We start from the raw sequence: 72,089 nt of genomic DNA on the forward strand, positions 1-72,089 counted from the left end.
ACCATATTTAAAGAACAATGCAGTGGATGCTCTCTTTACATTTGTGTTTTGGTTATATTGTTCAAGGAAAAATAGGGATTGTAATTTTTGGAAAGATGTGTTTTGGTGAAAAATGAATATGGGAAAAAAATAATAATTTGGTCAACACTTACTTATTATCCTTCTGTTGAGTGTCCCAATGAAAATACACACATTTCAAGAGACATAATAACACATATATTATACCAATATCAACAATATTCTAGTGTTGAAGGTAAGCATAGTAAATATTTGTATTCCTAAGATTTTCACACTGGCATTAGTTAATGCCTGTCCACTCAACTAGTTAGATGCATACCATGCCTCTCTCTTCCCCAATCCCTCAATTTCTATGATTCCCAACAATCAGTAAGAGCCACTAATCTAATGACCACATGCCTATGGAAAAACACATCTCTTTATCATTTTCATGCCAAACACCCTCAGACATTCACAGAGACGCATATTTTTCAAATGTACTCACATCTGTTCCACACTCTAGAAATAGAAGATTTGTTTTGGTTAAATATGCTGACCTGAATATTCCAGCTGTTAATTTTTATGAAATGTGGTAACAAATGTAGCCATGTACTCTCCCCCAGCCTGCTGCCCCGCAGAAACACTACCCAGATGTTTGTCAGACACAGCTGATAGCTGATTTTCGATATGGCATTTACTGATTTCACAGTGTGTTCCCTTCCCTATAGTTGTTCTTGAGCAAGGATGGGGAACTCAAATCCAACCGTCGCTGGGCCTTGTTATTCTGCACTCCTTCCAGAATAATAGAGACCCCTCTATGATAATCAGGGCTTGGGGAAAAAAAAAAGGATCAACCTTCTAATTTGTCTTGCTGAAAATAGATGTAAGAGTCCCATAAAAATAGTATCTTTGAAGCAGGAATCCTGTTTTCTTGTTTTGTTTTCCCTCTGAAATCCACTGTGGCAGATAATGAGAATAGCAGAATGGAAAACATTATCATAACATAACACATAGTGATTGAAATAATGGAATTTAGAGTTGGACAGTTCTGGGTTCTACTCCTGGCATGGCTACTTATCAGTTATATCATGTTAGACAACTCAGTTCAGCTCTCTGTTCATTAATTTCCTCATCATTAAAAGGCGGGGGGGGGGGTGATTGCAGGACCTATTTATTTATTATTCATTCAGTTGCAAGAAATAAAAAATTCTGCTTAGCTAGCTTCAACAATAAAAACATTGGATTAGCTTGCGTATCTTGAAGAACAGAGATAAAATAATTGTCCAGGTTTGTTTGATTCAATGGGTCAGTGATGCTATCTAGAATCAAATTCGATTTCTTCTCTCTGCTGTCTCCCACCATGGCACTTAACTCCAAGTTTGGCTTTCTTTATGGTGACAAAATGACTATAGCAGTTTCAGGGTTCTTGTACCCGTACTTTTATCATCCGGAAGAAAAACGATCTCTATTCAGCATTCTAAACAAGATCACGCAACAACTTTGATCAAAAGTTTAAGGCCATGGGAATAGAATATGATTATTGGCTTAGGTCAACAGGGACCCACCCCTCGACTTGGAATTACATTCAGAATTTGTAATAGTCAAGATACGTAGAGCTCTGCTACAGTAATAAGATGTGGTGACATTTTAGGGGCTTCACATAGTGGAAGTTAATTTCTGATTCAAATCATAGTCTCAAGTTGGTCAAACAACTCTCCTCTAAGCTGTAACACAGAAACCTAGACTACTTCAGTATTGTATCTCCTCTATCTTGCAGCTTTCAAGGCATCACCTGAATCATCTGTCCAGCATATGAAAGGAAGAGAACAAAAGTAGGATTGTGTAGGAATCAGACAGTAAACTACCAGCATTTCTATTCACTTTCCATTTGCCAGAACAAGTCAAAGGACAAATCCAAATACAAGGAAGGGAGTCTGGAAAATGTAGAAGAGTACATCGATATTGGTGAGCACTGAGTGTTTTTGATCTGGTTTTTAAAAATTCCTTTCCTTCCTTCCACCCACATACAGAACACAACCCCTCCTCAAAACACATGCCCAAAATGTCTCCATTTCCTGCATCCATCACAAAATCCAAGTAATGCATGGGCTTCTCCAACAGCTTGGAAGTGTCTCCTCCTAGACTACCAACCAATAAACCAAAAGGCAGAATTATCTATTTTCCACATACACATTCAATGAACAATGGATCTGGACAGAATAGTCATACTGGATATTCTCATTTAGAAAAGAGAAGAATGAGAAATATAGCAGACATAGATTCTTAGGTGTATTCTGAAATCCCGAGATTCTAGAAACATGGGATTCCCATGCCCAGGTGGTGGGAGAAGGTATTTGACTGGATTCTTCATTCCCCTCTGGGAGAAATTCCCCTGTCTAGTATTGTTCACTACAGTCCTTGGCTCGGCTCTGTTCTAGATTCTGCCATTTTATCTGGCCTTCCTACTCTTTCTATACTGGACTTTGTAAAATATGCCCTCTTTAAGATTCTACAATCTTCCAAGCTTCACTTTTACTCATGAAGTGTTTAGGGACCCCAGGATTCTTTTAAGACTTAAACATCAAATCCTCTTTTGTATACACCCTTAGTTTTGTTTGTTTGATTATTTGTTTCACAATACCATTTCACCAAAAAATTATTAGGCTTCTGATTTATTTGCTTCTGTTCAGTAATCAAAAACCAAGTTATATTTCAGGTATAATTCTAGAATCTGATTGATTTTATTCCCTTAACTCTACATCCCTACCACTTTTCAATTTAAGAGACATTTCCTTGAGACTATCTGGAACAGTAGATAGGAAGACCACACTCTTAATCTGATTTTTTTTCCACTGTGAAGTTGTAGCTTGAGTAACTCTAATCAACTGAAAAGTTTTACAGGGGCTTGGTTTCTCAATGCCTTTTTAAAATCCAAATTGTATGGGGACAAGGAGCAATAAGATTTTCAAACATCCAAGGGTCTGAATTTCCAAGGGTCTGGATGTTTATTCCTTTTATTTCTGCTTGCAAATCATCCAGTTATTCTTTAATCACATCTTGTTCTGTAATACCTTTAGAAACATAGCTAGTAGGAGTTAGCATGTATTGTTAACAGTCTGTTTTTCCATTTCTTCCCCTAGAGCTATAAACTTAGTAGGTTTGATTTATCTTTTAATTACAACAGAAGTCTCTTTTACAAAACTTTTTTGACTCTGTGTAACATGGACCTTCACTTTCCAGGCAAGACTTCAGTTTTTTTACCTAGTGCTTCTTGACTCATAACCCAGTGCCACATGGTTTATGATTTTTATTTTGTTGTGATGACAGTACACCACTCCTGGTGTTAATTTTCCTATTAGTAAAGATAGAAAAGACTATGCCACAGTAACCAATAAACCATCAAATCTCAGGGGTTTAACATAATAGAAGTTCATTACTTACTCAATCCAATATAACTTCTGCAACTGTCATCTAAGCCATGATTTAGATCCCAGGATACATACTTCAGATTTATGTCTCCACCATCTTGTAAACTTTAGGTCACTCTGGCTTTATTCAGCCAGCAGATAAAGGAAAGATAATAAATTTGTAGAGACACAGTAGATACTAAACTACAAAGCACACCCCTTCCTGAGCCAAGAAGTAGTATATTTTACACTTACGTTCCAAGATTATTCTGATTGCTAACCCAACTGTAACGAAGAACATGAATTAGAGGAAGACAGAGATATTATTGGATACTAACAGTATCTACTACAGTCATCCAAAATACATGAAAAATTCTTTTAGAAATGGAGTAGTGAAAAATACATACTGGATAAGGAAACAATATTCATCACAAAGTATTTCAACAGATTTTTGTGAGGATAATGTATGCAAAACGCCTATCTCAGGACCTGGCGCTTAAGTGCTCGATAAAGTGTACTTACTATTCATATGTTTGCCATAACTGCTTCCTTATATGTAAAATTGAAATTGGAATACATGCTCTTGAATATTTCTTCCAGGCTAAACATTGTATATTTCTAGTTATCTCATTTTACCCTATGAATGGGACCTAGAAGAGAGCATTTACATTAAAAAGATTTCCATCATCGTTGGTAGGAATGTCCTATTTTACAAGTTTTATTAATAGCTTCTCTGACCACTATTATTCTTTTTTCTTTACTCTTAAGTTTGTTTTTCACATCAAGTTATCATTGAGATTGATAAAATACATTTGACTATAGATGTCCTCCCCTCTTCTCAAAGCCCAAAGGGGCTCATGGATGGCATGATCTTGTGTTTCAGCCAAAAACAAGAGAGTAAAACTAACACTTAACGCCTAAGAGCCAAAGTGGCACACCTAGGCCATAGATAGCCTAGAAAGCAGATTTGTACATGGGGAAAGTGCTGTGCTCTTGATATTTATGATATTGTCCATACATCTCTTCTGTGCTTTTCTGACTGTGCAGTAGAGAACAAGAAAAGCATCCTTCCTTTGCAAAGAGAGCTCCCATAGTGCCTAAGGCCATATTATGGGAAAATTCAAAAGGAGAATTAGATCAATTCCCCCAAATCTCAGGAACATATCATTTAATAAAGAGCCCAAGTAGTTCTTGCATGTGAATATAAATTAAAGAATTCTTTAAATATATAAATAGTAATACTTGTATAGGCATATGTACATGAGTGTTACTAATTTTTGAAAAATGGGAGAAAAAGAATATGATTTATTAAGGATCAGTGGTTACTATAAGTGAGGGTTAAAAGTGAGGTGGAGAGAATTTCTGAATAGCCGAAGACAATAGCAGCTGCCTAATATATTCCTCCTGATATGTTCTCCAAAAATATTCAAAGCAACAAAACAAAAAAACACTCAAAGTATAAGACACAACGTCCACACGTAAAACAACTGTAAATAAAATAGAAAAAAGCACACCATTTCCAGTGAGCAATTATTTGTATTACAACCACAAAATTTTGCTGCAAACAAGGGTAGTCTGAAACACACACACACACACACACACACACACACACACCTTTACATGAAAAAGAGAAAATGGGAGCTAGTGGTAGGCCTGAAAGGTCTCTGCCAGAAGGAAAAAGTTCACGCTGAGTGAGAAAATACTAAAATAAACTTGTAGTAGCTTGGAACACTGAATCCAGAGCTGGGGTTTTAGGTATATGTGATTATAAATAGCAGATTTCAAATGGCATAGCTTCTGAAGGAAACAAAAACAAAAAGGAAGAAGAAACGATCTAATTTTAGAAATTTCGTCAAAAAGGAATTGAAACCTAGAAATATTTCGTGCCACCACAAAAATAGAAACTTGATAATGAGACTAGACTTTGCCACACTGTGAGCAGAGAGCACCCCATGAACTAGTAATTTTGAGCCACACCCAAATCTATAACATAATTGGTAGAAAATGATGTGGTCTAAAGATAATTCCTACCAAAGAAAAATTTTAAAATAAGAATCAACATACCTCAGCTCTGGAAACATCTGCCCACCCTTATAAAAATGAAACAGAAAAGAAAAGAAGCAAGTAACAAACAAGAAATGAAAAAAGTTAACACACTACTGTGAATAATGAAAGTAAATATACTCAAACAAGACTTTGGAAATATGGAAAAACAGTTGAATTAAAATTTAAAAATTAAAGATTGAAATGCACAAAAAGAAAGCCTAGGGAGAAACAAAAATAGAATGCATTGAATTCAAGGAAATTCAAAGAAAAAAAATATGTCATCTCAGATATAAAGAATAAATAATAAGGTAAAAATTAATAAGAGACTTTAAAGAGAGGTAGGAAAGCAGCTGAAAAAATAACAATGAGATAAATAAACAAGTAAAATATATCAGGCGAAGTGGCAGAAATAGAAGACAGGCAAAGAATAAATGACAGTATAACTGGAACCCCTGAAGAAGCTAAGCAAAACAATGAAACAAAACCTAACATATAAAACTATGTAACTTTGCTAACAATTGTCACCCCAATAAACTTTAATTAAAAAAACCCCATAATCTGAGAAAATATTGCAGAAATAAAAGATCTGAATCTACATATTGAAAGATCAATGGAAAAGCTAAAAAATTGTTTTCTGGAAAAACCTACTCTGAGATATTTCCTGGTAAAACAAGTAACCTTCAAAGATTAAGGGGAAAAAAATCCTCAGGGCTTCTAGGGCAAAAGTATCTAACATCTTATGAGGTAAAAATGCAAAGCAACACCACAGAAATAATGTTTCAGTGAAGAAACATCAGTAGATACTAAATTGTGGATAATAAAGTATGAGGAGAGAAACAGGATTTGTATGCAGTCTCAAAGCAATTGTCTGAAGGATGTTTATTAATTACAAAAGTAAGACTAAGAATTTAATGTCAAATGCTTGCAGGCTCATCTTTAACCGAGGGATTACAGTTACTGCATCAGAAATGGGACAAATCAACATTATGTGCCTTCAGGTTTTAGGCCATGAGAGGTACGACATCACGTCTGTTGTGTTCCTCCCAACATCCATAAATCAATTTAATCACAAGGAGAAACATAAGACAACCAAAACTAGGCACGTTCTACAAAATACTGACCAGTCCTCTTCAAAATCTCAAGGAAGAAACTTATCTATAAATTAGATAATAGTTTTTTATCAGTATTGATTTCCTGATTTTTGATAATTATGTCATATTAGATTGGTGCACAAAAGTAGTTGCAGTTTATGCAATTATTTTAACCTGTTAAACTGCAATAACTTTTGCACCAACCTAATAGTTTTGTAACAAAATGTTCTTGTTTTTGGAAATACAAGTATTTGAAATAAAAGGCCACCATACCTGCAACGTACTCTGAAGTATTTCAAAAATATATATATTTGTATAGGCATGTGTAACTATGCATGTAAATACATATGTATTTATGTATACATAAGATAAATATGTATGTAAATACCTAAATGTATATTATGTATATGGTATATAAATATGTGTGTACATGTATTTATATGTCTCTACACACGTGTGTGTGTGTGTGTGTGTGTGTGTGTTAGAGAGAATAAATCATAAAACAAGAGGAGTAGAATGTTAGTATCTGGAGAATCCGAGTGCAAGATAAAGGAATACAGGAATTCTGAATTATTTTTGCCACATATGTATAAGTGAGAAATTATTTCAAAATAAAACAAAAAGGAAAAACAAAAATGAACTGGAGGCAACCCTTTTATATATGGAATGGTAGTGTGACATCCATACTGAACCACTAAAATATATCTAGTCCAAGTTCCTAAGAAATGTTATAGTTTGTTACAAGATCACGAATAAAGTATCTAATTGTCAGATATGTACTTTAACTGGACCATCTGATCCAAATTCTGTAAACACACATGCATACATTCTCACATGCTGACAAACATACACACACACACACACACACACACACACACACACACACACATTCACATCAACATGCATATGTGAGCCCACTTGCAAGTATTTTTGCCAAAAAGTAACTGAAAATTCAGTATATTTTGCAGAATGACATTTGACAATATAGATATAGAATCAGTCCAACTGCATTTGTGAAAAGCATAGTTAATAAAATAATAGTACCCATCACAGACAACTGCCCTAGTTTTAGAATTTAATCTTCTTTGGTTTGCCAAGAAAAGAGCCAACAGAACTATAGTAGTCACAATTTCGTTAATTGTGGACTCCTATCAAATAATTTCAATGGTTTCAAAAGTACCTACATATATCTCCCCATTTTGACAGGGCTAAGAGACTCATTTGTGTTTCTTCTTTTTTTTTTTTTTTAATTTACTGGGATGACAATTATTAGTAAAATTACATAGATTTTAGGTGTACAATTCTGTATTACATCATCTATAAATCCCCTTGTGTGTTCACCACCCAGAGTCAGTTCTGCTTCCATAACCATATATTTGATCCCCCTTACCCTCATCTCCCACCCCCCACCCCTTTACCCTCGGGTAACCACTAAACTATTGTCTGTGTCTATGAGGTTTTGTTTCTCATTTGTTTCTCTTGTTCTTTAGTTGTTTTTGGTTTATATACCACATATCAGTGAAATCATATGGTTCTCTGCTTTTTCTGTCTGACTTATTTCGCTTAGCATTATACGCTCAAGATCCATCCATGTTGTTACAAATGTCCTTATATCATCATGTCTTACCACCGAATAGTATTCCATTGTGTATATATACCACAACTTCTTTATCCATTCATCTATCAAAGGACATTTTGGTTGTTTCTATGTCTTGGCCACTGTAAACAAAGCTGCAATGAACATTGGAGAACACGTGTCTTTATGTATAAATGTTTTCAGATTTTTTGGGTAGATACCCAGGAAAGGGATTGCTGGATCATATGGTAATTCTATTCCTAATTTTTTTCAGGAACCTCCACACTGCCTTCCATAATGGTTGCACCAGTCTGCATTACCACCAACAGTGTATGAGGGTTCCTTTTTCTTCACAGCTTCTCCAATACTTGTTACTATTTGTCTAGTTGATGACAGCCATTCTGACTGGCATGAGGTGATATCTCCTTGTGGTTTTTATTTGCATTTCTCTGATGATTAGTGATGTTGAGCATTTTTTCATATGTCTATTTGCCATTAGTATGTCCTCTTTGGAGAAATGTCTCTTCAGGTCACCTGCCCATTTTTCAATTGGGTTGTTTGCTTTTTTGTTGTTGAGTTGCATGTGTTCCTTGTATATTTTGGATATTAGCCCCTTATCGGAGGCACTGTTTGCATAAATCTTCTCCCATTCAGTTGGTTGCCTCTTTATTTTGTGGATGGTTTCTTTTGCTGTGCAGAAGCTTTTAAGTTTCATATAATCCCATTCGTTAATTTTAGCTTTTACTTCCCTTGCTTTTGGAGTCAAATTCATAAAATGCTCTTTGAACCCAACGTCCATAAGTTTAGCACTTATATTATCTTCTATGCAGTTTATTGTGTCAGATCTTATGCTTAAGTCTTTGATTCATTTTGAATTAATTTTGGAAAATGGTGACAGATAGCAGTCCAGTTTCATTCTTTTGCATGTGGCTATCCAATACTGTGAGCACCATTTATTGAAGAGGCTGTCTTATCTCCATTGTATGTTTTTTGCTTCTTTGTCAAAAATTATCTGTCCATATTTAGGTGGTTTTATTTCTGGGTTCTCAGTTCTATTCCATTGGTTTATGTGTTTGTTTTTCTGCCAATACCATGCTGTTTTGATTATTGTAGCCCTGGAGTACAAGCTAAAGTCAGGGAGTGTGAAACCTCCAGTATTGTTCTTTTTTCTTAACATTGGTTGGCTATTCGGGGTCTTTCATGGTTCCACACAAATCTGATGATTTTTTGTCCTATTTCTTTAAAAATGCCATTGGGATTTTGATGGGGATTGCATTAACCTGTATATTGCTTTGGGTAATATGGCCATTTAAGTATGTTGATTCTTCCAATCCATGAGCATGGAATGTCTTTCCATTTCTTTGTGTCTTCTTCAATTAATTTTAAAAATGTCTATAGTTTTCAGAATATAGGTCTTTCACATTCTTGGTTAAGTTTATTCCTTGGTATTTTATTCTTTTTGCTGCAATTGCAAAAGGAATTGTTTTTTGTATTTCTTTTTCTGAGATTTTAATTGTTAGTGTATAGGAATGCAATGGACTTTTGTACGTTGATTTTTGAAGCCAGCAACTTTACTGTATTCGTTGATTGTTTCTAATAGCTTTTTGGTGGAAGTCTTTAGGGTTTTCAATATATAGCATTCATGTCATCTGCAAAAAAGTGACAATTTAACTTCTTAATTCTCAATTTGGATGCATTTTCTTTCTTTTTCTTGTCTGATTACTCTGGCAAGGCTTCCAACACTATGTTGAAAAGCAGGGGGTGATAGGGGACAGCCCTGTCGTGTTCCTGAACATGGAGAAAAGGGCTTCAGTTTTTCACCATTAATTATGAGATTAGCTGAGGGTTTGTCATATATGGCTTTTAGTATGTTAAGGTATTTTCCTTCTATACCTATTTTATTAAGTGTTTTAATCATAAATGGATGTTGTATCTTGTCAAATGCTTTTTTCTGCATCAATGATATAATCATACGATTTTTGTCCTTTATTTTGTTATGTGATTTGTTGAAATTGCGGATGTTGAACCACCTTTGTATCCTGGGGATGAACCCCACTTGGTCGTGATGAATAATCTTTTAATGCATTGTTGTATTCGATTTGCTAGAATTTTGTTTAGGATTTTTGTATCATCTGTATTCATCAGAAATATTGGTCTGTAGTTTCTTTTTTGTGTTGATCCTTACCAGGTTTTTGGTATCAGGGTAATGTTGGCTTCATGAAATGAGTTAAGGAGTACTGTCTTGTCTTCAATTTTTTGGAAGAGTTTGAACAGGATTGGTATTAGATCCTCTTTGAAGGTTTGGTAGAACTCACTAGTGAAGCCATCTGGTCCAGGACTTTTGCTTTTGGGAAGGTTTTGGATGACTGATTCAATTTTGTTACTGGTGATCGGTCTGTTTAGATTTTCCAGTTCTTCATGGTTCAGCCTAGAAAGGCTATATGTTTCTAAGCACTTGTCCATTTCTTCTAGGTTATTGAATTTGGTGGCATATAGTCCTTTGTAGTATTCTTGGATGATCCTTTGTATTTCTGTGATGTCCATGATAACTTCCCTTTTTCATTCTGATTTTGTTAATTAGTGTCGTCTCTCTTTTTATCTTAGTGAGTCTAGCCAAGGGTTTGTCAATTTTGTTAATGTTTTCAAAGAACCAGCTCTTTGTCACATTAATTTTTTCTATTGTTTTTTTGTTCCCTATTTTATTTAGTTCTGCTCTGGTTTTTGTTATTTCCTTCTTCTGCTGACGTTGGGTTTCATTTGTTCTTTTTCTAGTGCTTTAAGGTGTAAAATGAGGTTATTTATTTGGGATTTTTCTTGTTTCTTGAGATAGGCCTGTAATGATATAAATTTCCCTCTGAAACTGCTTTTGCTGCTTCCCCAAAATTTTGGTAGGATGTATTTCATGTCATTTGTTTCTATGTATCTTTTGATCTCTCCTCTAATTTCTTCTTGACCTGTCATTCTTTAAAAGTATGTTGTTTAATCTCCATATATTTGTGTTTTTTCCAGCTTTCTTTTTGCAGTTGATATGCAATTCAAAGCTTTGTGATCAGAGATTATGCTTGGTATTATTTCAATCTTCTTAAATTTGCTGAGGCTGATTTTATGTCCCAATATATGGTCTATCCTGAAAATGTTCCATGTACACTAGAAAAAAAAATGTATAGTCTGATGTTTAGGATGAAGTGCTCTATATATGTCAATTATGTCCATTTCATCTAATGTGTCATTTAGGGCTGCTATTTCGTTATTTATTTTCTGTTTGGATGATCTATCCATAGCTCTCAATGATGTATTTAAGTCCCCTAGTATAATTGTCTTTGGTCAATTTCTCCTTTAGTTCTGTTAGTAGTTGCTTGGGATATTTCGGTGCTCCCTAATTGGGGCATAAATATTGATGACTGTTATGTCTTCCTGTTGTATAGTCCCCTTTACCATTATGAAACGTCCATCTTTGTCTCTTGTTACCTTTTTCACCCTGAAGTCTGTTTCATCTGATATCAGTATAGCTACACCTGATTTTCTCTGGATACCATTTGCTTAGAGTGTCAATGTGCACCCTTTCACTTTGAGTCTATACTTGTCCTTGTAGCTGAGGTGCATCTCCTGGAGACAGCGTATGGTTGGGTTTAGTTTTTTGATCCAATCTGCTACTCTGTGCCTTTTTATTGGTGAGTTCAGTCCATTTACATTTAGGGTGATTATTGATATGTGAGGATTTCCTGTCATTCTATCTTTAGTTTTTTTGGTAGGCTGTGTCTCCATTGTTTCTTTGCCTTTTTGTTGTTGTCTATTATTTCTCATTGGTGGTATTCTATGATGTTTCCCTCTATTTCTTCTTTTATTACAGTATATATTTCAGTTCTGATTTTTTTTTTGAGTGGTTTACCCTTAAGTTCATGTAAAGAAAGTTTGATATTTAGAGTATTCCATTTTCTTCAGCACGCTTACTTTCTCCATTCCCATATTCTGGTTCAGGCCTTTACTCTCCCCCTTTTTATGTTTTGGTTGCCATAAATTGTCCCTGTTGACGGTGGTCAAATAGCCTCCTTTAGTATTTCTTGTAATGCAGGTCGTGTATTAGAAAATTCCCTCAGCTTCTGTATGTCTGGAATGGTCTTTATTCCTCCTTCATATCTAAAGTATATCTTTGCTGGATATATTATTCTTGGCTCATAATTTCTCTCTTTCAATAGTTTGAATATTTGGTTCCACTCCCTCCTGGTTTGTAGAGTTTCTGCTGAGAATTCTGACGATAATCTAATGGGGTTTCCTTTGTACGTTACCGTCTTCTTTTCCCTGGCTGCCTTGAGGATTCTTTCTTTGCCGTTGATTTTAGACAGCTTCAATACAATGTGCCTTGGAGAAGGCCTGTTGCGATTGAGGTAATTACATGATCTATTTGCTTCTTGAATTCGAGGATCCTGTTCTGTCCACAAGTTTGGGAAGTTCTCATCGACAATTTGTTTGAATATATTCTCTGTTCCCTTCTCTCTTTCTTCTCCTTCTGGTATGCCATTATTCTTATATTGCTCTTTCTTATGGAGTCAGAAAGTTCTTGTAGAGTTCTTCTTTCTTTTAAGTCTCAAGTCTCTTTCTTCTTCCATCTGTGTCATTTGCAGGTTTCTATCTTCGATGTCACTGATTCTTCCTCCATCTGGTCAACCTCTACTACCTAAGCTGGTTATTTCATCTTCATTTCTTCTATTGAGTTCTTAATCTCCAGAAATTTTATTGGTTCTTTTTTAAAATTTCAATCTCTTTCGTAAAATGTTCATGTTATTCTTTAATCGTGTTTCTGAGTTCATTAAACTGCCTTTCTGTGTTTCCTTGCATCTCGTTGAGTTTTTTCAGAACTGAAATCTTGAATTCTCTGTCATTTAAGTCACGTATTTCCATACCTTTAAGTTCCTTTTCTGGAGAGTTTTCACTTTCTTTCTGAGCTGTCTTGTTGCCTTGGTTATTCATGGCAATTACTTACTTATTATTTCTCTTGCTAGACATCTGCAGGAGTGGTTTCTGCAACAGGTTGGTAAGAAGAGGTCTTTCTTTTGTTTTCCAGTACTTGTTGGTACAATATTTTATTTTCTCTCCAACTGCAGCCTTTTCTCTCTCACATGGTAGTGCTATGTTTTCTCTGCACTATTCCAGCTTTTCACACAATGGGGTGATTCACTGGGAGACGGGCTTCTCCTCTGTTATTAGTTAACCTGGGTCACAGGGCGCAGTGTCCGTGTGGGTATGCAGAGTGCTTTTGAAGTTCCAAAGCTTTTCCTTCACCAGATTCAGATCCTGTATGTTTCAGTAGTTCTGTTTACTTCTGCTGGGATCTGCCCAGATAGGTGGGGTCAGGGACCCGGTGAGTTGTGAGAGGTGGCCCAGAACACTGGCGGCGACCACCACCACAGCCGGTCCTGCTTCCACAGCTCCCTCCCCTTCGCTTGAACTAGTTGGGCTGTGAATCTGTGTCTGTGGTCCACAGTTCTCAGAACAGCAAATATTCTGTTCTTTTGATCTGACACTGCTACTGTTCTGCTTCTAGCACTGGGCAGGTGGGGGCGGGCGATCTCTGGGAGGGTAGGGAGGGGGTGGCTAGTCTCAGTGCCTAAGGCTTCTGTTCTCCGCGGCAGTGAGTGCTTAAACCACCGTTTTCAGCCTTCTTCCCTCAGTCTTTTCTCCGCAGTCTCTGACATGAGAGTTCGGTTCAGCTGTGTCATATGATGTCCCCTCAGCCCTATGGGCCATAAAAGGAGCCCCAGCAATTCGAGTTCTTCCCTCTCCTGCAGCTGTGGTAGTTCTGGGATGCAGCAAGCTGGGAGCACTGAGCTAGGTCTGCGTCCTGCGCCTCTGCTGCTCTGTCTCTGCACTTCTCCCTTCCCTCCTCCCCCGCTCGTGCGATTCGCTCACCTTTAGGTGAATTCAGTAGTGGGCCTCTTTGTCTTGCCTGTCTGCTGTGCAGGGTGTCCTTTGTGGAGTTATAGTTGTTCGATTAGTTGTAAATTCCAGGGGAAATTTACAGAGCCTTCCATATTGATTTTCTGTCTGGAAGAGCACACCACCATTTTGATGATGTCTATTGGTTGTTTTTACATGTGAATGTATTTGGTTTTTTCTTTGTTGTTGTTATTGTTGTTGTGCTTGATTATTTGCTTTGTTCTGATATTGCCCTACACGAGGGCCCAGCTCAAGAGGCACACGATTCAACACAACCAGAGGCCAACTCCAGACCAAACCAGAGTACAACGGAGTTTGACCTAAAGTGAATTCCCAGAGGGAATTCTCTACAGCCACAAGAGCCTATAGAGACCAAGCCACATTTACACATTCAACCCTCACGCAGCAGAACATCCTGCTGTGGGCAGAGCCAAGTCTCACAACTAGTCAGCCTAGGAGTCAATCCCACCTCACATGCTAAAAGCCATTCAAGATCAACTTTAGCAAGACAATATACACAACACAAGATTCACCTTTGGAGCACACGCAGAGGAGAAGAAAGAAATGGTGCAAGTAAAATACAAAGGACACATACTACATAAGATAACCCAGCAAAAACTAAGAACCCTAGGGAATCTACCTCAGGCATCGAAGCAAACACAGAGTCAGCAAGAATGGGGAAACAAAGAAACATGTCCCAAATAAAAGAACAGAAGAAACCTCCAGAATTGGAACCAAATGAAATAAAGATAACCAAACTATCAGAGACAGAGTTCAGAACACTGATGACAAGAATGTTTAAGGAGCTTAGTAACAACATAAAGAAAGACAGAGAAATCATAATGAACAATCAGTTAGAACTAAAGAATACAATAACATAAATAAAGAACACTTGAAAGAATTACCAGCAGGTTAGATGAAGCAGAGGATCGAATCAGTGATTTACAAGACAAGTTAGCAGAGATCACCCAAACGGCACAACAAAAAGAAAAAAGAATAAAAAACAATGAAGGTTTAAGAGACCGCTGGAATAATATCAAGCACAACAACATGTGCATCACAGGAATACCAGAAAGTGAAGAGAGGAAGCAAGGGATTGAAGTAATAATGTCTGAAAACTTCCCTAACCTGGTGAAGGATGCCAAAATACAAGCCTGGGAAGTGCAGAGAGTTCTAATCAGGATAAATCCAAACATGCCCAAACCAAGACACATTTTAGTTAAAATGGCAAAGGTTAAAGACAAAGAGAGAATCCTAAAAGCAGCAAGAGAAAGACAACGGGTTACATACAAAGGAACTCCTATAAGACTATCAAATGACTTTTCTACAGAAATACTGCAGGCCAGGAGGGAGTGGCAGGAGATACTCAAAGTGATGGAAAACAAAGGCCTACAACCTAGATTGCTTTATCCAGCAAGGCTATCATTTAAAATTGAAGGAGAGATAAAGAGCTTCCCTGAAAGAACAAGCTGAAGGAATTTATTACCAGCAAGCCAGCATTGCAGCAAATATTAAAAGGGCTTCAGTAAACAGAAGAAAGAGGAAAACAATCTAACTACAAATTTGAAAAATAGCAATAACTATGTACCTATCAATAATCACTTTAAATGTAAATGGATTAAATGCTCCAATGAAAAGACATAGGGTGGCTGAGTGGATAAGAAAGCAAGACCCTTGTATATGCTGTATACAAGAGACTCACCTCAGATCAAAAGACACACAAAGGCTAAAAATGAAGGTTTGGAGTAAGATATTTCATGCAAATGGGAATGAGAAAAAAGCTGGAGTTTGCAATCTTATATCTGACAAAATAGACTTTAAAATGAAGAATATATTAAAAGACAAAGATGGGCACTATATATTAATAAAGGGATTGATCTGACAAGAGGACATAACCCTAGTAAACATCTATGCACCCAACATAGGAGCACCTAAATATATAAAACAGATATTGACTGACATAAAGACAGAGATCAACAGTAACACTATCATAGTAGGGGATTTGAACACACCTCTGACAACAAGGGACAGCTCTTCCAGACAGAAAATCAATATGGAAACAATGGCCTTAAATGACACATTGGACCACTTGGATTTAATCAATATTTTCAGAGCATTTCACCCCAAAGCTGCAGAATACATGTTCTTCTCAAGTGCACATGTAACATTTCCCATGATAGACCACATGTTAGGCCACAAAACAAGTCTTGATAAGAAAAGTCTTTAAGTCTTTAAGAAAATTGAAATCATACCAATTGTCTTCTCTAACCACAGTGCTATAAAATTAGAAATGAACTACAGGGAAAAAACTGGAAGACACACCAATTCATGGAGGGAGGCTGAATAACGTGTTACTAATTAATGAATGTGTCAACCAGGAGATTAAGGAAGAAATCAAAAGATATCTCGAGACAAACGAAAATGAAAACACGACCACCCAAAATCTATGGGATGCAGTGAAAGCAGTCCTAAGAGGGAAATTCATAGCATTGCAAGCCTACCTAAAGAAACAAGAAAAATCACTAATCAATAGTTTATCTTCACACTAAGGGATCTGGAGAAAGAACTGCAAAATAAGCCCAAAGGGAGTACAAGGAAGGAGATAATAAAGATCAAAGAGGAAATAAATGAAATAGAAACCAGAAAAACAATACAAAATATCAATAAATCCAAGAGTTGGTTTTTAGAGAAGATAAACAAAATCGACAAACCTTTAGCCAGACTCATAAAAAAAGAGAGAGAGAGAGAGAGAGGACCAAAATTAATAAAATCAGAAATGAAAGAGGAGAAGTGACAACAGACAGCACAGAAATACAAAATATTTTAAGAAATTAGTATGAGCAACTATATATGTCAACAAATTTGACAATCTGTAAGACATTGACAATTTTCTAGAAGCATACAACCTTCCAAGGCTAACTCAAGTAGAAACGGAAAACCTGAATAGTCTGAATTCCTGAATTCACCAGGAAATTGAATCAGTAATCAATAATCTCCTAAAAACAAAAACCCTGGACCAGATTGCTTTACTGGTGAATTTTACAAAACATTCAAAAAAGAATTATCACCTATTCTCCTCAAACTCTTCCAAAAATCCAGAAGGAGAGAAGGCTCCCAAACACTTTTTAGGAGGCCACTATCAACCTGATCCCAAAATCAGACAAGGACAATACAAAAAGGAAAACTACAGGCCTTTATCTCTAATGAACATAGATGCAAAAATTCTCAACAAAATATTAGTGAACAGAATTCAGCCATACATTAAAAACATCATAGTGGGATGATCGACCATGATCAAGTGGGATTCATTCCTGGTATGCAAGGGTGGTTCAACATCCAGAAATCAATTACTGTGATACACCACACATTAACAAAATGAAATTAACAAAATGAAACACATTAACAAAATGAAAAATAAAAATCATATGATCATATGAATGATGCAGAAAAGCATTTAACGAGATCCATCAGCCATTTATGATAAAAACCCTTAAGAAAGTGGGAATAGAGGGATCATACCTCAACATAAAAAAGGCCATATATGATAAACCCACAGCTAACATCATACTCATTGGGGAAAAGCTAAAACCATTCCCCTTAAGATCAGGAACACGGCAAGGTTGCCCACTTTCGCCACTTCTATTCAACATAGTGCTGGAAGTTCTAGCCACAGCAATCAGACTAGAAAAAGAAATAAAAGGCATCCAAATGGGTAAGGAGGAAGTAAAATTGTCATTATATGCAGATGACATGATACTATATAGAGAGAACCCTGAAGACTCGACCAAGAAACTATCAGAGATGATAAATGAATTTAGTAAAGTAGCAGGATATAAAATTAATATTCAGAAATCAGTTGCATTTGTATATACTACTAATAAAATATCATAAGTAGAAATTAAGAAAACAATCCCATTTACAATTGCTTCAAAGACTATAAAATACCTGGGAATAAATTTAACCAAAGAAGTAAAAGATCTGTACTCAGAAAATTATAAGACACTGAAGAAAGAAATGAAAGAACATAGAAATAGATGGAAACACATCCCATGTTCATGGATAGAAAGAATTAATATACTTAAAATGTCCATACTGCCTAAGGCAATATACATATTCAACGCAATTCCTATCAAACTACCAATGATATTTTTCACAGCAATAGAACATATAATCCTAAAATTTACATGGAACCATAAAAGACCCTGGATAGCCTCGGCAATCTTGAGAAATAAGAACAACGTGGGAGGTATAATGATACCTGACATCAAATTATACTACAAGCCTACAGTAATCAAAACAGCATGGTACTGGCATAAAAACAGACACATAGATCAATGGAACAGAATAGAGAGCCCAGAAATAAATCCATGCCTATATGGAAGTTAATCTACGACAATGGAAGCAAGAATTTATGGTGGGGTAAAGACAGACTATTCAATGAATGGTGCTGGGAAACCTGGACATACACATGAAAAAAAAATGAAGCGGGACCACCTCCTTACACCATATACAAAAATAAATTCAAAATGGCTTAAAGATTTAAATGTAAGATCTGAAACCATAAAATTCTTAGAAGAAAATATAGGAAGAAACTTTACAGACATTACCCGGAGTAAGATTTTTACTGATATATTCCCCCGGGCAAGGGAAGTAAGAGAAAAAATAAACATGTGGGATTACATCAAACTAAAAAGTTTTTTCACAGCAAAGGAGATCATCAATAAAACAAAAAGGGATCCTACTGAATTGGAGAAGATATTTGCCAATGATATATCCGATAAGGGGTTAATATCACAAATTTATAAAAAAACTCACTCAACTCAACTCCAAAAAAACAAACAACCCAATTAAAAAATGGGCAGAGGACATGAAGAGACATTTTTCTAAAAAGGACATACAGATGGCAAACAGATATATGAAAAAATGCTCAACTTCACTATCAGAGAAATGCAAATAACAACCACAATGAGATACCACCTCACCCCAGTCAAAATGGCTATCATCAATAAATCAACAAACAACAAGTGCTGGAGAGGATGTGGAGAAAAGGGAACCCTGGTGCACTGTTGGTGGGATTGCAGATTTGTGCATCCACTATGGAAAACAGTATGGAGGTATCTCAAAAATCTGAAAATGGAACTACCTCATTGTCCAGCAATTCTACTCCTAAGTATCTATCCGGAGAAATCCAAAACTCTAATTCAAAAAAGTTTATGCACCCCTATGTTTATTGCAGCATTATACACAATAGCCAAGACATGGAAACAACCGAAATGCCCATCGGTAGATGACTGGATTAAGAAACTGTGGTACATTTATACAATGGAGTATTACACAACCATAAAGAAGAAAGAAATCTTACCATTTGCAACAACATGGATGGACCTAGAGAACATTATGTTAAGTGAAATAAGTCAGACAGAAAGATAAATACCATATGATCTCACTTATATGTGGAACCTAAAGAAAAGAATAAATGAATGAACTGATCAGAAACAGTTTCAGAGACATAGAGGAAAAACTGAGGGTTGCTAGATGGGAGGGGTTGGGGATAAGGAGGATGGTGAGGGGATTAGAAAGCACAGTCAATAACCACAAGATGGTCACGGGGTTACAAAAGTCAATTTGGGAAATGTAATCAATAATGTTGTAAAGATTTTGTAGGGTATCTGATGGACACTTGTCTCATTAGGGAGACCACCTCAGGGAAGATGTAAATGCCTGATCACAGCACTGTACACCTGAAGCTGAAGCTGAACAATAATGAATGTCAACTACAAGTTTATATATTATGTATACAGTTACAAAAAATGGAATGCAGCATCAGGAATGTAGACAGTGGATATGTAATGTCTGTGTGGGATGTCAGAGGGATAATGGATGGGGGGAGGGGTGTTGACACAGTGTGAGGGATATAAATGATGGATGTCTAACTATTACATTGTTTTGTGCACCTGAAACTAATAAAAAAATGAGTTTGTGTGTATGGATACTTTTGTTGTTGTTGTTGTTTGTTTTGTTTTTCTTTCCATTAGTGAAACTTGATTATAAAGAGAATTAAACTAGACCTTGTTCTCATTAGTGCCATACTCTAATAAAAACTTTAAATAGTGGCTACTGGATATTTGTGTTTATATACTAGATAGGTTGTTTGTTTCTATATCTGTATTTATTTAACCACTTATATTTGTTTTTATGGTTTTTTTTTTGCCACTTGTATTAGTTTCCTGTTGCTGCTATAAATAATTAAAATGAACAGTGGCTTAAATAGTACAAATTTATTATCTTACAGTTCTGGAGTTCAGAAGTCTCACTGAGCTAAAATCAAGGGGTCAACAAGGCAGCATTTCTTTTGCAGGCTCTAGAGGAACATCCGTTCTTTGCCTTTTCTAGCTTCTAGAAGCTATTTACATTTCTTGATTTATGGTCCCTTCCCCATATTCAAAGAGGCAACAGAAGGTTGAGTCCTCACAGGGAACCACTCTGAATGTCCTGCCTCCCTCTTTCGTTTATAAGAACCTATGTGATTACATCAGACGCACCCAGATAATTAAGTATAATTTTCCCATCTTAAGGGCCTTCACTAAATCACAGCTGCAGTCACTTTTGCTATATAAGTTAACTTATTCAGGGATTAGTATGAGTCTATTGGCATCTTTGGGGCGACATTTCTCTGCCTCCCATACCACCCAACTCTTTATTTTTACAGAACCCATATATAACTTATCAAAAATATCTCCAGGATATTAGTTTATACTTTTCCATGAGATGAGTATTAAATAAACACCATCATTCTCATTAGAGTTGGAAAGACTAAAGCTCAGAGAAATTACATGACGTGCACAATTATTAGGTGAATCAGGGAGGGAAATTCTACATTTTCAGTACTTGATGATCTTTAATAATGCTGTCTCACATCTTTACAACCTCAACATCTGCTTAAATTTTCTGCCACAAATTTCATTTTGGAATCCAGTTTCCAAGAGGCCTGGACATTTATATTTTCCTGGAAATTCCAATGCAAAAATAGAACCATCTTGCTTTTGTGAGAGCAGCATGGTGCAAGTATACACAGATAATGCTAAAATCCTCTGTTTTAGTTACTTTTACTTCTCTTTATTTATTGTTGCCACAAACTTTAAAAAAATATTTGAATTCATTGTGTCTCTATTAATTACGTTCACAAGTTGAAGTGCTTTTACACAATGTAATTTCTGAAAAAGTGAATTAATTGGAAACATTTTTGAGAAAGGAGCTCTAGAGATCATATACTTTTGTCTCCCACCTGCAGGCAGAATTATCCTTACGCCCCTCCTAGATAAGTTGTTTATGATCTGACTGGTACACAGTCACCAACAAGAAAGAATCCAGTAAATGCAACAAACAGATTACTTTAGGAGAAACAAAACATGAAGAGAAGGAATCTCACTTTAAAAATAAATACATAACTTATCTATATGGTATTACCACCTACACACCATCTGGGGATTAGATTACTATTTCATTCAAAAGAAGAGGCCAAAATCTGGCCAATCACCAAAGTTGACTAAAAGATCAGGGTGTGTAATTTATTTTGGTCAGTGTTTCACATGAATTGACTTTATATTTTAGTGAGACTGAACATTCTTTAGGGACAAAAAAATGTACCTAATCTTCTCTGCCATTATGATATTTTCTCTTAAGTTACCCAACATCAGCATGGAGCAGAAAACCTGTTTCTTCTCTGTTACTTAAGTTTGATAAAATAAATGTTCAAAAATCTACAGTCACCACCCCTAGCCAAGGAGAATGCTAGGTTGCGTATTCTAGAGAGTGGGGTCCAACATTAAAAGGGCGGGGGTGGGGGGAGGGGGGTTGCGTGTAGTCTCTGCTGAAGCCAAGAAGCTGGCTGATGAGCTCTGTGAACCTGGGATTACCTGAGGTGGCTCCGCCTCCTCAAAGAGACCTGCCCTGACTTCCGGCTGACTCAGGGCAAAGAAGCTCGTGGAACACGGACGTATAATGTGGGGAAAAGAAAGGCGTGCACGTTCCCCGAGGGTGGTGACTGGCGCTCCTTCTTGCACAGGCACGTTGCTTCCACCTGTCAGAACCACAGCCACCAGAGTTCACTCCACAGATAGGAAGGGTCAGCTTCTTCATGCTCTCTGAAGTACCGCCAAAGGAACGAAGGAGATAGCCCAGGAAAGCCACATGTGAATAGAGACCAGGAGAAGGGCCATGGCCAAACAGGGTGACGCCTACCCCAGCATCACAAGGAAGCCGAGGGGGCCCTGACTCCTGAGTTCATTATGCAAGTAAGGAGAATCCAGGAGGGGTCTGCTCCCCGGCTCCACACCAAATGCCCCAGGCCTCTCTCTGAATGTGGCCTGAGGCCTTGGATTGCCGCATTTTGCTTTTAATTCACAACCATTTTAATACTGGAAAATACTGACTTTGGGGGACAAGGGTGAGGCTCTACATTTCAAGACCCCAACTGACAGACAGGTGTCACTGTTCAGTGCTTCAGGTTGGAGCAGGAGTCATCCTCTTTGGTGTTTTTCCCGCGTTTGCACATGGAAATAAAGCTGACAACCTGGCAAGACACGCAGCCACTTTTTATCAATTGATTTTTTTAATAGTTGAAAAGAAGTAACTTTTTCAAGCAATTTTTACATCTTTACTAGAGACTCCGATCACCTGGTGTGGAAGTGACAGAGGTGTCCCATCCCAGCCTGACTGAACACTTGTTACATCCATCTATTTATTTGCCTTCTTCATAGTGGTACAGACCCAGCTGGCATCGGGGAGCAGCTGAGACTCTCATGGGGGGCCCTGCTCACTGCTCTTCTGTTCCCTCCTGTACTTTGTGTTCAGCTCCTCCTCCTTCACCTGGCACCTTGTTCTCATTCTGGTGCCAAACTTTAAGTCTGCACCACCCACTTGTCAAAGAGACATTTCAGCACTGTTTGTGGCCAGACCAGCAGGCACAGATGCCTCTCCTTTCTCCCTGTGGGAATCCTGGCTCAGCAGAGCTGATTTTTTGTTTGTTTGTTTTTTCCTGTTTTGGTGCCAGAGTTTCACCTTCTGCAACACATTTGTTAAAGAAAATTGGGGGTGGAGGGTAGGCCCTCTTCCAGGCTGGGTGAGATAATGCCTGGTGGGACCTTGTAATCCATAAGGTTGTTGAGGATTCCTTCAGCCCAACCTCAGATCCAACCAGATACAAAGGCATGTGATGCAACAGGTACTGGGGTTTAAGTTGTTCTCTCATAAACACATAACAGCTCCAGCCCATACCTTCCCAGTACCTGGATCTTCATGGGGTGACAAGGGATGATGAGCACCATGTAACTAGCTCCTTGAGCCAACTCTTCTCATTTCTCATGGTTCAGCCAGAGGCTGGCTGTGTACAGCTCACAGAGCCACTGTCTGAGGAAACCTGGTAGGGCAGTGCTTGTCCAGCCACAGAATTAGCACACAGTCAGCCCAGGGAGGAGGCCTGTCAAGTGCCAGGCCAATCTGAGAGGGTCATCTCCTATCCTGTGGAGAGGGGCCAGTGTTGAGAGAATTGAGGCCTGGCAACTCTTCAAGGCCGCTTGAGGGACGGGCATCCGTGTTGACCTCGGAACTTCCATGGGGAACCACACCGTGCCTCAACTTGAACATTCATTCCATTATAAAGGAGCTCAGAAGCTGTTTTATTCTTCACTTTGTCCAAAAGCTGCCATCTCCTTCCTGTGGAAATCCAAAAGGTGAGTTGCTAGCAGCCATTCCAGCTCTGACTTTTTCACTTCCTGTTTGTTGATGAGGTAGACAGAGTCTCCATTTTTATTCTCTTTTTCCAAAAGGGGAAGAAGTGGGTGCTCTAGATTTTATCTTTAAACCCCAACCTTCCAATAAAATTGGACTTGGGACAGGAAAAACAAAAAACAAATCTAGGGTTACCAATTTTAAAGTCATGTGTTGTTTTAGTTGTATGAGTGACGTGTGTTTGTTTATATATTTGGTCACTCAACAAACTTGCTTAATGTCTCCTATCTAATAAGTACTGTGGTATACATCAGGAAACATTAACTAAGGCAAACTCTTTCCTCTCTAACAGGGGCTTTTAAGCTTTTTGCCCGTGATCCACAATAAGAAATACATTTTACAATGAGACTTAAACACAAATACCCATGGAACAGAAGTTCATGAAATAATACCCTCATAACACTTTTTCATTTTATTTTCTCTTTCTTGTTCTCTTTTTTCTCTCTTATTAAAAATATGCTCATCAGCAGCCATGAAACAGATTTTACTACACAATAATGGATAGTGACCTGTAGTTTGAAAAGTACTGCTCTAGAACCATGCTACTTGAAATATAGTCTAAGGGCGACAATCAGCATGACAGTCTTTTAGGAGATCCTTAGAATTGCAAAATTTTAGCCTGCACCTATCTCCAGATATACAGAATTAGAATCTGCCTTTTAACAAGATTTCTCAAATAATTCTTGTGCGTTTAAGTTTGAGAAATAATACTCTACTTGTTCTAAGTGCAGGGGACTTTCTATCTCCTAGAAGAATTTTGAGGAAAGATTTAAACCCTCACACATTTAAAAAATGATACATAATATCAGATTATACCTTGCTTAACCCAGGGTAATGTTCAATAGTAAGATGAGGTGAAAGCTTTGTCTTTATTTTGTTACGTTCGAGGGACTAAGGCAAGGATGAGAGGGATTGCGATAAAAAAAGAACCAGTATACCTATATTTGAGTTCAGAGTAAAATCAATTTAGAAAAATAGTACATATGGAAGTTAAGAATATGAAACTTGATTCCCTAAACACTATTCATTCCCACGTACTTTTTAGAAAGTCTTTGCTTATCCCAGTTCTAAGGGAAGTCCAGTTTGAGAACCACTGCACTAGAAAGTGAGTCTAACACAGATATAATTACAGTACATATGTTTAGAGTCATGAAATAGTATATGCTACATAGCACAGAGAAATAAGCAATTGATTCCTAGGGGATGAAGTAAGGCTACCAGAGAGAGTAATATTTAATTCCTGATTGATGGCAAAGAAATCAACATGTATAATGGCATAGCATATTAATACAAAATTGATGACAGAAGATGAGACAAGGGCCAAGTGTCAAAGGTACTTCCGGGCTGAACTTATGTTGGTATTATTTGCAGAGCAATGACACATATCTAGAATTTTTAAAGCAGAGGTTACATGATCAGGTTCTCTCCAGTGATCTAAACTTAGGAGCTTCCAACACATGCCCGGGAGCTAAAGAATGCTTCTAAGACATATGAGAATCGATATCAATGCTAAACCAAATAAACAAACAAGCAAACAAAACAAATAAACCCTATTTTCGCCCATAAATGCACTGCTGTGTTTTAAAATGTATGAAGATACAATTGTGGTACAAAAATAATTTGAAAGGTTACCAACATTCATGCTAGCTTGTGTGATTGAAGAGGAGTTGGGAGAAGGGGATCTTTCATATATTTTCCCAATCAACAGACACTTACCATGAGGTTATATAGTCCAAATCTTTTCTTGCTATAAAAAGTGTGATCATTTTCATGGCATGAGCAAGAAAGTTCTGATTACTCATTAAATACAAATACAAAAATGGAATAAGCTGGCATAGGTATGAAAAAGAAAAACATTCAGCAATTTTCAAAGTTATAAAGAACACAAATGAAAAAGGACTAAGTTCCCTTCTGCAAGGATCTTATTTTAAGCAATTCCAATGTTTAAGAATCTGGGTTTATATAAAGGCTATATTTAGAAACTAATTATTCACTTTTTAAGTGATTCACAGTAGGACCTAAGTCAATAGAAAACTCTCTAGTATATTTAAAATAGAATTCAATTTACATGTAACTTTTTTGGAAGCTTTTATTTTACCAAACAAGGTCAGCTTGTAAATCAGGTTAGGCCACTCTTTAATTGCCATGCCATGAAGAGATGGAGCACAATACTATTTAGAAGTCCAAGTTGTATCTATAACTGAGTACCTAGAATATTCACAATCCACAGATCACCTTTAAAGCAAAGCAAGTGTAGAATCTAAAAAACAAAATGAATGAACAATGCAGAAACAAACTCATAGATACAGAGAACAAGTTCTTGGTCACCAAATGGGAGGGGAGATGGGGAAATGGGTGAAAAAGGTGAAGGGATTAAGGAGTACAAATTGGCAGTTATAAAAATAGTTATGGGGTGTAAAGTACAGCATAGGGAATATAGTCAGTAATATTGTAATAACTATGTATGGTGCCAGGTAGGTACTAGACTTATTGGGATGATCACTTCATAAAGTATATAAATGTCTAATCACTATGTTGTATGACTGAAACTAATATAATATTGTATATCAACAGTAATTGAAATATGAATTTAAAAATATGATTGAATGAAAAGCAAATGTCATAGAATGGAAAAAATAATCCAACAAAATAAAGGAAAAGATATATTTCCAATACCAAAAAAATAATAAATACTTTTATGTATAAACTATCAATTTTAATATCATATCAGCATATTGCAATGGCCACAACTATTGGATAGGTATCAACGCTTGACCAATAGAATAGATGTCTTTGAGGAACTAACTGAACCCTGCCCAAGAGTAGCTCAGCCCTGGAAGATGAATTGCAGACCCATCAGGTCATTACTCTTGAGTAATTTGAATGTGAATTCTGTAATGAGGTGGAAAGATACAGTCACTACAAGTGGAAAACAAAACAAAAAAAGAATGAGAAAGATCAGGAAGAGGAGGAGGAGGAGGAAAGGGAAGAGGAGGTAGAGAAGAAGAAATAATTGAGACATCATAATGATAAATATATTAGGTCACTTTCAATTACAAGAGAAAAAACTCAATGCAAATTGATATAAGTAAGAAAAAACATTTATTCAGGCAACTAAAGGTATACAGGTAAATGGAATATGGGTGTAATGGAATCCAGATTTTAAAAACAAAATGAAAAAAAAAGTCATTGGGAATCTGTTCCTTTCTATTTCCTGGTTTTGTTTTCTCGTTTATTGACTTCATATTCAGAAAATTTACTACAAATGATGACAAAAACATCCACCAGCGAGGCCTCATAAAACAATTTTACCACTAGCTTTAATCAAATTGATAAAACTTTGAATTTTTCTGGTGTAACTGGGGATAAAGCTACTTTCCCAAAGACAAGTTTTCTCGTTAATGACAACCTCAACTCATGAGAGTATTGCCTGTATTTCAAAAGAAGCAAACTCTATCAATTTCTTTGGGAAAATTTTCACCAGCAACACTTAGAAAATTCACTTAATAAGTTTACTAAGAACTCGAAGTTGAAATTGGAAGTTATTCAGGATCCTTAAAAACCCTCTAACTCTCTCTGCTCTCTTGCTATGTGCTCCAGCTATGCTTTTACCTCCAGAGGCCCATAACCACTGTCCACCCCATCACTGGCTTCATGGAATTGAACAAGCCACCTAAACAGTTATAAATCTCAGTTTTTCATCAGTATGAAGACAATAAAAATGTCAATTGCAAAGAATTATGAAGATTAAAGTATTAAATGAAATATTTGTATATCTCCTAGGTTAGAGTTTGATATGCAGTGGATCCTTAACTTATGTTTATTCTTTTAGAAAGTGTACTCATAGGTGCTATGGTGGGTGTTCACGAAACAAAGGGCTATTTTAAGTATATCTAAGCCTAGATGTCCACATATTTAAACAGAAAACAACATCTGCACGCTGTCAGAAGACCAGGTACTAGTGTCAACTCTCCAGGCAACAACAAATAAAACCTTAGTAATTCTCTTCATTCCTTTGGGTTTTAAGTTTACTCATTAAAAACAAAATACCATGTTTTGCTGTGTATAATGTGCACCCATGTTTTTGGTCCAAACTTTCAAGGAAAAAAATCTTTCATTTTAATATTTTAATTCAAATTTTTAGTTGTTTACACTTAGGTACTGTTTTTTTTGTATCATAAAGTAATTTTAGCATTTATTTTTTAACATATTATGGTACAAGAAATTTTACGTAACAAATAATTACAAAACACAAGAACAGATACAAGGTACAAGAAATTTTATGTACCAATAACAAATTTGCACTCTTTATGCATCATAGAAGGCCAAGAACTTTTCATTGTTGCAAGTTCGTCGTAAGTTCAACAAAACTGATTATCGTATTCCAGGGCATTATTTTGCATATGGATTTTGTTATTGACTTCTAGAGTTATACTTTAAACTCGTAAGTATAAATAAAAGAATTAAAAACATTTATATAGATATGGAATTAGTACTACCCACATGTATAATGTGCATCCTTATTTATCTCTCACAAATTTGGGCAAAAAAGTGCACATTATACACAGTAAAATACTAAGTGCTTGGACAAAATTATTTCTAGAGCTTCTATGTATGTAGTATCTTCTATGTATGTAACATACCTTTTATGTATGTGATTCTTCAAATAGAGAATGTTAAACCTCTACAACCAATTAATAGATTTGTATCTTCAGGGACAGTAAATCCCAACTTGATTGATGTAAACAATAAAGAATGTATTACCTCCCTTAACAGCAAGACTGAACAGAACATGACTTTAGAGTTGATTTATTCAGTGGCTCTATGATATTTTCCATGGGTCCAGATTCCTTATGTCTTTCCATTCTTTGGAATGGAAACAACTTTCCCCTCTGACTTTCCAAGTCATCCTTGGCAATTTGATTACAAGATGGTTACAGCACCCCCAAGCAAAAAGGAACTTTTTCTTCTTAAACATGTTTTAAGAAAAAGAAGAATCCTAGCTAGGGTAGCTAAATAATTTATCCTCCATATAGAGACTATTTTGAGAGTGAAAATGGGACTGTGACTGGCTTGCACTAATTATGTTTTGCTATCTGCATGGGCAGATATCTCCAGACACATGGAGGGTGAATATCTGCACAAAGACTGGAATGGTTGCTGAAAAGGCAAACAGCAATGTCTGTTACAACTGTTAATGACTGATTGTCCCTGCATTCTCTCCGGTCTCATCTCCTGCTGCTCTTTGATTCATATTTACACTTAGAACAACCTGTAATTCCAGGACACATCATGCTGTTACTCAAGTGTTTTTACTTTCCCTTTTGCCTAAAATTATTGCCACCCATCCTCTCCCTCTGGCCCCTATCTGCCTAATGATTCACCATCATTAAGGTAAAAATATTCTAATCTCCCTCCCCTCCCCCACCTTTCTTCTTGCTTTGGGTGGGATGGCCCTTTCCCCATGCTCCCATAGGACTTGAACTTCTGCCTCTACATTCCCACTGTGTAGGTTTGGCTTGAGTGTTGATTTGTCATTCTAAACTTGGAACTGAATGAATAAGGGCAGAGACTGTTTTATTCATCTTTGTATCCTTGGTGCCTAGCACAGCCAAGCATAAGCTCATGAAACGGTTTAAATTAAGAAACAAATAAATCATAATCTGGGAAAGAGTGTTTGGATCCTTTTCACCAAGAAGGGCCTGAGATTGAGAAAATAGAATTTGTGTTCCCAGGGTCCTAACTCGTAGTGTCTGTCCTATCCAATTCAAAGAAAGAAATCCTCAGCTAAACAGTAAAGTGAGGTGATGCGGTCTAGAGGAGAAAAGACCAGGGCTGGCTGCTGATAGCATCTGGGGTTGGGAGAGTCATCCCTATTATTAGGAGATAATTAACACCTTTTCTCTCATAGACATTAATTTATTTTGTCATTAAATTAATTAGAATTAAACAGGCCTTTAAATCACTGCTTGTTTCTAGAAGGAGATAGATGGTTTTAAATGCAAAGTCAGGGAAAGTTGCCGTTTCTGCCCCTAAAGAGACAGAGAGGCTGCCTCCTGGAGATAGGTACTTTCGGCTTTCTTGAGAGAGGGGTAGGTAAAAGACGCACATTTTATGCATGGAATGATGCTTGGTAGTTCTCTAAAGACAGTGGGGCAAGAAGAAACAGCCCGTGGGATGCATTTTTTAAAAAAATTTTATTAATTAAAATTTATTGGGATGATAATGGTTAGTAAAATTACATAGGCTTCAGGTGTACAATTTTGTAATACATCATCCATAAATCACATTGCGTGCTCACCACCCAGAGTCAATTCTCCTTCCATCACCATATGTGTGACTCCCTTTACCGTCTCTTGCTAGATCCCCTCCCCCCTTACCCTCTGGTAACTACTGAACTATATTGTCTGTGTCTATGAGTTTTTGTTTCTTTATTTGTTTATATTGTTCCTTTGTTGCTTTCAGGTTTATATCCCGCATGTCAGTGAAGTCACATAGTTCTCAAATCATCACAGGTCTGGACCCCACTGTAGTTTTGGGTATGCTGTTTATTTAACTAGTTTTTATTTGGTATCATGAGATAAATTCTATCTCATAGGGTTATTATGAAATAGGTAACATAAGTGCCAAGAATTTAGGCTTTGAATAAATGCTACTTAACTCCCTCCCCCTCCCTTAAACTGAGATTAAAATTTTATTTCAGATAAAGAGTGATGTATTCCCAAGGAAAAATTCAGAATCTTATTTTCTGCAAGCAAATCAAAAACAAAATAGTACAACTAGATGATTATATCATCGATTCTTTATATATTTACTCACCCCATCTAATTTGTCCAGATAAATTTCTTTTTTGATTTCCTTTCCTTGGCTTCTATATATAAATATATAAATTCTGTGCTCTTCTTAGTTCACTCTGTACTTCTAACCCCAAATCCATTTTTTACTTCCTTTCTTTTCCTTTAAATACAACCTAAACCCCTTCTACTACCTAAGAAGCTCTCCGTGATGAAAGCAAAAAGTAATATAGTTATCTCTTTATCTTCCTTTTCATGCAGAGATCAGTGAAGCAAAAAAGAATATTGAACATGGTGCATGCTTATATTGCAATATGCATTGTGCATTTAGTTTTTCTTGGAAATTTTGACCTGTTTTTCAAAACAATGCATGTCTTTGACAGATTTGACTATTTTACAATTTGAACTCTTAGAAGGTGAGTTCTTTTTTTTGTTTTTGTTTGTTTGTTTGTTTTATTTTGTTTTTTTGTTTTTTTTCGTATTATAGCCTAGAGGGTCTTTTTAGAATTTTATGTGCTTGAAGACTGTATGGGACTATCTTCTTGAGATATCTTACAACTCTGGAGCTCGGTGGATCTATGAGTCAATGGTATTCCCTAGCCTCAAGAAAAGCACATAAGTTCTCTTAATAACAACTGGGTCAAAAGGTTATATTCCTTATTGATGAATCCACAATTCAGTCCTGGTAGGACTACAACTAAGGTACCTTCATAGACTATTATAGCAGCTCAACTTTAGACTGGAGATGCTAATATTGGCGTAGACTCAGATATTTTAAACGACAACAATGGGGAAATGGACTGCCATAAGAGTGCCCCAGATTAGGGATAGGTGAAGCAGAATAGCTTAAGTCTACTCTTGAGTCTGAATGCTCAGTAGTACGTAGCTCAGTTGCAACAGGTTTTAGCTATACCATCAAGTAGATGTTCAATATTCATATTGAACCTTGAGGCAAAAACACAAACAAATGTAGAACGTGTACTTTAATATGATTTTCTGTCCTGACTGATATTTAACTGAATAAAATCAACCTGTAGTTGAGCAACTCTGAGTGATGTTGACAGAGGTGCTGAGTGCTTTCTCCTCTTGATCTAACAGAATAAAAACTAAAAGCTGCATTAGTTTTTTTTTTTTCTTTAATTAAGACTACAGCGTTAACAGGCTTTAGAAGACTGAACAGAATGCACAGATGAATTTAATTAAGCTTTCCAAGAAACTATTGAAGGCAGCAGATTAAATATGGGCTTTTACTTTTTGCAGTTTTTTTTTTTAAGTTTTAATTGTTTTTCTCATGCTTGATAAATTTTAAAAAATGTAAAATCAACAAACTCTAAACTGAGAAATAGCCAATAGTTGTTTGTGTGTGTGTGTGTGTGTGTGTGTGTGTGTGTGTGTGTGGTGTTTTTTTTTTTTTTTTCCTTTTTTACTTATTGCTAATGTCAGGAGGCAAACATTGAGAGGTTTCAATAGATACATCTCTATATGTGTCTGGAAGGCATGTATAAGGTCCTACATCTTGCTGAAGATGACAATTCTAACAATAAACGTTCTAAATTCTTAGAGAAAAATCACTTTTATTAAAAGAGCTGAATTTAAATGTCCTTAGTTTCTTCTATAGCTCTCACCAGTATATCAGTAATTTAGGTGTAGAGATCTTTGAGTGCAAAACAAGATTGCATGCCCTTTAGTAATCAAATTAAAATGTTTTTGAAGCTCTACCCACTTAACTCGCAGTGACCCCAGTCTTCTATATAGGTTCCCTCTCCAAATATATGTTAGACTCCCAAAGGTATTACATGTATCATTGAACGTGTACTTGTCAACACTCAACCAGGGATCAAGAAGGCAGCCCTGCCTATGAGCAGCTTCAGGGGAGGGTTTCCTAGTGCCTGTCTGGGAGCGTAGCTGTAGTGATAACTCTGCAGTCCTACAGATGTGTGATCCTTGTGAAGCTGCTGACCTAATGCTTTCCTCTCCATCACCTCCAAATCCACTTCATTGCCACTCTTCTGGTGCTATTTTACCTTCCATTCATTTCTCAGGATAAAAAGACCAATCAATGGAAGTTCTCTGAAAAAACTACCTATGTCCCAGTTTTATGGTTTTCTGATTACATGGACAGTCATTTTACTCAAGGCATGGCCACCATGCCAAGATGGCAGAAACTGATGGCTTCCAGTGTCAGGTTCATTCTGTCCTCTGTCTAGAATAGCACTGCCCTCCATCTTTCTAGCTAGTTAATGAATCAGGTCCCAGTGTAGACTCTTCCCTTCAGGTACATTTGTATTCATTGACTCTCTTCCCTTCCTATAATTACATCTCAGTTGGATTCTTCAGTCATTGTTTTCATTTATCAGCCATATTTTTATGCAGGAGGAGGGAGAGAGTAGTGTTCCAATCTCTTTCCCCTAAGAAGGCTTTTAGAATTACATTTAAACAATGCATGCAGATATCTAGGAAGGCTGGGTTCTGCTTATTTCTAAGACTCAAATGCAAAGAGAAATGTTGGGGAAGAAATGTTTAGAAACTTCCACCATGAACTGCATATAACTTCTAGGCTCCTACATTGATTAAATGATCACTTACACATCATTACCACTTATTATGTGCCTACGTTGTAGGAAAAACACTGCTGATAAACAGAAGTATCCAAAATGTATGGCAGGTACTTTCTCTAGAAGGTTAATAATTTAGTGCAGTAGTTTTTAAATGAGTTTCATGTTTAAGTATTTTTAAAGCATTCGATTAAGCTTTTATTGTACTTTTATATTTAAGCTATTTTTAAAATTATAATAAAACTAACACATTTGAATGTGTTATATTCCATTTTTTTTTACACACTGATGGATATTAATTCATTAACTTGCCATGCCACATTAACTTGGCTTGGAGTAGACCTAAGAATAAAAGTTTGTTTTCTACCTTAGTTCAAATAAGTGAACTTTTTATAAATGTGCAATTGATTCGAAAAGATGTAACTTGGCAATGCTCTTTTTAATTAGTCCTCCAAATATTTACTAAGGTAAAATTGTATAAGGAAATACACTGTTACAATATTTAAATGCCAGACAAGTTCTGCATCTGCTAGTTTCCTGTACATAAGATATAATTAATGTGTTGTTTTATGACATTTCAGTATTTAAAATTTAACATTTATTATAAGTTTTTGTTGAATATTTTCTTTTTTAAAATCTTCTATAAAGTTAGTCTTGACATTTTTGTGCTTACATCTGTAGAAACATTTTCAGGAAAAAAGCTTAGAAGTTTTAAACTTGGATTTCATAAGTAATTGAAATAACCTGGAAAATGTTGATATTTGGGATGAATATTTGACATATATGACTAGAGTATCTAAGTCATTATTTTTCCTATAATATTAAGCAGCTCATGAAGATTAGAGGATATCAAGTACACCTTACCTAACAGTGATGCATTTAAATGGTTACATAATCCAGTCAGCATCATTCTTCAAATTAAGAAATTCTAGTATTCATTAGGTATGGTTAGTAATTCAATTCTGAAACAAAGATTCCAATATTTCTCTTTCCGACTTTTGGAAAAGTTTTATTAAGGGATATTCTGACATTGCAAGGAGAGTTATCAAAAAAAATAGTATTATTTGTAACTTCTTATCAGTATATGTTAATGTGATTCTCAATGCTGGGCACACAAAATGTAGAACTAAATTGTATTTTTACCTTACTATAAGATAACAAAATTACAAATTTTCTGTATTATAAAATAGTCTCCTTGTTTTCTTTGGATAACTTTATAATACAATAAAATTTGAAAATCTAAAACAATGCTGCTAATCTTGTGGTTGTAAAGATTTTGCAGGGTATCCGATGGGCTAGGAAGACCACCTCAGGGATGATGTAGATGCCTGATCACTGCACTGTACACCTGAAGCTGTAGCTGAATAATAATGAATGTCAACTGCAATTATATGTATATACAAGTGGAGTACAGCATTAGGAACAGAGACAGTGGAGATGTAATGGCTGTATGCGATGTCAGGGGTAGTGGATGGGGGAGAGAGGTTGTCACTGTGTGAGGGATATAAATGATAAATGTCTAACTATTGTTTTGTGCACCTGAAACTAATAAGAAAAAAGGGTAAAAAAAGAAATACCCTCTTGTATATAATTTTCTTTGTTTTCAGAATAACAGGATTTTTTCACCAAAAGTTTTTTTAATATGAAATTTTATGTATATATAATGATTAAAATTAAGACATAAAATTAAGACATAAACAATACCTGTCATTGCAGTGGAAAAAAGCAAAACAAACAAACAAAAACAAAACAAAAAATAAAACAGTGCTGCTAAAATGTTTGAAAACCCTCTAATCTAATGAACGGATTATGAGGTCCTTGACGATGATTAAAATATTTAACATTGGATTGCATTTGAATTTTCAAAAAAATAGATGGCATAGAAACCAAAAGACATGTAGTGATAATGGTGATATATTTTCTAGGAGAAAGAATGAATGTACAAGTTGGTCTTCTTAATCTCCCATTTATTTTTAGAAATTAGGAGAAATTAAAGCTATCTTGGAAAAAAGTAAGAAGAAATATAGTATGATCTGGGGAAAGATGACAATAGAGACAAGTAGAGGTAAGGTAAACACTGAAGATAAAGGTGGGTATTTGTTCCATACCAATAATTATTTACATTCATAGAGTTGTTCATTTAGAAAAAAATTCTTATAGGCTCTTTGCTCCCAGGAAAATAAAGTAGACATATTTTTTTTTACTTTCTTCCAGTAAGTACAACTAAAAATGCCGGATTTCATGTATAAAACACCTTAAGAAGACTCTGAAAGATGGAGAGAAGGTAGACTGGCTAGGGATCTGATGAACACACACTGGTGAGTTGAGAGGGTTTTTTTTTTTTGTTTTTTTTTTTTTGCTTCACATACCTCAGACATAGAGCTAAAGAAGCTGGCAACCCAGAAATGCCAAGAGGTACAGACAAAAATAAAAAAAAAATTAAAAAGCCCCAACAAAATCCTACTCTCTATAGAGAAAGGGCCAGATATGTGGCAGCCTAGTAGGAGAAAACTTTTAGACAATATCACTCTCCTTCAGCCAAGCATCACAGAAAAAACTGTAGCCTCACTACCACCCACATTAGCAAAGCTGAGTGGAGAGGCTAACTTTGACACTCATGAGGCTATAATGAGATGCTCCAACACTTGTACTGGCGTGCTATCAAGAAAGGCCAAATCAGCTCTTTTTCGTGGCGCCTCGGAGGCCGTCGGCTGCTTCAGGATGAAGCTGAACATCTCTTTCCCAGCCACTGGCTGCCAGAAACTCATTGAAGTGGACGATGAACGCAAACTTTGTACGTTTTATGAGAAGCGTATGGCCACAGAAGTTGCTGCCGATGCTCTGGGTGAAGAATGGAAGGGTTATGTGGTTCGAATCAGTGGTGGGAACGACAAACAAGGTTTCCCCACGAAGCAGGGTGTCTTGACCCATGGCCGTGTCCGCCTGCTCCTGAGTAAGGGGCATTCCTGTTATAGACCAAGGAGGACTGGAGAAAGAAAGCGCAAATCGGTTCGGGGTTGCATTGTGGATGCCAATCTGAGTGTTCTCAACTTGGTCATTTGTAAAAAAAGGGGAGAAAGATATTCCTGGTCTCACTGATACTACTGTGCCTCGTCGCCTGGGGCCCAAAAGAGCTAGCAGAATTCGCAAACTTTTCAATCTCTCTAAAGAAGATGATGTCCGCCAGTATGTTGTGAGAAAGCCCCTAAACAAAGAAGGTAAGAAACCTAGAACCAAAGCACCCAAGATTCAGCGTCTTGTTACTCCACGAGTCCTGCAACACAAACGTCGGCGTATTGCTCTTAAGAAACAGCGTACTAAGAAAAATAAGGAAGAGGCTGCAGAATATGCTAAACTTTTGGCCAAGAGAATGAAGGAGGCCAAAGAAAAACGCCAGGAACAGATTGCCAAGAGACGCAGGCTGTCCTCTCTGAGAGCTTCTACCTCTAAGTCTGAGTCCAGTCAAAAATGAGATTTTCTAAGAGTAACAAATAAATAAGATCAGACATCAAAAAAAAAAAAAAAGAAAAAAAGAAAGGCCAAATGAGGAATCAGACTCTTAATGAAACTGCAAGTGTCAGTTCAAATTTGATATATGTATGAAGACTCAGTGACTCCCCTAAGCTAGAAAGTCCTTTCCACGTGCTCCCACATATGCCCTCAAAACATACAGGACATCAGAATACTGTATTCTTCTGTTTTAGTACCTGACTCTCCATGGATTATGTCCTTGAATACAAAGATTGTGACTTTTATTCCATATCCCAAACAACACTACTTGGGATTCAATAAGATTTGCTTTATGATTGAGTGAATTAGAAATTAATGATCTAATTATAGATTTGAGTAATACTGGGTGTTATGTGAGAAAAAAAATACTGTGTGCTACTTGGACTAGCTGTTTTCAAATATATAAAAGAATGCCTTATAAATAGTGAAGGACCCTTTTGTTGTTGTTCTTGTTCTTATTCTTGTTGATCCGAAGGCTGAACTAGGATTGATACACACACATTGTGGGAAGGTAAATTTCAATTCAATAGGAATAGGACAATTTGAAATACAATATTTCATGTTATTGGCCTAAAAGATCATCTAGTATTGTATATTGATAATTTCTTCACTGGATGGATGTTGGATGGGATAAGAGGACCAGTGAGTTATTAGAGATGGATCTGCTCACTGTTAATCAGAGAAAAGGTCTAATTTTTATCTTTTCCAGCAGTCAGCTCTCAAAAATTTTTTTGTTCACAAATGAAGGAAATTTAAACAAAATACAAAAATTACATACTATGTAATTTGAGGTCAAAATTTTAAACTTGGCTAAGAGATTCTTTTTCTCAATTAAAAAGAGACAATTTTATACTCTCCTGTGAAAGAAAACCAATGTGTGCCTCCTTCCAACTTTCTAGGCGTTTTGTTTGTTTTGATTTTGTTCTGTGCTTGGCTTTGTTTTGTTTATTTTTAAACATTTATTAAGTTCTTCATACAGGTAACAATATATGACAGTCTTTACACTTTACCACATTTAGTCATTAGAAATGTCCAGTGTGTTAAGTTTGAATAGTGTTTTATTCAACAAATTAGGAAATTGAGGTTTATAAATACAACATGTTTTGCCCAAGGTCACACGTGGTAATCATATTTACCTCTTATGGAGTACTTGTTATATGACAGATGTTTTTCAAATGTACTTCTAATCCTCACAACTCAAAAGGTCTGAGTTTTGGGAGGCATATTTTTATTGAACTACATGTTATAGAGAAAAGTGCACAAATTATAGGTGTATAGGTTCATGAATTATCTGAAAATGAATACATCTATATAACCACTTTCCAGATAAAAATATAGAACATACCAGTGCCTTAGAAATCCATCTTGCCATCTCTCTTTGTCACTACTCTTTTTTTTTTCTCTTTAATTCTCAGAAATTATTAAGCACCTACAATGTGACAATATGGGGAACTAGACACAGTAAGATGCATACAAATAATTACAGTAAATGTTACATGAACTAAAATAGAATTAATTATGTGCAAGATCCTAAATGAGCACTTTACTATTAAAGTGATGTGCATTTTTTTAGTTAGTTTTAGGTGTACAAAGCAATGTAATATTATTCATAATTAGATATTTACACCCCTCACAAAGTGATAACTCCCCCTCCGCTAATCTACTACCCCTTTGACATCGTATATAGCTGTTACAATACCATTGACTATATTCCCTATGCTGTACTCCACATCTTGTGAGGGATATAAAATATATATATATACATATATATTTAATTATAGTTGGCATTCAATATTATTCAACCTTTGCCAAAGTAAACACTAGCCTGGATTCTGTTACCATCGATTAATTGTTCATGGATTTGAACGTTTAATCAATGGATTTCATTTATGTTATCTCTTCTGTTTGTGATAATCATCTATGCGATTTTTGTTTAGTAGAACTTCATTATTTTCATTGCTGTGTATTATTCTATTTTAAGAATATACCATGAGTTATCTATCCATTCTACAGGTGGTGTTTTCAGTTTGGAGCTCTTTCTAACAGAATAATCATAAACAGTTTTGAATCTATTTTTCAGTGGACATCTGTATGCATTTCTCTTTGGGTGTATATTAGGAGTAGAATTGCTGAATGATATGGTATATTTATATTCAGCTTTAATAGACATTACAAAATATTTGTTAAAATTTCCAACTTACACTTCCACCACTAAAACTGTGAGACAGTCCCCATTGATATATTTGCCTGAATTTGATATCTCCAACTATTTTTCCCTTTTGTTTTAGAAATCGTGATGGATAAGGTATCTCCCTAAAGCCTTATGATGTAAATCACCATTTCAAATAGAACACATATGTATCTCTTTGTTGAGATGTCTGTTCACACTTTTGCATACTTTTGTATAAATGTGGTTTTCTGTCTTTTAAAAAATATTTTTAAAGTTTTTATTTTTATTTTGACATTGTAATTTCAGTAGCCATAATCACTCATTATTTCTGATAATTTATTTGTATATGTTTTGAGATGTTCTACAATCACAATCAGATAGCTTATAGCAGGTTTTTCCTTCCTTTCTTATGCTTATATTCTCTTATTTGTGTATCTATTTGTTTGTTTTCATCTTAATGCACTGGCTAGGACTCTGGTACAACCTGACAAATAGTGATAAGAGGAACTCTTGTATGTTTCTCAAGTATAATGTTTGTCATGTTTTTTTTCCAGATACAGTGCATCAGATTATGTAAATTTTCTAAGAGTTTTGTTTGTCTTCTCATTTGTTGATTGGTTTTAATTAGGAACAGAATTTTTAAAATTAATAACACTTATTTTTTCAGTTTTTTTTTAAAAATTTATATATTATTTATTTTTCAGTTATATTTGGCGTACATTATATTAGTTTCAGGTGTACACACAATAATTAGACACTTACATAACTTACAAAGTGATCACCCTGTTAAGTCTAATACTCATCTGACACCATACATAGTCATTATAATATTATTGACTATATTCCCTATGCTGTACTTTACTTCCCCGTGACTGTTTTTATAACTGGCAATTTGCACAACTTAATTCATTTCCCCTTTGCATCCAAATACCACAACCCCCTTACCAGCTGGCAACCATCAAAATGTCCTCTGTATCTATGAATTTGTTTCTGATTTGTTTGTTTATTTATTTTGTTTTTCAGATTCCACATATAAGTGAAATCATATGGCATTTGTCTTCCTCTGTCTGACATATTTCAGTAAACATAATACCCTCTAGGTTCACCCATGTTGTTGCAAAAGGCAAGATTTCATTATTTTTTTGTGGCTGAGTAATGTTCCATTATAATATGTACTTCTTCTTTATCAATTAGTCAATTGATGGACACTTAGGTTGATTCCATATCTTAGCTATTGTAAATAATGTGTCAATGAACATGGGGATGCATATGTCTTTTCAAATTAGTGTTTTGTGTTTCTTTCAATAAATACCCAGAAGTGGAATTCCTGGGTCCTTCTTTGTCTCTTGTTATAGCCTTTGTTTTAAAGTTTATTTTGTATGATATAAGTATTGCTACCTCAGATTTTTGTTTGTTTGTTTTCTTTGTTTCCAGTTGTATGACATATTTTTTTCTATCCTTTTCATTTCAATCAGTGTGTTTCTTTCAATTTGAAGTGGATCTCCTGTAGGCAGCATATGTAAGAGTCGTGTTTTCTTATCCATTCAGCCATCCTATGACTTTTGATTGAAGCATTTAGTGCACATAGATTTAAACTAATTATTGATAGGTATGTAGTTATTGCCATTTTATTATTCATATTTTTATCTTTTTTCTTCTTGTTGAAGAATCCCTTTAACATTTCTTATACTACTGGTTTGGTGGTGATGAACTCCTTTAGCTTTTTCTTCTCTGGGAAACTATCTGTCCTTCAATTCTGAATGACAGACATGCTGGATAGAGTAATCTTGGTTGTAGGTCCTTGCTTTACCTGACTTTCAATAGTTTGTGCCAATCCCTTCTGACCTACAAAGTTTCTGTTGAGAAATCATCTGACAGTCTTATGGAACTCCCTTTTAGGTAACTAACTGCTTTTCTCTTGTTGCTTTTAAGTTTCTCTCTTTGTCTTTAAGCTCTGGCATTTTAATGATGATGTGTCTTGGTGTGAGCCCCTTTCAATTCATTTTGTTTGGAACTCTCTGCTCTTCTTGGGCTTGTATGTCTATTTCCATGTTAGGGAAGTTTTCTGTCATTTTTCTTCAAATAGGTTTTCAATCATTTGCTCTCTCTCTTCTTTTGTTAGCCTTATGATGCAAATGTTCACTTGATATTGTCCTAGAGGTCTCCTAAACTCTCCTCATTTTTGTGGATTCTTTTTTCTCTTTGTTGTTCTCTTTGTGTGTTTTCTGCTACCTTATCTTCCAAATCACTAATTTGATCCTCTGTCTCATCTAATCCAATATTAATTTCCTCTAATGTATTTTTCATTTTAGCTATCATATTCTTCGTTTCTGACTTTTTAAATGTTTTTTATATCCATTTTATGTTTCCGATGTGTTTGTTAAAGTTTTCACTGAGTTCATATACTCTTGCCCTAAGTTTACTGAGAAGCCTTATAGCCAGCATTTTGAACTCTGAATCTGGACGATTGCTTGTCTTCATATTGTTTAGTTCTCTTTCTGGAGTTTTGTCCTGTTCTTTCATTTGGTACATGTTTCTTTGTCTCCTCATTTTGGCTGACTTCCTGTGTTCGCTTTTATGTATTAGTAGAGCTGCTATGTCTCCTGGTCTTAGTAGAGTGGCCTTATGTAGTAGGTGTCCTGTGGGGCCCAATGGTTCAGTCTCCTTGGTCACCTAAGCAGGGGTACTCCAGTAGGTACCCTTATGTGGGTTCTGTGTGCTTCCTGTTGTAGTTGAGCTTTGATTGCTGTTGGCATGGCAATAGGACGGATTGACCCTCAGGCTAATTGACTGTTAGGACTAGCCATGACTACAGAAGAAGAGCAGTAGTCAAGGGCTAATGCAGTGGAGCTGGATTTACTTTAGTAGGGCTCTGGAGCCTGCCAAGTTGGCCCTTAGGGTGTGTCATTTTGTGGAGTTGGTTTGGTGCTGCTATGATGTGGTCTGAAGCTGACCATCAAGTGTGTTGTTTCTGGGGCCTCTTGGGTGGGAACTCTTGTGCAGGCCAAAGTCAGCCACTACCTGTGTCCTGCCAGGGGCCAGATGGTATGAGTGACAAAGTGATCTGCAAAGGGTTGCCACATATGCTGGGCTTGGAGGTGCCTGGGAGAGGCTAATCTGTGAAGTAAGGTCAGCTGCCACTAGTGCCAGGCTTGGGGCTGCTTAGCAAGAGGTATGGAACACATCGTGGCCAGATCCTGCTTGTTTGGGATTTGTGAACCTTTGAGAGATTCTTAGGAAAGTCTGCAGAATTAGTCAAGACAGGCTGTTTGTATGGAAAAGCCACTGGGAGTTGGCTTGAGTATGCTTGCCAATTGAGTGGGGCGGGGTCTGAAGGAATCACAAGAGGTGGGGGATGAATGGTGTCTGCCATGTTAATAGAGACCCAGTCTGTTCCAGGTCTCTACTGCTCCTACCAGTCTCGATGTGGCTTCTTCTGTATATCCTTGGTGATATACTAAGGCCATCTATTTAGCTGGTCTTCAGGTGGTTTTCAATGATAGTTGTTCTATAGTTTAGTTGTAATTTTGATGTGATCATGGGAGGAGGTAACCACAGTGTTGACCTACTCTGACACCTTGACCAGAAGTCTAAAATGTTTTAGGTTTACAGAATAATTATGTACATAGTACAGAGAATTTCCATATAGCTTCACACACACACACACACACACACACACACACACACACAATTTTCCAATTATTAATATCTTGCATTAGGTTGGTACTTTGTTGCAATTAAAGGATCAATATTTATATATTATTATTAACTAAAATCCACATCTTATATTGCCATTTGTTCTTTGTGTGGTAAGGTTATATAGGTTTTGACAAATGAATAATGCCATGCATTTACCATTACAATATCATACAGAATAGTTCACCATCCTACAAATCCCCAGTGCTTTTTCTACTTATGCCCCCTTACTCAAAGCTTGACAACACCTGGTATTGTTTTCCTTATAATTAAAGTAAGTTTCTTATGAACAAGATATAGTTAGTTTTGTTTCTTTTATATACTCTAATTATCTCTGTCTTATAGTTGGCGTATTCAGACCATTCACATTTAAAATGATTATTGATATATTTGGATAAATATCTACCACATTTCTTACTATTTTCTATATTGCACTTGTTCTTTGTTTCTTTTTTAACTTGCCTTTTTTTGCCTTTCCCTGTTTTTATTTGAGCATTTTATATGACTCTATTTTCTCTCTTCTCTTAGCATATCTATTGCATTAAAAAAATTAGATCTAGGTTTCCCTAGAGTTTTTTTATATACATGTATTACTAACCTAAATTTATTTTTTGATAACACTGTACCACATTATGTGTGATGCAGTACTTTATAAAAGGGCATTCCTGTTCTTCCTTTTCATCTCTTATAACATTGCTGTCATTGATTTAACTTAGCCATGTTCTATAATCACTTAATACATTATTACTATTATTAATTTGAACAAACATATTTGAGATCAATGAGTAAGTAAAATGGAATATTTTATTGTTCCTTTATTTATTTTTTCTCTAATGCTATTTGGCCCTTCCTCCCTTCCTCCCTCCCTCCCTCTCTCCCTCCTTCCCTCCCTCCCTTCTTCCTTCCTGCCTTTCTCTTTCTTTCTTTTCAGATTCAAATTTCTAACCTATATATCATTTCCCTTCTCTCTGAAAAAACTGTTTTAACTATTTTTTTTTAAATTAAAGTTTATTGGGGTGACAATTGTTAGTAAAGTTACACAGGATTCACGTGTACAATTCTGTAATACATCATCTATAATCACATTGTGTCTTCACGACCCAGAGTCAGTTCTCCTTCCATTACCATATATTTGACCCCCTTTACCCTCATCTACCACTCACCTCCCTTACCCTCTGGTAACCACTAAACTATTGTCTATGTCTGTCAGTTTTTGTTACTTTGTTGGTCTTGGTTCTTTGTTGCTTTCAGTTTTATATCCCACATGTCAGTAAAATCATTTGGTTCTTGACTTTTTCTGTCTTATTTCCCCAAGCATAATCTCAAAATCCATCCATGGTTTTGCAAATGGCACTATTTCATATTTTCTTAGGGCAGAATAGTATATTCCACTGTGTATATATGTCACAACTTCTTTATCTATTCATCTACTGAAGGACACTGGTTATTTCCATGTCTTGGACACCATAAATAAAGCTGCAATAAACAGAAGAGCACATATATCTTTTTCGGAGATATGTTATCAGATTTTTGGGGTAGAAATGTAGGAGAGGGATTGCTGGGTCATATGGTAATTCTGTTCTTAATTTTTTGAGGAACCTCCACACTGCCTTCCATAGCGGCTGCACCAACCTGCATTCCCACCAACAGTGTATGAGGGTTCCTTTTTCTCCATAGCCTCTCCAACACTTGTTATTAGTTGTCTTGTTTTAACTATTTTTGAAAGGCAGGTATACTAGCAACAACTTCCCTCAGTTTTTGTTAGTCTGAGAAAATATTTATTTCTTATTCAATTTTTATGGAAAATGTCACTGTATATAATGTTCCAGATTGGTGCGTTTTTTGTTTTTTTTCAAAACTTTAAATATTTCACTTTACATTCTTCTTGTTAATGTGGTTTCTGACAAGAAGTCAAATGCAATTTTTTTATTCTTACTCCTCTAATATTAAAGTATCCCTTTCCTGGTTTCTTTGAAGATTTTTCTTTGTGTTTGGTCCTTGCAATTTGAATATGATACGCCTATGTGTACACTTTTTTATGTTTATCCCACTTGGTGTTCCCCGAGTTTCCTGCATCCATGGTTCTGTGTCTGTCATTAATTTTGGAAATAATTTCAGCCATTAAAACATCAAATATTTATTCTGATCAGTTTTCACTTTTTTCTCTTTCTGTTATTCCCATTTTACATATATTCCATCTTTGTAATTGTCCCATAATTCTTGGATATTGTCTTTGTTTCTTTCTTTTTATTTGTCTTTTCTGTTTTTCAATTTGGAAAATTTCTATTTACATATCTTCAATCTCCCTGATTATTTCCTTGGCCATGACCACTCTACTGATGAGCTTATGAAAGACATTGTTCATTTCTATTAATGCTATTTTTTTTTTACTTCTAGCATTTCCTTTTGATACTTTCTTAGAATTTCCATCTGTCTTCTTACATTACTCATCTACTCATGCATGTTGCTCACTTTTCCACAGAGCCCTCAGCATATTAATCATAGTTATTTTAAGTTCTCTATCTGATCATTTCAATTTCTTTGTTATATCTGAGTCTAGTTCTGATGTTTGCTTTCTCTCCTGAAACTATTTCTTCTTGGCTTCTACCATGCCTTTTAAATTTTTTGTTTCAAGTTGGACATGATCTATTGAGTAATAGAAAGTAAGGTATTTAGAGTTTTAATGTGAGGTTTTATGTTAATCCAGCTAGTAATTGGACTGTATTTAATATTTCCTGTTGTTTTAGATGGTAGAGGCTTCAATTTCCTGCATTTTCTTATTTATTCTACTGTGATGACTTTGGGATTCCCTAATATCTCTTTGTTAAATAGAGTCTATGTCTTGCCACTCTCTGAGTTATAATTTTATTATACTGGAGCCCTGTTTATGTGTTGGTAAGGTGTTGGGGAGGTGAAGTGTTCTATACTGTTATGATGAAATCTCAATTTTTAGGGGTTCCATGGACTGTGGCATTTAGAGGCTATTCTTGGCCTTTTTATTGTCCTCCCATTTTGTGACACTGGAAGCATGAAGGAGACTCTAGTTGTCGAACTGAACTTCTCCCAGGTCAAATGAGTCATTGATAAAATTGCTTGTTTTAGAAGATGGTCCTTTCTTATGGAGAATGTTCTGGGCAATTTCAAAAGTGGTTACTTTCTCCTACCTTGCCCAACATATGAGGATTTTTTTGTTTTTAATCAAACTTAATTGTGTTTGGCTGCAAAATTCTGTTTCTTTGGCACAGCAACTCTTTATTTTTTATCTTTATTTTTTAAATTTTTTATTGGGGAATATTGGGGAACAGTGAGTTTTTCCAGGACCCATCAGCTCCAAGTCGTTGTTTTCCAGTCTAGTTGTGGAGGGCAGCTCAGCTCCCAGTCAAGCCGTTGTTTTTCACTTTAATTGCGGAGGTTGCAGCTTACTGACCCATGTGGGAATCGAACCAGCGACCTTTGGTGTTATGAGCACTGCACTCTAACCAACTGAGCCATCCAGGCAACCCTGGCACAGCAACTCTTAAAGAGATAGAGCTACATATGCAGTTACCCAATGGGTAATGGGAAGGATGTATGACAACAAGAGTTAAAGTAAATACTTGGACATATTTAATGTACACCATAACATATAGTCAAATGAGTATTATAAAGTTTATTAGTAGTTAAATTAATCTTATAGGTGAGAAAATTGATTCTCTGAAAAGCAAATTATAACTTAAGTGCAATATTTTGAGCAGCATACTGAAAAAAAACTTGTAATTTTATATATTTATAAATTATCTTTTATATAAAGTCAGATACTGTTTTCTTAAAAGGATTGTACTCTTTTACATAAAACATAACTCATAGTAAAAATATTAAACAAAAATTTTACATAGCAACTTAAATGTTGTTTTATGACAAAATTTCTATTGTGAATGTTTGGTACTGGGAAATGCAAATCAATGTGGATATATTTGATTGAAATAATGGTTCTTCCAGGACTCACAGAATGTTTCACATTTTGAAAACTGAACTAGGCTGATTAAATTCTAAAAGCTCCACAGGGATATCTTCAATTCTAAGAAAGTGGAACCACAATACCACGAATAAATAAGCTGTTCAGACAACTTTGCTTGCATATTGGAAAGTCATGAAGACTTTTATTTTACTTATTTTTTTTCTCTTCTTATTTTTTTCTTTATTTTTCTTTTCAAGGTGGACTGAATTTCCACTGATTGAAGTACAGAATTCTTTACTACATACAGTTAAAATGAAGATACAGGCATCAATTTCTGAAATGTTGCTCTACCTCTGAAACAATGAAAATACAGGCAAAACACCTCAACTCCATTATTTCAGAAATCTGGAAAATAACAAAAGCTACTGCAAGAACTGAAAATCATTTATCCAAGATAAACTACTAGAACATGATAAGACAGTGGGATCTGGGAAGTTTTAACTTGGCACTATTCCCAACACCCCCCCTTCCCAGCTCAGTGGTGTGGCAAATAAAATCCAGCAGCATTTTAGATAATGGAGAGATCTGATTGCATTTGTAGATCTGTGAATAGTGCAATCACCAAAGCACAATTTGTTGTCCAAACTTGCAATTCCCTTGGAAATTAGAATATGTTGGCTATTAGATTTGAATCAGAGCAAAGCTTAGATTGAAGGAAAAGACTTAACCCCAGGACATCACTGAAACAATGGTAAACAACTGGTAATATCTCAACTTCCTAAGGTTGTAATTTTACCTGGGACAAACAAGAGCCTGCCTGGGAATTTAAAATAAGTCCTGGAGAACTAGACAAAGATAGGGAAATTTTTAAAACTCCAATAAATTCCTGGGGTTCTAAAAGTTTGCCCAAGGCTGGACACATGCCCAGGAAAGTCCAGGGAAAAGTAAAAACACTCACTCACCTCTAGCTTACCCTGAGGCCTTGGACAAGAAAAAAAGTGAAAGCTAAGACTAAATGAAAACTAAGAAAAACAAAGCTTCTGTCTTAAGTTTGGTTATGCTTTTTCAAACACAGATCATCTTGGAAGAAAAGCAAAGTCATACAGAAAAGGCTTTTATGAAAATTTTATAAGAACTTATTATTTGGCTACTAAATTATACTGAGCAGGGTGTGGCTCCTAGGAGTCTAGGCTGAAAAATAAAAACAAGCAATTAAAGAGGAAAAAAGACTAGCAAAAAAGTCAGTGGGAAAAAACTGAAGGGAACTCAGAATCTACAGAATCAATCCCAAAAAAAAAAAAAAAAAAAAAAAAGCTAAAGAAATAAGGAGCAATAAGAAATGACAACAATATAAAGCCAGCAAACTTTGAAGGTGGAGAGTTTTAATCCATAGTTGTTCCAATATATTGTCTAACACCTCAAGTTTACAATAAAAAAAATTACAAAATATGCAAACTAACAGGAAAGTAGCCTACATAAACAGGGAAGAAATTCCGCTGACAGAAAATGTCCCCAAGGGGGCCAGTTTTTACTTAGTAGACAAAACCTTTGAATCAGCTATTATGATACATTTGAATAACTAAAAGAAACTATATCTGAAGTAGTAAAGAAAAGTATGTCAATGATGTCGTACAAATAGAGAATATCAATACAAAGGTGGTAATTATAATAAACAATCAATGGAAATCCTAGAGTTGAATTTTTTTTTAAATGGAAACAATAAATATAGGAGCACAACACAAGATTTTAGCTTGTTGAATAATATATCAGCAAATTTGAGGACAGATCAAAAGAGACTATCCAATCTGAGTAGCAGAATGGGGTGGGGGGAAAAGAAAAAAGAAATAAAAAGAAACAGAAACTCGGAGATCTGTGGGACACCATCAAGTGCAACAACACAGACATAGTATAGGTTCCAGAAAGAGACGAGAAGAAGCAGAAAATATACTCTAAGAAATAATGGCCTAAAAGTTCCCATTGTTTTGAAACATTAATTTGTACATTCAAAAAGTTCTAAAACTCCAATAAACATAAAAATATCTACATCCTGACAGATCACAGTAAAACTGATAAAAAATGAAAGACAAAAAGAGAATCTTGAGGCAACAAAAGAAAATTAATTTTAATGTACAAGAGACACTCAATAAGATTAACATAAAATATTTCATCAGAAACCATGGAGACCAGGAGAGAGTGGAATGACATTGGAAAAGATTGTCAACCAGGAATCTGCTTCTTGCAGAACTCATCAGAAGTGGAAAATTTGGGGGAAAGAGTCATTTTCAGATTAAAAAAAATAGGGCGGACGTCATAGGAACGGAGGCAGCGAGGCGGACTTCTTGAGTTCTCCTCCAGATCTTACCACAAACTGAACTTCTATAACCTATCAAAGGACTCTCTGCTCATCACACAGAACAGCTAAGAGACTCCTACAAGGATTACTTGAAGGTGGACAAATTGGGCGAACAGGGGAAGAGGGAAGGGAGCAGTGTGGAGACACGGCCTGCATCCGCGGCTGCAGGGACCCAGGGGATCCCAGGATGGAACAGAAATCACAAAAACCAGAAGGTGAGCTCTTTCCCTGCGTCCCACAGCTGATCTCTCCCACCCAGAGGGCAGCATATCCAGCATTTGAGACAGTAACTGATGGGGAAACTGACCTTAAAATGTTCCCTGCCACGTGGAACTGAGCTAAAATGGTGGCTCGAGTGGCGAGAGAAGTCTCCAGCCCAAGCCCCAGCCCACTTCCGCATAACCCCCTCCAAGCCACACTTTGAGCCAATCACCAGAAGACACATACCCCTTCCCAGAATCAAGGAAGTCCCCAACCCATAAAAACCTCAAAACGTTGCTAGGGGCTCAGTCTTTTGGGAAGGATCCCGCTAGCCTGTGAGCGTAATAAAAGCTGACCTTCCTAACTCTCTGAGTGCCGCTTGGGTTCTTTCCAGTCTTGGATTCTGCAACACAACCTCAGCTGAGACCTCCAGCTGGGCCCTAGGTCGCACAAAGGACATAAATTCCATACCTGGGCCCCTCCCCACACTCTCCCAATCCTATCCCCGCCCTTCCAGAGTCTCAAGCTGGCCCCTGAACTGAGGAGTAGTGCCAGATTACAGAGGAGTGGTAGTGCTCAGGACTGGGAAGACCTGCATGCAGCTCTGACCCAGGGAAGAGACTGGGAAGAGTGTGATATTGCTGCGCTGGGAGAGAAGAGACTCTTCTATCCCCACTCCCACCCTTTCTGCTTGTCTAGGTCAGGGCAATTACAATTGTGGAGACACTCCCAGGGATCAGCAGTAGGCGGCAGATGCAGCTCTGGGCTTTCAGCAGCTCAGAAATCTTCCGCCCGCCATACACACACACACACACACACACACACACACACACACACACACACACAGAGAGAAGAAGTGCCCTAAGACTCAGGAGAACTGGGCACAGGGCTGGTGATGCTATTCGCAGTGCGCATATGTGCAGACGAGCAGAAACTGCACTGACTTTGTAGACACTACCATCCAGACCCCATAACCCCACTCATCTAAATCTGTAGGCCCAAAGTCACTCTGGGCACCAGGTGACCGGCTCTGCCTGAACAATAAGCAGAGGATTCTTTGGTACAGCAGAGGACAGCCTGGAGATTACTTGGTGGGCTTAAGCCAAGACTGACACTGCTTTTTTTGTTTTGTTTTGTTTTTATATCTTTGATATCTTTGCCTGTGTCGAGTGTGGGTTATCGATTGTTTCTATATGTGAAGGTATTTGTTTTTTTCTTTCTTGTTGTTATTGTTGTTGTGCTTGGTGATTTGCTTTGTTCTGAAATTGCCCTACACCAGGGCCCAGCTCAAGAGGCCAAAGATTCAACACACGCAGCAGCCAACTCCAGACCAAACAAGAATACTACCGAGTTTGATCTACAAATGAATTCCCAGAGGGAATTCTCTACAGGCACAAGAGCCCATAGAGGCCAAGCCACATTTAAGTGGTTAACTCTCACACAGCAGAACAACCTGCTGTGGGCAGAGCCAAGTCTCACAACTAGTCAGCCTAAGAGTCAATTCCACCTACTCACATGCTAAAAGTCATTAAAGATCAGTTTAGCAAGACAATATACACAACACAAGAGACACCTTTGGAGCACACGCAGAGGAGAAGAAAGAAATGGTGCAAGCAAAGTATAAAGGACACATACTACATAAGATAACCCAGCAAAAACTAAGAACCCTAGGGAATCTACCTAATATATCGAAGCAAACACAGAGAGTCAGCAAGAATGCGGAAACAAAGAAACATGTCCCAAATAAAAGAACAGAAGAAACCTCCAGAATTGGAACCAAATGAAATAGAGGTAACCAAACTATCAGAGACAGAGTTCAGAACACTGATGATAAGAATGTTTAAGGACCTTAGTGACGACATAAAGAAAAACAGAGAAATCGTAATGAACAACCAGTTAGAACTAAAGAATACAATAACTGAAATAAAGAACACACTTGAAGGAATGAAGCAGAGGATCGAATCAGCGACTTCTAGGAATTTTATGGTTTCATAAAAATTTAAAATTATTGAAATCATATAAAGCATGTTATCTGACCACAATAAAATTAAATTAGAAATGAACAACAGAAGAAATTTTGGAAAATTCACAAATATAAAAAATATTGAAAAAAAGACCCCCTGAAAACCAAAAGAAAAAGAAGACACAGCACAGAATATTAAAAAATATTTGAAGATTAATTAAAATGAAAGCAAAACATACAGAATTATGGGATGCAGCCAAAGCACAGCTCTGAGAGCAATTTGTAGCTATAAATGCCAATATTAAAAAACAAGAAAAATCTCAAATTAATAATCTTATCTTCCACCTTATAAAACTAAAAAAAAGAAGAGCAAACAAAACCCAAAGAGCAGAAGGAAAGAAATAATAAAAATTATAGTAGAAATAAATGAAATAGAGAAAAGGAAAACATAAAATCTATACAAAGCATAAACAAACACTACACAAAGAATAAACAAAAGTTTATGCTTTGAAAAGATCAACAAAATGGAAAAACTTTTAGCCAGATTGACCAGAAGAAAAATACTCAAGCTATTAAAATAAAGAATGAAAGAAGATATAACATACTTACCTTGCAGAAATATAAAGGAAAATAATAGAATACTGTGAAGAACTGAATAGCAACTAATTAAATAACTTAGATGAAATTAACAATTTATTAGAAAGACATAAATGAAACTGACTCAGAAATAAATAATCATAAATAGCCTAAAATAAGCAAAAATATTGAATTAATAAGATAAAACTTCCAACAACAACAACAAAAAATCCAAGACCAAAATTATTCAATACAAAATCTTACCAAACATTTGAAGAAGAGTTAATACCAATTTTTCAAAAACTCTTCCACAAAATAAGAGAGGAGGGAACACTTCTCAACTCATTCTTTGAAGCCAACATTACCTTAACAACAAAATTAGATAAAGACATTACAAGAAAAGGAATCTACAGACGAAAATCTCTTTTGATTATAGATGTATAATCAAAACCTTAACAAGATCCAGCAAACCAAATTCAGCAACATTAGAAAATATATATTACACACCATGACCATCTAGTTTACTCCAGAAATGCAAGTTTGGTTTAACATTGGAAAATACACCATAGAGTTCTGACAATTAAGGTTGCTAACTGATCCTAGAAAAAGTGCCACATACCTCATTGCTGAATATCACTATGGTCACCTTCAAAGTACTACCCTTAGAAAGCTATGGACCAATGCCAGTGCCTCGTTCACCCTTCAAAACAAGTTTGGAACTCTTTTTCTGGAATGGCCATCAGAGTTGTCTTTGTATTACGCTTGATGTCCTGAATGTTATCAAAATGTCTTTCTTTCAATATTTCTTTTACCTTTGAGTAAAAAAAGAAGTCTTTGGGGGGCCAGATCAGGTGATTAGGGAGGGTGTTCAAATACAGTTACTTTTTACTGGCTAAAAACTCCCTCACAGAGAGTGCCATGTGAGTTGGTGCATTGTAGTGATGCAAGAGCCATAAATTGTAGGCGAAAAGTTCAGATTATCTAAATTTTTCATGCAGACATTTCAGCACTTCCAAACAGTAAACTTGGTTAACTGTTTGTCCAGTTGGTACAAATTCATAATGAATAATCCTTCTGATATCAAAAAAGCAACATCGTTGCAACAAGTTTGCAAACTTAGTTGTCAGACCTCATACAAATGACATGGAAAAAACAGTAAAAATCGTATGATCACTTTAATAGGCCCAGCAAAAATGTTAACAATATCTAACACTCTTTCACGATAAAAACACTCAACAGTGACGTCAGAAAAATGGCTGAATTGGAGGGTTTTTTTCCATCTTCTCCCATAAGAACACCAATTTGACAATCATTTATGGACACGAGTGCCATTGTTGAAGCCAAGGAGAACAGCAGAGATGTTCCAACACAGTGTTGGAGAAATAATAAATTCCAAGATTGGCACATTGAAGAGAGTAAAAGGAACATTTTCACTTTACCTGTATCAACACTCCCTCAAGCAGCACAGCTTAGTGCCAAGAAAAACCTCTCAACCCATCAATTCTCCCACAAGGGAATGTGAGAGTATGTGAGTGATCACTCAGCTTACCCAGCTGTGCAGAATGCTGCCAAGGAAGCCCATTTCTTTCTTGCCCCGTCTTGAATACTAAGGTATGCTCCATGACTGGGAGATGGGAAGCAGCTGGGAGAATAGCATCCGAAGCTCTTCAAGGGCATCAAAGGGAAGTGGAAGGTGCATCAGGAAATCTGCCCAGGAGCTTTGGGGAGTCCTGCAATGGGCCTGTGGGCAGCCCAAGCACTGCGTACATCACCTCACCACACCACATACACCGCATGGCTAGCTCCCTGTTCACACCTTCAAGGGTGGTGAGAGTGACTCATTAAAGATGGCTATTGAGCATGTACAGAAAGCTAGCTTAACTCTGAAGGATTGGAAGGAAGTACACAAATCTGAGCATTCAGAATTATTCTAGGAAAAGCAAGTGGGAGGCTATCAGCACCTAGCATGACTTTGCAGGTTTTAGAGAAGGCATACAATCTTAAGAATTCTGCCACAAAAGCAAACAAGACAAGCAGAGTAGGTGTATCAATAGAAATGTTTTTAGAAAGCCTCAGAATCCCTAGCAGGGCCAACAGAAGGTATTTCTCCCAATCCAGCCAGCAAAGATTGGAGGAGGTGACTGCTTTTTCAAATATGAGGACAGCAACACAAGACTTCAAAGAACATAAAAAATCAAAGAAACATGACACCACTAAAGGAACAAAATAATTTCCTAGAAACTGACCCCAAAGAAATGGAGATTGGTGAATTGCCTGATTTAAAAAATAAAAATAAATGAAAAGGCTGTTCTAAGGATGCTGAGTGAGTTACAAAAAACCACAGAAGACAATGAAATGAAATAATAAAACCAATAAATGAATAGAACAGGAAGTTTAACAGAGAAATGGAATTCATAAAAAGGAAACAAACTGAAGTTGGAGCTGAAAAACAAAATCAATGAACCTAAAAAAGAAACAGAGTATCGACAGCAGAATTTATTAATCAGAAGAAAGAATCTGCAAAGTGAAGTCATGTCATTTGAAATTTTACAGAGAACAAAGAAAAATGAATTTAAAAAAATGAAGAATGCCTATATGAATTATGATACCGTCAAACAAACAATTTACACATTATTGGAGTCCCAGAGGGAAAAGAAAACTAGAAAGGGACAAAAAAAAAAAAATCATTTAAAAAATAATGGCTGAGAACTTAAATTTGGGGAGATATTTGGACATCCAAGTTCATGAAGCTTATGAGTCCTCAAAAAGTTCTCCTGCTGACACATAAAAAACAAAAACATCTAAAATTAAAGACAAAGAAAGAATTTTAAAAACAGCACAAGAAAAAAATTCCTTGTAGACAAGAGTCCTCCCTAAAGCTACCAGCAGATTTCTCAGCAGAATAGTTGTAGGCCAGTAGAAAGTGGGATCATATATTCAAAGTGCTAAAAAAAAAAAAAAAAAAGAAAGAAAGAAAGAAAGAAAAAAAAAAAAACTACCAACAATAATACTTTTCCTGGCAAAGCTATCCTTCAGAAGAGAGGAGAGATAAAGACTTTTCTGGACAAACAAATCATGAAGTTCATAGCAGTAGACATGCCTTACAAGAAATGCTAAATAGAGCTCTTCAAGCTGAAATAAAAGGACACTAGTAACATGAAAACATAAAACAAACTGGTTAGGTAGGTATATATCAAATTCATATATTCTAGTACTGAAAGAAAGAAAGGAAAATCAAAACATCCAGGAAACAAATAATGAAATAACATAAGTTCTTGCATATCAATAATTACATTAAATGTAAATGGATCAAATGTCTAATTAAAAGGCACAGAGTGGCTGAATTAATTTTAAAAAAAAGACCTAACTATATGCTACCTACAAGACATTTACTTTAGCTTTAATAACACACATAGACTCAAAGTTAAAGGATTGAAAGGGATAGCCCATGCAAATGAAAACCAAAAGAAAGCAGAGATAGCTATAGCTATATCAAACAAAATAAGTATTAAGTCAAAATGTTTAATGAAACAAAGATCATTATATAATAATAAAGGGGTCAGTTCTTCAAAAGGATATAAAAATTATAAATATATATATATGTACTCAGCATCAGAGAATTTAAATATATTAAGCAAATATTAATAGAACTGAAGGGAGAAATAGACAACATATAATAATAATAGGAGACCTCAATACTTCACTTTCAACATTGGGTAGGTCACTGGATTTAAACAATACTTTAGACCAATTGACCTAACAGACATATATAGAACATTTCATCTAATCACAGCAGAATTCTTCTCAATAACACATGAAACATTCTCCAGAGTAAATCATGTTAGGTCAAAACACAAGTCTTAATGAATTTAAGAATATTGAAATAATATAAATATCTTTTTGACCCCAATTCTATGACACTAGAAATCAACAGGAGGGATAGTTGAAAATTCACAAATATGTGGAAATTAAAAAACACAGTTCTGAAAATCAAATGCGTCAAAAAAAATTAAAAGGTAAATAAAAAAAGATCTTAAAACAATGAAAATAAAAACACAGAATAACAAAACTTAAGGGATGTAGCAAAAAGCAGTCCTAAGAGTAAAGCTTATAGCAACAAATGCCCACATCAAGAAACAAGAAAGATCTCAAATAAAAATCCTAACTTTCCACTTAAAGAACTAGACAAACAAGAACAAACTAAGCCCAAAATTGGGAAAGGGAATTAAATAAAGATCAGAACAGAAATAAATGAAATAGAGAACAGAAAAACAATAGGAAAGATCAACAAAACTAGAATTAGTTTTTGGAAAAGATAAACAAGATTGACAAAACTATAGCTAGAGAAAAAAAATGAGAAAATTCAAATAAATAAAATCAGATATGAAAGTGGAGACATTACAATTAATACTGCTGAAATACACTGGATCATAAAAGACTACACTGAATAATTATGCACCAAAAATTGATAGCATAAAAAGAATGGGTAAATTTCTAGAAACATACAACCCACCACAAATGAATCAGGAAGAAATATAAAATCTGAACAGACCAAGTAAGAAAATTGAATAATCAAATTGAATAGTCAAAAACCTCCCAACAAAGAAAACCCTAGGACCTTATGGCTTTACTGGTGAATTCTAACAAACATTTGAAGAAGAAGTATACCAATCCTTCTGAAACTCTTCCTAAAAAGTTGAAGAAGAGGGAATAATCTCAAACCCATTTTATGAGGTTATTATTACCCTGATACCAAAAACAAAGTCACCAGAAGAGAGCAAAATTACAGACCAATATCCTTGATGAACGTAGATGAAAAAACCTACAACAAAATGCTAGCAAACTAAATTCAACAGCACATTAAAAGAATCATACTCCATAGTCAAGTTGAATTTATTCCTGGGATGCAATGACAGTTCAATATACACAAATCAATAATTGTATTATATCACATTAACAGAATAAAAGAAAAAAATTACATGACCATTTTAATAGATTCAGAAGGAGGATCTGACAACATCCAACATCTCTTTAGGATAAAATTTTTCAACAAATTAGGAATAGAAGGAATATACCACAACATATTATAGAACATAAATCACAAATCTACACCTAATATTATACTCAACGGCAAAAAAAACAACAAAAACAAACAAACAAACAAAAAGCTGAAGGCTACTCCTCTAAGATGGAACAAAACATGGGTGCTCAATCTTGCCACTTCTATTCTAGATGGTACTAGAAGTCCTAGCCAGAAAAATTAGGGAATGAAAGGAAATAAAAGATCCAAATCAGCAAGTAAGAACTTGTCTGTTTGCAGATGATATAATCTTATGTATGGAAAACCCTAAAGACCGTACCTAGGTACCTTTAAAATCAATAAATTCATTCAGTCAAGTTGTCAAGGATAGAAAATCAACAGTGATAATTAATTGTATTTCTTTCTATACACTAATTAAAAATATCTATTGCAAAGACAAATTAAGAAAGCAATCTCATTTATAATAGCATCAAAAACAATAAAATATTGTAAAGTAGATTTAGCCAAGGAGGTGAAAGACCTGTACATTGACACCTATAATACATTGATGAAGGAAATAGAGGAAGACACAAATGAAAGATATCCAGTCTTCATGGGTTGCAAAAATTAATGTTGTTAAAATGTCCATACTACTCAGTGATCTAAAGACTCAATGTGATGCCTATGAAAATTCCATGGGCATTTTTCACAGATATAGGAAAGGCAATCTAAAAGTTGTATAGCACTACAAAAGATCCTAAATAGCTAAGTCTTGAGAAATAAGAATAAAGCTGGAGGTATGGAAGAACATACTTTCTGATTTCAAGCTATATTACAAAACTGTAGTAATCAAAGCAGTATGGTAGTGGCATAAAAATAAACACATGGATGAATGGAACAGAACTGCGAGCTGAGAGATAAAGTTCTTCATATATAGTGTAGTGCAGGGGATCCTGCCGACTTCGCCATGTGTCATGCGGGGTGTCAGGCGCGGTCTCTGGTCCCACTCCCCACATAAGAACGCAGGACATGGTGAAGCCAAAAAGGAACACCCACAGAGCCATAGGTAGAGGAGTCATACCACTATACTCTCACTGGCGGCTGGGTTGGAGACACAGGAACCAGGAGCAACACAATTCTCAACCCTCACTGTGCCGCTTGCAGGCTCAGCCACCATCTTCTTGCTAGCTCCCCCCTTTTTCTGCTAGCCTAGCCACGGCAGTTATATTCATGGCCAATGGCTCACTGGTTACAGCTGACGGCCAACTAGCCACAGCTGCTGGCCATTTGATCACAGTTGATGGCCATTTACTACCTGAGCCAGCACCTTTCTATGTGAGGCCGAGAGCCTGGAAACTGCTTTTTGGGGCTCTGTCCCCACACTCCACCCCTACAGGGTCTCGCCTCACAATCTACGCGACAAGCGTCTTCCGCGAAGGGCCCTGTGCGAGGAGCCTGGAGGTGAATGCTATTTCCTGGACACAGCCAAGCTCTCTGGTCACAGCCAGGGTTTCTCAGGGCACCACCAGTACTTCTGGGCACAGCCAGACTTCCTGGACTTCTTAGGGTACCACTAGTCTACCCGGGCACATGAGGGCCTCTCAGGGCACTGCCACTCTCTCTGGACACAGCCAGACCTCCTGGACTCAGCCAGGGCTCTCAGGGCACTGCCACTCTCTCTGGACACAGCCAGACTTCCTGGACACAGCCAGGGCTCTCAGGTCACTGCCACTCTCTCTGGACACAGCCAGACTTCCTGGACACAGCCAGGGCTCTCAGGCCACTGCCACTCTCTCTGGACACAGCCAGACTTCCTGGACACAGCCAGGGCTCTCAGGGCACTGCCACTCTCTCTGGGCCTCTCAGGGTACCGTGCTGGAACAACAGAGGCTCACAGTCAAGGTGCTTACATATTCTCGATGGCGGCCGGTCAAGACACAAAAGCAAACATCCACCAGTTCCACTACATTTTGGTATGTTCCCAAACAGTCAAGTGGTCCATTAAATTAGGGATGGAAGGCAATTCCCATAGTCCATAGTCATTCACCAGGGCTGTCCTGGGGGTGAGGGATGACCTTGACCTCACCCTCATCTCCCACGGAGGACTCAGCAAGCCTTTCCTCCTGGGACTACAAGTCCTGCATCCAGGCTGCCTCCGCAAGCACTTCCCAGCCCACAGGGCCGCAACGACCTTCGCTTTCTCCGCCTCTGCTGGTTGGGGAACCATCGATTTCTTCCCACCCCTCCACGGGGGTCCAGCTCTCCGGCAGCTGCTCCTCCTGGTCTTCCTGCAACTGAGTGTTCATACGTACAAACCGCTCCACCACCCTTCAGAGAGCTTTGGCCGGTGCCACACCCTGCTCGCTGCACCATGTGTTGTGCAGGGGATCCTGCCGAGTAGCCTGCCAACTACGCCAAGTGTCACGCAGGGTGTCCGGCGCGGTCTCTGGTCCCACTCCCCACATAAGAACGCAGGACATGGTGAGGCCAAAAAGGAACACCCACGGAGCCATAGGTAGGGGAGTCATACCACTATACTCTCACTGGCGGCTGGGTTGGAGACACAGGAACCAGGAGCAACAAAATTCTCAACCCTCACTGTGCCGCTTGCAGACTCAGCCACCATCTTCTTGCTAGCTCCCCCTTTTTTCTGCTAGCCTAGCCACGGCAGTTATATTCATGGCCAATGGCTCACTGGTTACAGCAGACGGCCAACTAGCCACAGCTGCTGGCCATTTGATCACAGTTGATGGCCATTTACTACCTGAGCCAGCACCTTTCTATGTGAGGCCGAGAGCCTGGAAATTGCTTTTTGGGGCTCTGTCCCCACAATAGTTAACTAATACTTGACAAGGAAGCCAAGAATACTCAATGAGGAAAGAATAGTCTCTTCAATAAGTGATGTTGAAGAAACTCGACATCAACATACAAAAGAATGAAACTAGATCCCCATCTTACAACACTCACAAAAATGAACTCAAAATGAATTGATGACTTAAATGTAATACCCGAAACCATAAAACTACTAGGAGAAAACAGGGAAAAATCTCCTTGACATTGGTATTGACAATGAGTTTCTAGAAAGAACACCAAAAGTGCAATCAACAAAAGCAAAATTAAATAAGTGGGACTACATCAAACTAAATACCTTCTTCAAAGCAAAGAAAATAATTTAAAAAAAATGAAAAAGCAACCTACAGAATGGAAGAAAATATTTATAAACTATGTACCTGTAAGGAATTAATTTCTAAAATACTTAAGGAACATATAAAAAAAGCAAAAACACAAATAGGCTGATTTAACAATAGGCAAACAAAGTGAATAGATATTTTTCCAAAACATCATACAAATGACCACAAGGTACATGAAAATGTGCTCAACATTGCTAATTGTCAGGGAAAAGCAAATCAAAACCAAAAGTGGTTTATATGACTTTTATAAAAAAGACAATCGAAAACAAGTGCTGGCAAGAAGGTGGAAAAAAGGCAACACTTGTATACTGCGGGTGTGAATGTAAATTAGTAACAGATATTATGAAAAACAGTATGGAGGTTCCTCAAAAAATTGAGAATGAAACTACCATATGAGCCAGCAATCTCACTTCTGGATAACAAAATTGATATCTCCAAAATATATCTGCACTCCCATGTTCATTCCAGCATTATTCACAACAGCTAAGGTATTAAAGAAACTTATGTGTCTGTCAATGGATGAATGGATAAAGAAGATGTGCTATATATTTACAATGGACTATTATTCAACTATGAGAAAGAAGGAAATCCTGACATTTGCCCTAACATGAATGGTTCTTGAGGACATTCGGTTAAGTAAAACTAGTCAGTCAGAGAAGGACAAATACTATATGATTTTATTTATAAGTGGAATCTTTTTTAAAAAAGCTGATTTTAAAGAAAAAAAGAGTACAATGGTAATTACCTAAGGCTAGAGAGTGGGGGAAATTGGAAGATGCTGGTCAAAGATTATAAGCCTTCAGTTATAAAATAAATAATCTCTAGGGATCTAATGTACAGCATGGTGACTGTGGTTAATAATAATGTGTTATGTACCTGAAATTCTCTAGGAGAGATCTTAAGCATTCTCACCACACACGCATACACAAACAGAAGGTAATTATATGAGGTGATGAATGTGTTAATTAATCAGTTGGTGGTAATCATTTTACAAAGTATACCTATGTGAAATAATTATGTCATATTATTTAAATATTTACAGTTTTATTTTTCAATTATACCGGTAACTAAAAAAGACACAAAAAAATTATAAACACTCATCAAACTAGGAATAGAGTGAAACTTTCTCAATCTGATAATGGGTATCTATGAAGATTGTATAGTTTTCATTATAGTTAATTGAAAAAGACTGAGTGCTTACTCACAAAAATCAGAAATAATACAAATATACCCTCTCTTTCCACTTGTATTCAAGGTTGTACTGGACGTTCTAGCCACAGCAAGTGGGAGAAAAAATAAATAAATAAAATTCATGGTGTTTGAAAAAGGAGAAGTAAAACTATATTTCCAGATGACATGACCTTTTATATAGAAATTCCTAAAAATGTCACTGAAATGTTACCACTAATAATAAAAAAGTTCAACAATGAAGAATTGCATTTCTACACAATAAAAAGAGGAATAAAATTTTATTTATAATAACTGAAAATGAAATTTAATAAAAGAACTGCAAGACTTGCACACTGAAAATTATGAACTATTTTTTTTATAAAATTGAAATAAAATCTAAATAAATGAGACTACATACCATGTTCATGGATCAGAAAACCTAATATTATTAAAATGACAATTCTCAAATTGATAAACAAATTCATGACAATCCCTATAAAATTTCAGCCGCATTTTTCAGAAATTGACAAGCTGATCACAAAATTCATAAGGAAATGCAAGAAACACAAAAAAGCAATCCTGAAAAAGAGAAACAAAGTTGGAAGACTTACATGTTCTAATTTCAAAACCGACTACAAAGCCACAGTAATCAAAAAGGTATGTGACTGGTAAAATAAAATTACTAGATATATAGGTTAATGGTATAGAACTGAGAGTCCAGAATTAAACTCTGACATTAATGGTTAGTTTATTTTTGAGAAGAACATCAAGAATAAAAGAATAGTCTTTTTAACAAAAGCCATTGTGATAATTGAATATCCACATGCAAAAAAAAAAAAAATGAATTTGGACCCATATATTACACCACAGACAGAACGTATTTCAATATGAATCATAAAGCTAAATATTTAAGGTAATACTATAAAATTTGTTGAAGAAATATATGAGTAAATTTTTATGACCTTGGGTTAGGCAGTTGTTTCTTACATACAATGGAAAGCACAAGTGAGAAAAGAAAACATAGAAAAATTGAACTGTAAAGTACTCTTACCTTTCAATAATAAAAGACAAATACTTTACTTTAAAAAATGAGCAAAGGATTTGAATTTTTAGAGTATTGAATCCTTAGCTATTTCCCCAAAGATAAAGATGTATCGTAAGCAAACTAATTAAAAGTTCCTTAACATCACTAATTATTAGGGAAATGCAAATCAAAATCACTGTAAAATTCCACCTCACACCCATTAAAATGGCTACAATAAAAAAGACAGACGCTAACATATTTTGGAAAGGATCCAAAAGAAATTAAGTCCTCATATATTGTTTATGAAATGCAAAATATTTCATCCACTTTAGAAAACAGTTTATCTGTTTCTAGAAATGCTAGACATAAATACTATGTGACTTAGCTATTCTAATCCTAAATATAAACCCAAGGAAAATGAAAATGGAATTCTACACCAAAAGTTGTAAGTGAATGTTCATAGTAGCATTATTCATCATAGCCAAAATGTGGAAACAACCAAATGCCCATCAACTAAAGAATGGATTAAACATGTGGTATATCCATATAATGGAATATTATTCAGAAAAAGAAAAGAATGAATACTGATAAATACTTTGACATGGAAGAACCTGAAAACACTATGTTAAGTGAAATAAACAGTACAAAAGATCACATATTTTATGATTCATTTATGTGAAATATTCATTTAGGCAAATCCTTACAGGCAGAAAGGATATGAGTCATTCCCTTGCACTGGGGCAGAGGAAGAAGTGGGAATGGGAAGTGATTGCTAATGATTATGGAATTTCTTTCTGGAGTGATAAAAATGTTCAAAAATTGATTGTGGTGATTATTGCACAATCAATATATATATATCTGATATATATCTATCAGATTCTTTAATATAAACGGATGAATTTTTGTGATACAGAGAATACATCTCAATCATTTTGTTAAAAAAATTAAAGATACAGTGCAAGCATAAAATAAAGACACTAACTAAACCTGGGACTGAGAGATTTAAGGGAGGATTCCTGAAAGAGGTGAAACACATTAATAGAGACCAAAAGGGCAAATGAAATACATCGTGTTGTGTAGTGGATTGGGGAGCAAAAAATTTAGCTGTAGGCTTATAATCTATTCTTTCTTTTTATCCAGGAATGACCAGGAAAAAAGGAAATATGACAAGGTCAAATCCTCTTGTAATAAACAGATCTTCCAGTAAACATATTAGAGGCATTTACTAACAGAGCATACTGATCTATGAAATGTTTTTGTAGGATACACGCAGTCTGTCTATTATTGCTTATTGTAAACAAAGCTGGCGTCGATGGTTTATGAGACATGATATTCTAGAAAATTTCATGTAACCAATGTGATTATTGGAGTATAAAATGAAGATATTTAGTGACCAAAATACTTCTCTACCTAGCTATTTCTAAAACTAAATACTGGATAAGCTCTCTAATTCTTGTGAATCTAACTTGACAATTTAATCATTTATTCTATCTCATAGGAAAGGGCTTTCCATATATTGGAATAGTGTGTGAGAATATCCTGAGATGTGAAATAGCCTGAGTTGACTTGGGAAATGCTTAGTGTCATTAGAGCCAAATAGTAAGGCTAGGAATGGCATAAAATGAATTGAAATGAAAGTAGGAGTTACCTATAAGAAGTTTTAAACGCAACAACAAATATTTAGACTGTATTCTAAAGGCTATGAAGTCACTACAATTATTAAAGGAAGGAGATGATATAATCAGTTTTTGTGTTAGGAAGGATCTTACTGTTTGAAACAAGGAGAGTTTGAAACAGGAGTCAGCTAGATGCACACATGAGACAGGACTATGAGTTAGAATATTGTTATAGTAAATCAAGGAGAAAAATTATAAGAACCTATCTAAGGTGAGAGCAGTACAACTTTAAAAAAATAGATGGAAAATGATACACGCGATATGTAACTGAAAGGAACTGATAAATTTATGGATAAAGAAGGTGAAGCGAGAAGACTCAGTTTTGTGTCATGGGCAACTTAGTGAACAGTGATGCCATTTTCTCATACAGAGAATATAAGAAAAGAAGCAGGCCTGTTGAAAGGAGAAAGATAATAACTTAAAATTTGGAAATATTGAGTTTGAGTTACAGGTAAGGCAACTACATGGTGATGTACAGGAACCAGGGGCATGGGGTAAGGCTGTGATGAATTTGGAGTTTGCAGAGTTGCTGGCCCGGAGATAATAGCTGAAGCCATGGCACTGAATGAGAACATCCAGGAAGAATCCATCTAGTAGAGGGGGGGAATTTTAAGAATGGGATAGAAAACAGGGGAGTACAGGGAAACTAAAGGATAAAAAATTAAGCACACATACAAAAAATGAAAGAAAGAAGAAAAGAAAAACAAAAGTAATTATCTGAGAAAAGCCAAGAAATTAGATTTTCAAGAAAAAGGTGATCAGTTGGTCAGCTGTTTCAAAGACTTCAAATATTATAGAGGCTAAAAAGTGTTCACTTCCTCAACAATAGAAGTATAATAGATGACATTTACAGAATTGTTGAGAAGAGAAGCTAAAATAGTGAATGAAAACTGCACACAGAATGGGAGAAATCTACATCAAGAGGGAAATTCGGAACAAAGGTAATTGCTTTTAGTTAGCTTATTTGTAGAAAACACTACGGCATGTTTTAAAGCTCATTAAAATGGATAATTAAATAATTAGTTTTCTTGAAGAATTGAGAAGGAATGGATCCATGAGAACAGAAAAAGATTATCCTTAGATAGATATATAATCCATTATAAGGAAAGAGAAGGGAAAATTACTGCGAATGTGGCTGCTTTGGTGAATAGGTTATGTGTGTTTCTACATTTTGACTTCTATTGTCTGAAAAGTAGGAAGTTAGGACATTTGTAAAGAGTGAGGAAAGAGGTGTTCGCATTGGTACCTTAGGAGAATGTGAAAATGTGAATATTCATTATGGGGAATGGGAAAGAACTGATATGGAGGCTGTGTTGAAGCTCTGTTGAGTTTAGAGACCAAATATTTACAAACATTTTGTTTGAATGTTTCTATCTAGAAAAGTTCCACAGCCTACGTGTTGGACAGAAAAGGAAGAGTTAGATATATTCAGGGTCAATATCAAATGGTCAGTTTCAAATTCTATACAGTGAAGGACTGATCACTGTCCCCCTCCCTCAACCTACAATATAATGTAAGCTTAATGAAGGCAGAGGCTTTATCTGTTTTATTGCTCATTTATATATCTGTTACCTAGCATGCCACCTTGTAGATTTGAGGAACTTTTTTAAAAGAAAGTTTAAAAGCATGAACTTTGGACACTAAATTATACTCATGCCAGCCCTTAATTTATGTTGTCACATATCCCCTAATAAGTTGTTTTAGGAAACACTTATTTTCATATCCTATACTCTAAAGACACTTGATAATGTGGACTCTTTTGACGTACCTGGTAACATATAGGTTTACAATGTACTAATTCACAATGACATAATTTCAACTTGTGATCAATGCCAGCACATTGAGTACCATACAGAATCATTTCAGCATCAAGTAACAGAATACTGGTATTAATATTATGGACTAAATATTTGCCTGCTCCCTCCCCAATTTATATGTTACAGCCTAACCCCCATGTGATAGTATTAGGAGGTGGGGCCTTTGGGAAGTGATTAGATTTAGATCAGTTCATGAGGATAAGATCCTCATGGTGGTATTAGTGCCTTTGTAAAGAGACCGGAGAGTTTGCTCATTCTTTCTCTCTCTGCTATGTGAGAACACAGCAAGAAGACATCCATTTTAAAGCTAGGGAAAGAGCTATTGCCAGGAACCGAATTTGCTGGCATCTTGATGCTGAACGTCCCAGGCTTTAGAACTGTAAGAAATAAATGCCCATTGTTCAAGCCACTCAGTCTCTGGAATTCTATTATAGCAGCCCTAGTTGACTAGGAGAACTGGACCATAATTTACAAAATAAAGATATTTATCTCACATAATAATGTGCCTAGTGGTTAATTTTGCCAAAGTTAGTGTTCAGCAGTTCTGCACATAAACTCTTCATTCTACCCTTTTGCTCTTCTACTCTCAGAATTGTGGTTTCCTGTTCTCTGATTTGTTAGGGAATGCAAGATGGCTTTTACAGGTCAAATCATTATGTCCTATGGTAATCATATCCAAAAGCAGGTCAAGGTTTCTATATACTACCAGTTCTTTCTCAGGAAAGAAAATATTCTCTAGACTCTAATAGATTTTCCTTAAAGTTCCACTAGCCAGACTTTAGATGGCATTCTTGCTAAAAAGGAAGCTGTTTAATCACATCTCTGGCATTTGCTGGTCTCTACTGTTTGTGGGCACCTTGTTAATAATGAAACAGGATCAGAAAAAGCTTGCTGGGTAGGCATATTGGAGACTCAATGCTACGTGCTTGATATGGATCTATTGGAAGTTAACGCCCTCAGAACCCTTAGAAAAATTGCATATCATGGCAACGTGGACCTGTCGCCTACCATCTGCAGCCAACTTTCCCTCTTTCCCAGACCTCCTCTTGGTCTATGGCTACCTGCCAGGCTTTTACTGGGATATGTAAATCATGCGTAGTCTTTTCTGAAGGTCTCCCTCTAACAGAGTCTTCTCAATCAAAACTCACATTCCAGGAAGTATTTGGTCAAATGAGATAACCATTCCATGCTTAAAAAATGTAAAAGATAAAATCTTAATTCATGTCCAAGGAGAATTTTCAATTTGAAAGAGAATTTCCTTCATCTAAATCATTGTAAAATTAGGGAGAGTTTGAAGGAGCTATTTTGAATGTGGATCATTACAGAGTTAGGCTATGTTGGGAGTGCTTTTCTCCCTTTGGACCTAATTGTCTATTACCCCTAATCTCTGACAAGTTGGTGGGAAGGAGGAATGTCCCCATGTGCTGCCCTCCTCTCAGCTTTCTACCACCCAGGAACTCAGCCACACCCGCTGTAAGGCACATAAAGACAAACAAACCCTATGACAATGCCTCCAAAGATGGAGTAAAGCCATGGCATGCTTTTTGAGACATTATCCACTGATACAATGAGCATATCTTATATAAACATAGCACAAAACTGAATTTATTAGGTACCTAGAAATTATGGGACAAAGTCATGCAATGAAGCTGAAAGCACAGTGGGTCCTTCAGAAAGAAGGTGTGCTGCCATACTGTGATCATATATATGCATTTCCATCAGCTCATGTCTGCTTCCTGAAAGAATCATTTTCCAATTCATTAATGCCTGAAGTCCAAAATAGCATTACCATCATCATTACTTTTACTAAATACTTCATATATCTCTGCTTTGAAAAGCCCATCTTGCAATATATGTATTTGATTTTTCTTTAGGACAAGAGACAAAATGATAATAGGAATTGAAGTACCAAAGCATTGACACATGAATACAGTAAAGCATTGCATGCACTCTACTAATTACCATCTTGCTCATACACTCCATGAGCTGACAACAAATAAACCATTTTTCTGTGTGTATGATCACAATGTCTTTATTTTATTTTTTTTCTGAACACCCTGTATCGTTTCCACAGTGACTACATGAAACTCAAGTTTGCAGACAATATGTAGTAGAGCTGAAATCTTATACCTCGCTCTCTAGTCACACCTACTGTGTGTTGGTTTTGTCAAGCTCACCAACTAATTTTAAGTCTTGACATAGTAGAAACCATAGTTTACATAGCTCAGGTTCTAAGGATCTACACACTGCAAAGTACCCTGAACACAGTAGGTGCTTGCCTAGACAATTGTTATTTGAATTTGAAGACTCAGATGATAACGATGCCTTATCCTCCTTACTAGAGAGCTTGGACAAGATGCACATACATAGAGCTGCAGCTCTACCTGAGTATTATCTTTCCAACCATCAGTCAATATGCCTTCTGGTGCCCACCCAGCCAACAAGGGAAACAGTGCAGGATGTGAAGAATTTACCCTTAAGTTAAGAAGATATTGCCTTACAACGTCCACAAATGTGTGATCTAGAGATGAATTTCAAGAGAAGACTGATATGTTTTTTTTGTGTGAGAGTTTTCTGTATTCCCAGACACATCGTATGTTATATATATATATATTCATTCAACTAAATAGGGCCAAATTATTTTATTATTTTCTCCCAGGCTTTTTCTTTTTTCGTTCATGTTTTGTTTAAAATTTCTTCTTCTTCTTTTTTTTTTTTTTAGTTTCAGGTGTACAAAATAACACAGTAATTAGACATTTATACACCTCACAAAGTGATAACCACAAGTCTACTACCCATCTGACACCATACATAGCTATTACAGTACCATTGACTATATTCCCTATACTGTACTGTACACTCCATGAGTACATATTTTTAATTATAGTTGACATTCAATGTTATTTCATATTACTTTCAGGTGTACAGCATATTTTTAGGCATTTATATAATTTATGAAGTGATCCCCCAATAAGTCTAGCACCCATCTGACACTATGCATAGTTTTCATAATATTATTGACTATATTTCCCATACTGTATTTCACATTCCCACACCTATTTTGTTTTGTTTTGTTTTGTTTTTTTAATTTATTTTTAATTTATTGGGGTGACAATTGTTAGTAAAATTACATAGATTTCAGGTGTGCAATTCTGTATCACATCATCCATAAATCACACTGTGTGTTCACCACCCAGAGTCACCTCCCCTTCCATCACCATACATTTGATCCCCCTCACCCTCATCCCCCACCCCCCAACCCCTTTACCTTCTGGTAACCACCAAATTACGTTCCCCAGATTAATTTTCAAGCCCGTGGCCATCCTATGGTCACCGACTGCCCTCCAATCCCCTCACCCTCCCCCCTACCCCCCACCCCTCCCGCCCATCTAGCAACCCTCAGTTTTTCCTCATTGTCTCCCAAACTGTTTCTGATCAGTTCATTCACTTATTCTTTTCTTTAGAATCCGCAAATAAGTGAGATCATATGGTACTTATCTTTCTCTGTCTGACTTATTTCACTTAACATAATGTTCTCTAGATCCATCCATGTTGTTGCAAATGGTAAGATTTCTTTCTTCTTTATGGCTGCATAATACTCCATTGTATAAATGTACCACAGTTTCTTAATCCAGTCATCTACCGATGGGCATTTTGGTTGTTTCCATGTCTTAGCTATTGTGTATAGTGCTGCAATAAACATAGGAGTGCATAAAGATTTTTGAATTGAAGTTTTGGATTTCTCCGGATAGATACCTAGGAGTGGAATTACTGGATCATAAGGTAGTTCCATTTTCAGATTTTTGAGATACCTCCATACTGTTTTCCATAGTGGCTGCACCAATCTGCAATCCCACCAACAGTGCACAAGCGTTCCCTTTTCTCCACATCCGCGCCAGCACTTGTTGTTTGTTGATTTATTGATGATAGTCATTTTGACTGGGGTGAGGTGGTATCTCATTGTGGTTTTTATTTGCATTTCTCTGATGGTTAGTGAGGTTGAGCATTTCTTCATATGTCTGTTTGCCATCTGTATGTCCTTTTTAGACAAATGTCTCTTCAAGTCCTCTGCCCATTTTTTAATTGGATCGTTTGTTTTTTTGGAGTTGAGTTGAGTGAGTTTTCCATAGATTTGTGATATTAATCCCTTATCAGATATATCATTGGCAAATATCTTTTCCCATTTAGTAGGATCCCTTCTTGTTTTATTGATGGTTTCCTTTGCTGTGAAAAAACTTTTTAGTTTGATATAATCCCACATGTTTGTTTTTTCTCTTAGTTCCCTCGAGCGAGGGTATATATCAGTAAAAATCTTACTCCGGGTAATGTCTGAGAAGTTTCTTCCTATATTTTCTTCTAGGTATTTTATGGTTTCAGATCTTACATTTAAGTCTTTAAGCCATTTTGAATTTATTTTTGTATATGGTGTAAGGAGGTGGTCCAACTTCATTTTTTTGCATGTGTCTGTCCAGGTTTCCCAGCACCATTTATTGAATAGGCTGTCATTACTCCATCGTACATTCTTGCTTCAATTGTCGTAGATTAAATGGCCATATAGGCGTGGATTTATTTCTGGACTCTCTATTCTGTTCCATTGATCTATGTGTCTGTTTTTATGCCAGTACCATGCTGTTTTGATTACTGTAGCCTTGTAGTATAATTTGAAGTCAGGTATTGTTATACCTCCCACTTTGTTCTTATTTCTCAAGATTGCCTTTGCTATTCGGGGTCTTTTATGGTCCCATATAAATTTTTGGATTATATGTTCTATTTCTCCCACACCTATTTTGTAACTACCAATTTTTACTTCCTAATCCCTTCACTATTCCAACCCAATCCCCCAAACTTCCCTCCTTTCTAGAAACTATCAGTTTGTTCTCTGTATCTATGGGTCTATTTCTGGTTAGTTTTTTTGTTTACTCTTTTCTTTACATTCCACATATAAGTGAGATCATATGATATTTGTCTTTCTCAGTCTGACTTATTTCACTAATCATAATGCCAACTAGGTCCATCCATATTGTTGCAAATAGTGAAATTTTATTTTTTATGGCAAAGTAATTCTCCATTGTAATATCTGTACCAATTTTCTTTATCCAGTCATCTCTCTATGGGCATTTCAGTTGTTTCCATATCATGGCTATTCTGAATAGTGTTGCAGTAAATATAGGGGTGCATATATGTTTTTGAATTCGTGTTTTGGAATTTTTTTAGATAAACACACAGGAGTGGAATTGCTGCATCATAAAAAAGTTCTGTTTAATTTTTTGAGAAACCTCCGTAGTGTTTTCCATAGTGGCTGCACCAAATTGCAATCACACCAACAGTGCACAAGTCCCTTTTCTCCACATCCTTGTCAACACTTGTTGTTCATTGATTTATTGGTGATGGCAACTCTGACAGGTGTGAGGTGATATCACATTGTGGTTTTTATTTGCATTTCTCTGATGATTATTGACATTGAGCATCTTTCCATGTCTATTGGCAATCTGTATGTCATCTCTGGAGAAATGTCTGTTCAGGTCCTCTGCCCATTTTTTAGTTGGATTGTCTGTTTTTTGGTGTTGAGTTGTATGAGTTTTTTTTTGTTTTGGATTTTGCTTTTTATAAATTTTAGATATTAACCCCTTCTCAGATATATCATTAGCAAATATTTTCTCCCATTCAGTAGGATGTCTTTTTGTTTTGTTTATGGTTTCCTTTGTTTTTAGTTTGATGTAGTCCCATTTGTTTATTTTTTTCTTTTGTTTCCTTTACCTGAGGAGATACATCAGTGAAAATACTACTGACGGTAATGTCTGAGAGTTTACTTCCTATATTTTCTTCTAAGAGTTTTATGGTTCAGTTCTTACATTTAAGTCTTTAATCCATTTTGAGTTTATTCTTGTATATGCTCACGGTCCACTTTCATTTTTTTGCATGTATCTGTCCAGTTTTCCCTGCACCATTTATTGAATAGACTGTATTTACCCCAATATATATTCTTGCTTCCTTTGTCATAGATTCAATGCTCATATAGGCATGGATTTATTTCTGGGCTCTCTATTCTTTTCCATTTATGTATGTGTCTGTTTTTATGCCAGTACTGTGCTGTTTTTATTACTATGGCCTTGTAGTATAATTTGATATCAAGTAAAATGAGACCTCCAGCTTTGTTCTTCTTTCAAAGGATTGTCATGGCTATTTGTCGCCTTTTATGGTTCACATAAATTTTAGGATTGTTTGTTCTATTTCTGTGAAAAATGCCATTGGTATTTTGATTGGGATTGCACTGAATCTATAAATTGCTTTGAGCAGTATAGACATTTTAACTATATTAATTCTTATCCATGAGCCTGGTATATATTTCCATTTATTTGTATCTTTTTAAATTTCTCTCTTCAGTGTCTTATAATTTTCTGAGTACAAGTCTTTTACTTTAAATTTACATACTTTAAATTTATTCCTAGTGTAAATGGAATTGTTTTAATTTCTTTTTCTGATTGTTCATTATTGGTATGTAAAAAAGCAACCAATTTCTGATTAATTTTGTATCCTGCTACTTTACTAAATTCATTTATCAGTTCTAGTAGTTTTTTGATGGACTCTTTGGGGTT

At 36.1% G+C, this 72,089-nt stretch overlaps 1 pseudogene; it reads left to right on the forward strand.

Moving 5' to 3' along the window:
• Nucleotides 1-35,875: 35,875 nt before the first annotated feature.
• LOC117017581 (40S ribosomal protein S6-like) lies at nt 35,876-36,694 on the forward strand (annotated as a pseudogene).
• The last annotated feature ends 35,395 nt before the right edge of the window (nt 36,695-72,089 follow it).

The sequence above is a fragment of the Rhinolophus ferrumequinum genome, chromosome 25, assembly GCF_004115265.2.
Source record: "Rhinolophus ferrumequinum isolate MPI-CBG mRhiFer1 chromosome 25, mRhiFer1_v1.p, whole genome shotgun sequence".
In the NCBI taxonomy this organism is placed as follows: domain Eukaryota; kingdom Metazoa; phylum Chordata; class Mammalia; order Chiroptera; family Rhinolophidae; genus Rhinolophus; species Rhinolophus ferrumequinum.